Here is a 50691-nt window from a genome sequence, read left to right as displayed (position 1 = left end):
AATTTGTTTAATGTTTATATCTGTACAAGAGTACGTATTGTTTTAACAATATAAAATCACTCTTATAGGAATTTTAAGAACTCATATGCACACATGTAAAGATAAAGATACAACTTACTATACATTAAGGTAATAAACTGAAATTGATGCGTGTTCAACCATCCATGTATGCTCTCCACATAATAATAATTTTCATTCAGAAGTGTATACAGACATATTCATTCATATAAAGATGTACTTATTTTTATCAAGAGGCATACATCAAAAGGATTCATATTCTTTGGGCCTTTTTGGAATCCTAATTATTTATTCATATCCAAACATTTTAACCTACAATTTTATAAAAATATTTATTTTTGGTTTATTAAGCACATTTTCCAAACAAAATTCATGCAATAAAACATGTATAGCTTTATTAAACGTTTATGAATCTAAGAATCTCTAAAAGGCCTCCTTAGCTCAAAATTTTCCCGCAATTATAGTATGTACATATATGTATGTATATAGCCATGTGTACTTAATATTAACTACTATATACATATTTTAAAATAATTATCGGCGATTAAAATATTTCATAAACTTAATGGACCTTATCATTAAATTGTACGAGTTGAATTGTAAAATAAACTTAAATAATGACATTAAGCAAAAGCATAAAATTCATTCACTGTTTAAATTGCTTAAGGCAACAGTTGTTAAATTTTAACAAGCGGAGTTTAAGAAAACTGAAGTATGAAAAAAAGTATGTATGTACGTTCTAAACTTGAAGTGAATAAAATTTTGATACTCAGCTGTATTCGAGTGATTGGATCTATAGAGATATGAACCATTTTTAGTTTTTTTTCACTTATTTGATACCCACTATCTTAATGAAGACGCTGGAAATATTGATTTTGACTTATCATCGAAATATTGGCCACACATTCAGGGTCCTTATAAGATACTAAAATGATCTACATATGTATGTAGGTATGTCTGTCCTAAGGGGTGGTGAAATTTTCAAATCATATGCTGTAAAAATAAAGTCAATATATAGATTAATATTGACATTGGGGTGATGTACGGAATAGAGCCCTTCATAAGGACACATGTATTTCTATACAGATATTTGAAAACCAGTAAGGAGCGATAAAGTCATTTTCTGACAAGGACTTTAAATGGGGATAGGGACAATTATACACCATACAACATTTGTTTATATGAAATTTTATTGCAAAACTTTTATTTTTAAACCAGCTATTTAAATTAATTTTCTGAAGAGGACCTTATATGGGGATAGACTCAAGTTATTAAAGCGATTTCAGTTAACATAAACGGAATAACAAAATCAATATAAGCTCCTCATACTAAAAATACTATTCAAAATCGAGCCTCCCTTGACTCAAATTGCCATATACTGTCTTCTTCAGAATATATCTTTACCACCCATAACTGAGTTTTGATATCGCGATAAAATTGGACTTAAACATATTTTTATACCCATCACCTCCATCAGTGAAGGTAGATGGTATATTTATTTATATTCTGCGTCCTTATGAAATTCTGCGTCCATTTAATTATGTCCGTCTGTGTGTGTAAAACACAGCAATGGAAATAAATGAAATTAAATATTTATTATTACCGGTACCATTAGGTACCGGTTCACAACGTAAAAAGTTATGAGTTAAAATTTCAGACTATAAAATCGTAATAATCGGTAAAAAATTTCGCATAGCTACCAAACAAAAGTAAATATTCTCGGAAATGGATTTAAACGGAATATGAAAATAGATCTGTATCGTACCACAAATGATCATAGCTCATATATAAGGTCGCATTAACCATATCTCTCATATAAGGTCCTCTTCAGTTAATTTGATGAGTAATATCACCCTGATGTTTATAGGGGAGTATTCCTTTTAAGGCATACGGTTTACACTATCGATTTACGATAAACGTACGATTAAAGTTATCGAGATATATGTTTTGTGTATATGTATACAAATAATTCTCCGTACTTTTCTGTATCAGTCCATAATTGGTCATATCTTCCATAATTGAACATATCTCCGATAAAAGGTCCTTAAATTTGTTATGGACTTGATCAAAATTAGTTCCATATATGTTCCATAAAGAAATTCTTAAATGATGATTTCTAAACTTTCACAAATTATTAAATACTTATCTGAAAATATTTAGATGGGTTTTTATAAAAACTATCTTAGAGGTGGAGGGTATTTAAAAGGAAGTTAACGAGGTTAAAGGAGATTTAAAGTATTTGCGAGTGTCGGTTCGTTGTTGGCTCTGGAGCCTATATTTTTGTCTATTTGATGGATTACGATTCGTCAATATATAAATGTGTGAGTTAATAAAACTGTAAACTAAGTTAATAAAACTGTAAGATGTAATTGATGAAAAAAGTTAAATTTTTATACCCTGCACCACTTTAGTGGGGAGGGTATATTGGGTTATTGCTGATGTTTGTAACGCACAATAATATTCCTATACCCACCTTAAAGTATACCAATCGGCTTAGAATAATTTTCTGAGTCGATTTAGCTATGTCCGTCCGTCTGTCCGTCCATGTAAACCTTGTAATCAAACTACAGGTCGCAATTTTGAAGATAATTCAATGAAATTTGGTACATAATCTTCTATTGTCCCAGGGACGAAGCCTATTGAAAATGGTTAAGATCGGTATATTATTTCACCCCTGAATAGGGCTTGTAAACCTTGTAATCAAACTACAGATCGCAATTTTGATGATAATTCAATGAAATTTATCACATGATCTTCTATAGTACCGGAGATAAAGCCTATTGAAAATGGTTAACATCGGTCCATTATTTCACCTAGCCCCATACATCTGAACCCCTGAATAGGGCTTGTAAACGTTGTAATCAAACTACAGGTCGGAATTTTGATGATAATTCAATGAAATTTGGCACATGATCTTCTATGGCACTGGAGACAAAGCCTATTGAAAATGGCTAACATCGGTCCATTATTTCACCTAGCCCCCAACCCTACGAATAGGGCTTTTAAATTCATAATTATGTTTAATATACTCGTATCTCAACAAAAAGCTGCAAAACCAAGTGCTATACTAGCCTTGATGACTCTCATGAATTTTATAATTATAGGGTCTTATTTGACCATAGCACCTATACAAAACCCCTTCAAAATTTGACTTAAATGTCCACAATTTTATTAAACAATAAATGGCTTAAATATATCTGAGGCAAGGTACAATTCAACTTAAATGCTTTATTATGAAAACAAAATCACATTTCATTTATGTAACAGGTGTAGGGTATTATATGGTCGGCTTCGCCCGACTATAATTTCTTACTTGTTTCTTATTAACTTTACATATTTATGTACTAATTCTTACATGTAAGTATGTATTCGTAAAGGTACAAAAACTCCCACTATTTCAACTAAATTATACTTTTTTTTTTTGAATTTAATGCAAAAGCGATTGAACGATTGAATATAAATCGTTTTTCAATTAGTTTCATTGTAAATGATACATTTACAAAAGTTGTTAGTGAAAAAATGCAAACTTTTATAATTATGTACATTTCTACTATAGATAATCTTATAGTAGAAATGAACTGAAAATGTATTTAACAAGTTTAAAATTGCCAAAGTTCAATTGTTAACTGTTAACAATTTGTTTTAATGCGTGAAGAAATGCAGCTGATTGTAATTTTCACTTTTAGTCGTAAATTAGTAAATTTTTACAATCGTAATGAATACAAAAGGAATATGGTTTAATGTCATTAGGGTAGCGGCGTAAGATTAAACATTTAATATTAAGTTATCTCTCTTTATCTAATTGTTAAAAGATATTTAGATTAGGTTATGTTGAAATGAAGATGTATGTATATTACTGCACCATACATCTTAAATGCTTTAAAATAAATTGATGTCCAATTTTCAGAAACTTATATTCCTGGACGTAGCTCCTTACAATTTTCTAATCAGTTTTCTTGAAGGATGAAACAATGATGAAGTGTTCTGTCTTTTACTGTCCTCTCCGCAGGCCCTACCTTCGTCCGAAATCGTACGTGAAATTATGTATAGATGTAATTGTAAACCCTTGTGTCCATTAAGGATAAGTACCATCATACTAACCTTGGACTTATTCGTTCTGAGAAGGCTTTTCGTCTTACTCTTTGAATAGTTTCAGATGTTTAAGTTATAAGTAAAATTTATATCTTTCGTTTAAATAAAAATGTATGTATGTTTGCTTCGGTACTTAAAAAAATAATAACGATGGCAATTGAGAAAAGAAAAATGTTAAAATGAATGCACTCTATAAAATACAGTGGTTAGAAAAGATCTATTACTAATACAAGTAAGAAAATATAGTCTGTCATGCCCGATCATATGATCGATTACTACCGATAATATATTTATGATATTTATTGACAACAAACCGATTTTCTAAAAGGTACTTTCTTGGAGGCTGGACCTAATGATGGGTGCTGCAGTAAGATTTGTACTTTTACAGAACCTACCCTTAGTCAATTTTAGTAAAGAGTTCCAAAACCATATTATAGGGTTCTCGTTGTATAAGGGCTAGGTGAAATAATGGACCGTTTTAAATGAAAATCAATAGGTTTTGTCCTTGGGCTTGTACCAAATTTCATCGAATTATCTTCAAACCTGTACTATTATTACAAGATTTACATGGACAGACGAAGTACAGACGAACGGGCATATCTAAATCGACTACCATTAAATCACCAGAACTGTAATTAGATAGAAGGAAATTTTTAATGTCTTTCCTGACCAAACACAGCTTCTTACTTTATCTTCAGGTGTTGGAGAAAGGAGTACACAGTTTCGTGACCACACACCTCGAACTATACTGGCTACAAGCCAGATTCGGAGGGATTCTGAATCAATTTTGATGAAGAGATCCTTACCTTCTCTCTATCCCTCATGCGTCCTCATTCAATCATCCAGTGCTCTGTGCCAAGTTTCTTATTCTAATGCTTATTAAGTGTTAGTATGGCTTTGTCCTCCAGAATAGGATTAGGAACACACACTCACATCGTCGTACGAAAAGGTATTTGATACAGTGGGATAATTTTGATCTTTGCGTTAGGCCAGAGTTCGCCAACTCCTCGGATGCATTTCTTTGAGAAAGCCTGGAACTTTTTCGGTAGTGGTTTCCCATCGGGTTGACTATGATCTGCTCATGTTAAGCTAGTTGATGGTCTCAATCCCTGAGCACCTGCGTTTTACTTGACCTTTGCCGCTTAATACTAGGTCTGCTTGCTGAACCTTTAGTAGCCATCGCGGTACCTCGAGTATCTAAAATTGCGGACGGCTCCTTGGGTGTTGCGCTAGCAGACTTCGTCATGCCGCATCGGTCATCACCTCGGATGGATTCGTGTTCGGTCCAGTTTGTACTTCTACCATAGGTGTGAAAAGACACTACAGATCCTCCGAAGTCAGACGCAGACCAGGATGCTGGTCAATATGAGTCAGATGCATCCTGGATTTTGGTTTTTATCAAAAACTTTCGAACTGATAGACCAGGTTGTACTTTTCCAGCCACCCTTAACATGGGGAGACAGACCCTGGAAGGTACGGTTATGTTACCTATGTAACCCAAACCACAACGACATTGTAAAATAAAGAGAGAGGGATTTGTTAGCCGCCCTAACTAAGGAAACAGAAACTACCAAATTGAGATCGTTATCGCTAGGCGACCGAAGATGGTCACTTACTCCACAGGTATAATTAATCATGGTTCAGTAAGATTTTGGAAAATTGGCCAAATTGTCAACTTTACTTTTATCAAATTAACAAATTTATGTTAGTTTTCGCTTTTAACTACAAACATTTTTTAACAAAAAATCTTAACAAACCACTGTATTACTTTTAAATTCAGTGCCATATTTTTCCATATAAATATTCATATGTTAAAATTTAAAGAACCAATATGGTGAGTACTGATATCTGTATTACATTGATAAAGTAAAAAGTAGTTTGATTAAAAATAAAAAAATCATTTATTAATGGTTTGGTAAAGTCTACAGTTTTTACAAGTAAGTAAAATTTAAATCAAGCTAAATATTGCTTTATATTTTTCAAATTTGGAATCTAAGTTTAATTTTCAATAATTTAAATTATACAATTTTTGATCTACCGAATGTTTAACAAATCAAAACTTTTATAAAAAAAGGTTTCGCCCAATTGTTTAAAAGTTCTAAGAACGTACTAATGTTTGCCAGAATTTAAAACAAAGAAATAAATCCAACTCGCAAATTCACTTTCAAAATCGATTTTTATTGCTATTGCATTTTAAAAACATTAAAATATACTTTTTATTATCAACTGTTTAGAAATTCATAAAAATGTCACTTAACGCCAAAGCTAAAGTGGAAACATGGCAGGCATTTAAAAACCACTGGATTTTATGGAAATTTTTCGGTTTACAGCCACCAAAACGTGACTCTAAATGGTTTATACCATATATTGCGTATGCGATAGTCCTCAATGTGACCGTTACATTGTTGTTTCCCACAACGCTCATTGTCAATTTGATACTTTCGAAAAACTTAACGGAATTATGTGAAAATCTTTATATGACAACAACGGATGTGATTTGCAATATAAAATTTTTAAATATATTCGTGGTGAGACATAAACTGCTAAAGGTGCGTAAAATTTTACAGCGTTTAGATGTCAGAGCTAAAACACACAAAGAAGTGGCCATATTAGAGGAGGGCATTAAATTGGCTAGAAAATGTTTTATGACTTTTGCACGTTTATTTTGCTGTGCCATAATCAGCAGTCAAATGATGGTTTATCTTTCAAGCGAAAGAATACTAATGTATCCGGCTTGGTATCCTTGGGATTGGAGGGCATCAAAGAAAAACTATCTCTACGCTTTCTCATATCAACTGTATGGATTAATTTTACAAGCAATACAAAATCTTGGCAACGACACGTATCCACCGGCCTACTTAATCATACTTACCGCTCAAATTAAAGCATTAGCCTCACGCATCAAGGACTTGGGTACTAATGAGAACACATCCGAAGAAGAGTTGTATAAAGAATTAACGGATTGCATTAATGATCATAATACCATAAATGAGTAAGAAAATAAATATAATATTCCGTATTCACCTTGGAAATTTGTGTTTAATTATTGTGTATTTTCTTTATAATTTTCAGACTCTTTCTCACTATTCAGGAAGTTATTTCCACAACTTGCATTGCACAATTTGCAGCCACCGGTTTGGCTCAATGTACCATTGGGGTCTATATGATTTACGTCGGCCTACATCCTTCTAAAACTCTCAACATTGTTATTTATTTCAGTGCCGTTACAATGGAAATATTTATTTTATGTTATTATGGTGACTTGTATTGTCAGGCTAATGTCCATTTAACCGAGTCCATATACACTTGTAACTGGATGGATCGTGATAAGAAATTTAAACAGGCATTTTTGGTACTATTGCAAAGTTCGCAGAAAACAAACTGTATAATGGCGGGAAATTTAATTCCGGTGCGAATGCCAACATTTGTAAAGGTTAGTTGGACACAATTTATATGTATTAAATCAGTGGTAATAGGTAAACTTTGTAAGGATCGGTTCGTAAGATATGTAATATGCGGTTCTAGAGAGAAATTTCAATTTAACACATCAATGTTTAGAATTTGATTAGTCAAAACATAATGCGTAAATATATCCGTTAAGGGCATGACACGAACTTACGGTCTAAGACCACCTTCAGCGTCAACAATACGCTCGGCGAAACTGAACAGTTATCATTACATAGCGAGACGATATAATAATTTTGCCGATCTACTTTTCCTTTGTGATTTTTCAACTCGGAACTGCTTATCTTTCACTTAAAGACTCCCACTGTGGAATCTTACAATACCTCTAGTCTGCCGGGACTATAAACTGATGATGATCAAATGTATCCTCTGCCTCTCCTTGGAATGATTTGACATATGGTCGAACCAGAGAACCACACTATCTGGTATCACGGAAACCAGTTGCCCGCAGGCCAGAGTTTCAGACTTTGTCTTGTCCCGATTATTGGAGAGGTGTACGTGGTGGCTGTGGTTTAAGTCCAAATTCGCGAGAAAAGAATGTCGGCTAAACGACTGATACACGGTAAAGTCTACAATTCAGGATAAGTTCGGTGCTGTTGCCGAGAAAACAGATACCCCGCAGATGAGTGGCTGTAGGACTAAGCGTCAAAAATGAGCTGGTATATGATACGGGATAGATGTAGGGATATGCGGACTCTATCCACCCGTCTAACTAGAGAGAGTGTGTCGAATGTTGTACTCTTACTACTTGCTATATGTTTTAGATCATCACATCCGAATGATTTGCTCTTTGGCTCTGCTGTTGATATGCGACTTGGGAATTCGTATTTACAGAGTTGGCTTTTTCAGTCCTATGAACGCTGTTTACTTCCCCACCTAGCTTTATGAGTTCTGGCCTAGTTGTAGAGTTTCTTAGAAAATCCTCGTATATGATTTCGCCATTTTTAGATATCGTGATAATTTTTTATTTAGGTCTACAGATTTGTTTTCTTTTTCTCCTTACTTTCTTTTTTGGGGAATATTTTAAAGGACGTTCGTTTATTTCGCGATAAAGTTCCGTGTTCGGAATGTGTAGATGTAGGGTATCAACTTTGAACACATAGGATCCAAAGTAGTCAGCTCTTAGATAAAATATTTTCTCTATAATTTATTAAATTCAATTTCAATTTTAATTTCAGGTTATGAAAACTGCATATTCGGTGTTTACAGTTCTCAATAAAGTCGAGTAAACTTAAAATGAATTAAAGCAAATTTGAATGCCATGTTCGGCCACGCCGAATCTTAAATACCCTCCACCTGTAAGCGACATTTTATAAAAGCCTATCTAAATAACTAAAGGTAGGATTTTATAATATCGATCATTTGTTTCTCGTTACTGGAATATAAGCTGACGGAAAGATCTCCTTATGCTTGATCGATATCCTCATATATTAATGAAATGTGTGAGATTAAGAGACTTTCGGAAGTGGACCTTATATGAGAGATATATTGATTTGTATGTACACAAAATAAACTCATGTCGAATTTTATGCCGATATCTTTACTTAGTAATGAGGTTTAAGGAAGAGGTTATCGGAAATCCAAATCTCAGTATTTTTGTATCACATTTGCGATTCGGCATATTGTGCTCTGAAGTTTGAAAAAACGTAACTTTTGGCATTTTTTGAGACGTTTAAACAGCGATAAAACAACTTTATTTATGAAATGTTTTATGCCATCTGAAATTTCTTTCTGTCAGCTTGGTTTCAGGGTTTCAACTTTTTTCATATTTTGTCGGCCTATGTATGTACATATATATATACACAAAACGTATTTATGTCGACTTTTGTTCAAAAAATATTTATTTCTCAATTAGTTATTTACATTTAAGTGATTTTCGGAAGTGGACCTTATATGGGTGTTATGACCAATTATGGACCAATATTAGTAATATGATTTCAATTGATATCAATCGTTTACGTATATACAATTTTGTGGTAATACCGATATTTTAGAGGGGGTTATTAACGATAACTCCATTTCCAAAAATTATGTACCTTTGTATGGGGCTAAGGTAAATTTTGGATGGATTGTTATGATTTTGAATATAATTGTTATGATTTTGATCATCAAATTATCTTTGATAGTTTCTGATAAAACTACTCAAGAATTCGGAAAAAACTTATTCTTAGAAGAAGTCTGAAATTTTATCCCATAACTTTGTGAACCGAATGCTGATTATCAATACCAAACTGCATGGGACAGTAACGAATATTTTCGGCTGATTTCTTTTGCTTTGTTTTAACAGACAGACTTACAGATAGACGGACATAGCTAAATCGACTTTCATAAGGATCTGAAATATAAATACTTTGGTGGACAACAGATGAATATTTCTGCAAAATCTAAAAAGCCCTACAATGAGCAATCAAAACGTAGATTTTGATTTTTTGTAACTTATGGCTTTTTGGATTTCATATGACGATATATAAACCTTTAGCAGCGCTGATGGTGGTGAATGGTATAAAAAAGGATACAATTTATAAAATTATCTTTTGCTGATATAGTTATAGTTGGTGTTATTGTTGCTTTTTTCACCACCCAAATGAAATCAAGTTGAAACGATTAAAATAAATACAAAAACGTTTCGTAATAAACTGCACTTTTCGCACTCGAAAATGTACTAGAATGAATACTCTGTAGAATTACTTAATAAATAAAATAAAATGCTATTTCATAGTTTATTAAATTTATTTGATTTATTTTGTTAATTTTTTTTATTTATTTATTTATATAGTATGAATACTAAATTATTCTTTATTTTATTTTGTTTTATTTAATTAATATCTGAGTATTTGTAATACCAGCCATGTCATCGAATAATTTATTACAAAATGAACAAATATTTATATAAAAAAGAAAATGGAATAAATATGGATGTATGAATGTATATGTATGTATATTACACGCCACAAATAAAGTTTGTAGTAAATAAAATTGTAATTTATTTAAAGGGATTTTGTTTAATTTTTTTATTATTATTATTTATTATTATTTTTTTAATACTATTTTGTAACTGTTTATTCTGGTTGTTCTTTTGACTAGAGATTTGTTTATAGTTTAAAATAAACATTGTTTTTTTTTTTTTTTGTTATTAAGAAAAATTATCAATTTGTTAATATTTATCATAATTTATTAAAAGTTATTGTGAATGTTTTTTGTTAATAAATGTTTTAATAAATTACGATGCGATTGTATTCAGTTTTCATTCATGTTTTTTATTTGAAATAACATGAGTTTATGGTAAAATATTAAATGTAGATTATTGTTATAAAATATTTTTAATTTATTAAAAATATACATTTAAACATACTTAACTTGACTTAATTGTAATTTCATTTATTATTTATATGTAGAACTTTTTCATAATAAACACCAACTGTTGTTCAGTTGGATTTTTTTAACTAGATAAAAACTTTATGAACAGTGGAACAGAAATTTTTAATAATTTTTGAAAATTAAATCGTTTTGTTATTAAATTTTTAGCATAAAATATCTGTATTTCAATAAGTGTTTAACAAATATGAAGTGTAATTCCTCTAAAACTAAAATTGTATTCAAAATTCATCTAATAAACCTATCACTCACACAAAAAGTATCGCAGAATTGCAACCAACTTCTGTTAGCCTTGATTTCAATTCCTAAGGTAGTTTCAATCTAGATGTTTTACCGAATCGATTCACTTAAGAAAAAGTTGTGAGAGAATCTGAATCTCCCTGTATAATCCAGTCGAAGGAATTACTAATTTCCCTTATAAAATCTAGTAGATTGCGAGGGTTGAGTACCGCAATTTCCACCAGTTCGTAATAGAACCTATTACTCAGCCCTTTCAATCTGAGATTCTGTTTTCTAAGAGAGTGGCAAATTAAGTACTCAATCGTCTCTAGTTCCTCTTCATCTTGACATATACTGCAATATATGGAGCAATGCCACTTATTGAGCAATGCCCTGATAAAAATCCGTAGACTGCACCTATCCAGTCCTATAAGTAAATTGGTAGCCCTCACATCAAGTGTTGGCCATAAGACCTTTGATACTTTGTAATCCTTTCTACTATTCCAGTATTGGTTGATGATGTCACAGATTCTCTCGAAATTCAACTTATAATCTTGATAAATGTGGAGTTTCACACCTCTATCCCTTTCATTCATTAAGGTTCGAACCTAGTCTAGCTAGTTCGTCCGCAACGAACCAAATAAAATCTAGTAGACTGCGAGGATTGAGTCCCGCAATTTCCACCAGTTCGTCATAGAACCTATTACACAGGCCGTTCAATCTGAGATTCTGTTTTCTAGGACAGTGTCAAATTAAGTGATCAAACGCATATCGTTCCTCTGCATCTTTGCCTATCCTGCAATATATGAAGGATATTACTGTGCCACTTATTGACAAGGACCCTAATTGAGCAATGCCCTATCGTTCCTCTGCGACTTTGCCTATCCTGCAATATATGCAGAATATTACTGTCCCACTTATTGACAAGGACCTTAATTGAGCATTGCCCTGATAAAATCCCTCTCAGAATCCTTAGACTGCTCTTATCCAGTCCTATAAGTAAATTGATAGCCTTCACATCAAGTGTTGACAATAAGGCCTTTGATATTTTGTAATCCTTTCTACTATTCCAGTACTGGTTGAAATTCAACCTATAATCTTGATAAAAGAGAGGTTTCACACCTCTATTCATATCATCTATGTTAAGGTTCGAACCTAGTCTAGCTAGATCGCCCGCAACGCACCCAACAAAGTCTAATCGTGAACAGTCTCATAATCGCAGCTTTACTATCGACATGAATTGTCATAACCGTCCCTTAATCGATATAATTTCATGTGTTGTTGTTGTAACAGCTTAAACTGCACAATTTTTAATTCAGGGGTTCTGTATTTAGGTCAAAGTCAAGAAATTGGGCTACTTCTACAGGGTTAGTCCATAAATCCATTGAGCTAAGTAAAGTATGGTGGAGGTGGGCGACATCCATTATCGATATAACCTGAAACCGCGGTATTGATGGCATCTCTATGAATTGACTGAAAGGACCTTAGTTTCCTCGTGTAGGTGGTGCTCCGAGGTTATTTGCAGGCAGCCCGTTACAGTCCGTAGGGTAGTATTTTATTAGCTTTGAATATTTCTCCACTGGATATCACTCAGCGAAGGATACCACACTGGAGCCGCATAATTAATAACTGACCGACCAGTTATTTTATAGGTATAGGATTCTTTGCCATTTTCCCAAGTGCTGCCGACTAACGCTTTGAGGACCTTGTTTCTACTTCGCAATCTGTGAATAATTGCTGTGGCATATAATTTCGTATCAGTTGCTTCCCAGATCGCTACGATCTCTGCTTGGAAGACACTACATTCGTCAGTGACGTTTTTATAGGTACATCAGTGATAAAGATACCGGCATCCCTGCCGACCGATCCGTAAAAACTGCTCACTCCTCAAGCGGTCTATCAGATACAAAACAATCATTCCTAGTTAGATATTGCTTAAAGGTGTTACCCCGAAGTCTAGAATCGTATTTCTATGATCTCTACTTTCGCAAGAGAAGTTACCTTGATCAAGTAGACTTACTTCAAAGGTTTGACTAACAAAGACTCATAGAGTCTTAAAAGATTCCTAGCCGCCATATCCGCAATTTGTGGAGTTCTGCAAATGGCACCAGTAACGTACACCTTTGAGCTTTATAGAGCATCATCCTATAACTGTCCTTTCTCAAAGCCATCCATCAGACAATACAACTACAAGTCAGGATAGGCCTAACAACCGATGTATAAATCTAATTTAACATATCGTGTGATTGTCGCGGGATGGTTTGTCCAACTTAGACTCGTAGGGTCCTAGTATCAACGGAATAGTTTATAAACATCTGCTATGCCTACCTCCCACTAACAATGGACTTTACTGATATGTATATTAAGAGAATATTTCAAATCTGTAGACATTTATACGAAATTATTAATATTTAAATTATAAACAAACCTACTGTTCATGTTTGTGATAAAAAAAAAACCAAATGTTAGCACTTTTCAAAATTGCTAGTAAGTTTAGTAGAAAACCGCACAACATTTGGTTTTAAATTTCAGTGTCTTTTTATTATATTTGTGTGGATTGATTAATGAAATTTTATTATTTTTTTCACTTTTTTTCTGAATTAATTAAGCTTATCAGTTATATATCAAATACATTATAGTTATATACAAATATAAATTAAAAACTACTATTATTATATACATACACATGTGTGTGTATATAAACTAGGATAAATATTTTTTTTTTGGTTTATAAATACAACTTTAAATACAATCAATTTATATATTTTACAGAAGGAAAAAAAGGAATTTTAACAATGCAAATAAAAACTACTCTTAATTTTTATAATTTATTATAATTTTTTTTGTTTTTTGTTATTAAAATATTTTATATCAATCGGTTTATAGTTTGTTTAATCTTTTTTTTTTATTTAGATGCATCATTAATATTTTATTGCATAACCCAATTAAATATTTTTTTTAAATCTACTGTTAAAGTTTTTTTTTAAGAATTTAAAAAATTTTAATAATTTTTTTATTAGTTATACTATTATTTTTTTTAATATGAAAATAATTTAATTATTATTGGGGAATTTCGCTTATGAATTTTTTTAATATTTATAAATATTAAATTGTTTTTTTGGTAAATATTTTTATAAATATTTTTTTTGAGCATATGTATAAAGTATGGTCAAAGGTTAAATTATATTTATGTGAAAAAAATGACTAGATTCAAACATAAATTCTTAAAGAAATATCAATGTGTAAAAAATAATATATAAATAAATAAAATAAAGCTTTAATACGCGGATCAGCCTATAAAGAAGGAAACTAGAAAGGAATGTAAATAAAAACGGTTTAATATAATAAGATTTGCCTTATATCCCTAGTATTTCAGTTTTTGTTATAAAGGTACCACAATAAAATTTGAATTTCAAATGACATTTACTTTATGTTTAAAAGTTTTGTTTTTCAAAATTTCAAAGGATTAAATTCTTTGACATCTTTCTTTTTCTAAACAGACAAAGTTTTTAAAAACAAACTTTTTTATAGTATTAAACATTTAAATTTCGTTTGTCCCAAATAAAAAAATCCAAGTGTAAAAATACTTGCTTCAAGTATTGAAGTATAAAATCCGCTTAGAATTATTTACATTTTATCAAATTAAATGTGAGTAAATTTAGCTGATCAGCGTATTTTTTTTTTTTTAACTTCGTTTCGCTTTGTGTCTTTGCAACAACTTAAAGAAACTTATAAATTAAATAATAACAGAAACAGAAAAGTAAATAAATATCTTAAAAATTATTTAAACAATAAATAAAGAAACAGAAAAAACAAAAAAAAGAAAATATAAAATCACCTTTCAGGTACTTATAAATCATCATGATACAATAAAACTTTTTTCCTTAAAAACATTTTGTTGTTTGTTTTCTGTATTAGCTTAAAAATACAATAAATATATACAACAAAGAAAAATAAATAAATACAGACAAAAGGACAGACAGTTTAAGAGTCAGACACAGACAGACCGACCTAAAAACTAAAAACAATAAATTTTTAGGGCAAAATAAAAATTAAGGAACTCAATGTAAACGTAGAAACAAAAAAGGTTAAACTTTTCTTTTGAACTTAAAAATAAACAACAAATACATAAGTATTATAGCAATTTTGCTACAACTACAACAATATAGAATTTTTAATTTTGGGTCTTTGCTTCAAGTTAATCCTTTTACAGTTTTTCAATTTTCAATTTTTTTTTAAATTTTTTTGTCCTCACTGCTGCTGCTACTACGTTTGTTGTTATTCTATGTATTTGTTTTAATTGTTAGCAATTATTTTTGCAATTTGGCATTTGGAAAAATGTTGTTGTTGTTTTTATTGTTCCATTATAATAGTATCGTCAGCCTTGCAATTACCACTTGTTATGGCTTCCATGGCTTTGGAGAGTAATGTGGCATCTTTAAGACTTACCACCTGCAATACTTGAGGCTCTTGTCCTGGAGCACCTTGTATCATCATTTGATGCATGCCGGGTGAAACAGTGATGGCTTCTAATTGATCACCATTTTCAACCTATAATAAAAGAATGGAAAGAAGTTTTGTTTAATAAATTGTTAACTTTTTATAGATTGGAAGTAAAATTTTTATAGAATTTAAGGATTAAAATAATACAGGGTGTGCGGCTTTCGTTAAGGAATAACGTTTTTAGGCTTTTTTCTCGATTAGAAAACATTTATTGTGGGGATAAAATATCGGCTAAAGGCTTGACTATCTGCCAGACCATAGACCAGTCTATAGTCTCACCTATAGACCGGACGATAGTCTCAACTATAGACCAAACTATAGAAAAGACTATAGACTCGACTATAGACAAGACCATAGTATCGACTATAGACATGACTATAACCTCTACTATAGACATGTCTATAACCTCTACTATAGACAAGACTATAGTCTCAACTATAGACAAGACTATAGTCTCAACTATAGACAAGACTATAGTCTCGACTATAGACAAGACTATAGTCTCGACTATAGACAAGACTATAGTCTCTACTAAAGGCAACCCTATAATCTCGACTATAAACAAGACTATAGCCTCGTATATAAACAAGACTATAGTCATGACTAAAGGCAACACTATAGTCTCTACTAAAGGCAACCCTATAATCTCGACTATAAACAAGACTATAGCCTCGACTATAAACAAGACTATCATCTAGACTATAGACAAGACTATAGTCTCGCCTCGACTATAATCTCGACTATTGACAAGACTATAGTCTCGACTATATACAAGACAATAATCTGGACAATAAAAAAAGACTATAGTCTCGACTATAGGAAAGACTATAGTCTCGACTATAGACAAGACTATAGTCTCGACTACAGACAAGACTAAAGTCTCAACTATAGACAAGACTTTAGTCTCGACTATAGACAAGACTATAGTCTCGACTATAGACAAGACTAAAGTCTCGACTAGAGACAAGACTAAAGTCTCGACTATAGACAAGGCTATAGACAAGACTAAAGTCTCGACTATAGACAAGGTTGAAGTCTCGACCATAGACAAGACTAAAGTCTCAGCTATAGACAAAACTATAGTCTCGACTATAGGCAAGACTATAGTATCGACTATAGTCTGGACTATAGACAAGACTATAGTCTCGACTATAGACAAGACTATATTCTCGACTATAGACAAGACTACAGTCTCGACTATAGACAAGACTACAGTCTCGACTATAGACAAGAATATAGTCCATAATTAGTCTGGACTATATGCCAAACTATAGTCTCGACTATATAGCAGTCTCAAATATAGACTAGACTATAGCCTCTACTATAGACCAGATTATAGTCTCGCCTAACTATAGCGTCGGCTATAGACCATACAACATATAGTTATGAATATAGCTCAGACTATAATCTTGACTATAGACCAGTCTATAAGCCATACTATAGTCTAGACTATAGACAAGAATATAATACAGACAATAGTCTAGACTATACACCAGATTATAGATTAAACGATGTTCTCAACAAACTAAAAATATTGGAAAATGTTTAAATTAATAACATTTATTAATAAAAAATTCAATATTAAAATTTATCATCACGCCCCTGTATTATTTTTAAAAAGAATAAAAATTAAAATTTCTTTAAAAAAATTAAATAGAATCAAACCAATTAACTGGAAATTTGTTTTAAAATTCGCCGCTAAATCATCAAATAAAAAAAATCGCAGAAAACCAAAAAAGCTAAAACAAATAATGAACTGCAAAATAAAATAAAAGAGAAAATTATTAAAAACAAAATAAATTAAAGCATAAATTAGAGAAAAAAATCATTATAAAAAATAAATAAAAACCAACAAAAATAACAATTTTTTCTTTTTAATTGAAAGTAAGTATATTTCAAACTTTTTTTCATATAATTTTAAAATATTTTATAAATAATATAAATGGTAAAATTTTTATAAAATAAAATCTGTATAAATTTGGTTTTACAAGTCATTAAACTAACAACGTAAAAATAAATAATAATTACAATAATAATTGAAATACAACAAAAAAAAAAACTGATTATAATAATAATAAAAATATTTTAACTATATACAATACATTTTTATGTACTGGTATTTAAAAAAAATATAAATATGACAAAAATCACAACAAAAAAAAAACTAAAAAAGCTATTTATTTAAAGGTTTTATGTTAAACAAACAAAAAATCTAATATTAATATTATTTAGATTACATTTACATTATTTATTTTTTTGTGTTGACTTTGTTTACAACAAAATAATTATAAAAATTTTAATAAATTTATTTAAATAAACAAAAAAATTTAAAAACAATTTTAATAACATAGAACTTGTCAAATCAAATATTTTAATTGCATTAAAATTTTTTGTTTATTCAAATTTAAAATTAATTCAAATTTTTTTGTTTATTTAAATTTATTTATTTATACCCGGCACTTTTATTTTATATTTATGAATAGAAATATTTAAATTTTGCACAATTTTTTTAAAAGAGAATACTGAAACCAGGGATGTATTCAACAACTGAAGTGAAGCCCAAGTTTATAGCCTAGTTTATAGTCTAGTCTATAGTCTAGTCTATAGTATATAGTCTAGTCTAAAGTCTAGTCTATAGTCTAGTCTATAGTCTAGTCTATGGTGTAGTCTATAGTCTAGTCTATAGTCTAGTCTATAGTCTAGTCTATAGTCTAGTCTATAGTCTAGTCTATAGTCTAGTCTATAGTCTAGTCTATAGTCTAGTCTATAGTCTAGTCTATAGTCTAGTCTATAGTCTAGTCTATAGTCTAGTCTATAGTCTAGTCTATAGTCTAGTCTATAGTCTAGTCTATAGTCTAGTCTATAGTCTAGTCTATAGTCTAGTCTATAGTCTAGTCTATAGTCTAGTCTATAGTCTAGTCTATAGTCTAGTCTATAGTCTAGTCTATAGTCTAGTCTATAGTCTAGTCTATAGTCTAGTCTATAGTCTAGTCTATAGTCTAGTCTATAGTCTAGTCTATAGTCTAGTCTATAGTCTAGTCTATAGTCTAGTCTATAGTCTAGTCTATAGTCTAGTCTAGTCTATAGTCTAGTCTATAGTCTAGACTATAGTCTAGTCTATAGTCTAGTCTATAGTCTAGTGTATAGTCTAGTCTATAGTCTAGTCTATAGTCTATTCTGTAGTCTAGTCTATAGTCTAGTGTATAGTCTAGTCTATAGTCTAGTCTATAGTCTATTCTGTAGTCTAGTCTATAGTCTGGTCTATAGTCTGGTTTATAGTCTGGTCTATAGTCTAGTATATAGTCTAGTTTATAGTCTAATGTATAGTTTAGTCCATAGTCTAGTTCATTGTCTTGCCTGATTGAAACTAAATAAAACTTGAACATGAATCGGTTATGTAGAATTAAGTTATATGGTATCGGATATAAAATTTACTTTAAATCAAAAGTGAAGGGTATAAAGTATTCGTCATAGCCGAATGTGTTATGTAATTAGCTATTTGTTTTGCTTACATATTAATATGGTTAATTAAACAAGTCAACTACTTACATGTTTATCAATTAGAAAAAAATAATAACAAAAGAAAATAATAGTGACATATTATACAATAATGTATAATAAAAATAATTAATACAGATTTAACTAAAAAAAATTAAACAATAAATTTTGATTAGGCTCAGTTTTACGCAACTTTTTGTTTGCAGGAACATTATTTCATTGAATTAATTGCAAATTAAAAATTTAAATTAATTAATATTTTTTTCCTTTGGTGGGTGGATAATTAACAAGGTATTTCGTATTTATAAATTCATGTGTTTGAAACACAACTTTGGCATTTTTTATAATATTTTTGTTTTAAATGATAATTTGGTATTAGTTTTTTGTTTTTGCAAATTCTTTTAACATTACAGGTTAATTTTTTATAAAAAATATATTAAAAATAATAAAATAACAAAAAATATATAATTAAATAAAACAAAATTTATCTACTAGGTAATTTATTTAGAAACTAAAAACTAAAACAAGATGGCAAGCACTAAATTAAATTTCTCTTTATAGGCAACTAACTATATTAAAACAAAATTTACAAATTGCAAAAAATAAAAAAATAATTCACAAAAAAATTTAATTTTATTGTTATTAATTATTTATTTTTTTAGGCAACAGCATAAGTTTTAAAAAACACACCTTTCAACTTGTTTTTGAAAAAAAAAAACTTGTTGAAATATATAAAAAGCCTAAAAGTATGTTTTAGCAAATCAAACATTTAGCAGTTTTAAACTTTTAAAAAGTTTTCTTTTCTTTATATTTTTATCACATAACAATAAATTAAATCATGATGTCTGTCAAGTTCTGGGGACCTTTTGTACAAAGTTTTTTGTTATTTTCTTTTTCAAACAGTTTCTGTTAAAACAATTTATGTTTTTATTACACTCACTCTTTGTTAGGATATTAGTATTTGATAATTTTCATTTTGCATAATATGTATAAGAAAATAGATTAACTAAAGGTATTTTTTCTTCAGAAGAAAAAAAAAACATTTATTTTGCTTCAAATTTATTTTCTGTGTAAATATGTATTTAAGAAAACAATTTTGTTTTAAATGTTTCGAAATACCCAGGAGTTTAAAGAATTCTTTTGATTATGTATTTCAACAATAAGTATTTGCCTAAATATAGGCAACAGTTTTTAGTTTATGAAGATATGCAACGATTTTTACAACAAAATTTAATAAGTAATGATATGGTATTAATCCGTATAAACGAATGTATTTTAAGAGATCGTTTTTGGGACCATGTTCGTAATGATCAATTTAAAAAATTATGGAAATAACCCATAAAAAACGTATGTATTTTTAATAAAATTTGTATATTCAGAAATTACTTCAAAGACTACTGGATAGAAATTTGACATTTGATATCGATTGATATTTTCATTTAAATTCTATCGACATCGAATGTAAACTTTTTAGTCTAAAATGTTAATTAACATTTTTTTTCTTAAAAAGAATTATGTTTTACTATTTTTATAATAAAATTAAATCAATTGTTTACATTTTTCTTTACATATTTGATAAATAAGAATTTATTTGCTTTTAAATAACTCTCTATCAATTCAAATTTATAACAGACTGGTGAATTTATGAAAAAAAAAACATTTTCTTATTCACTTTGATGTTGCAAAACTTTTACAAAGTTTCCATTGAAATGTTTAACAAAAATAGTATAAAGCTGGCAGACATTTAAAGTGAGTTGTTCATAAAAGAATTCTCAGTTGGAAATTTTATCAAAAATTTTTAAAATTCTCAGATTCTGTAGAGAAAAGTGTTCAGTTTCTATAGGAAAAGAAAAATATAAAGATTCTAAGAAAATCCTAAAATGCTCAGATTCTAACAATTCCTTATAGAGAAAAGAGCAATGTAGAGAAAAGTAATGAGTTTCTGAAAAAAAAAGTCTATTTTTTCCTATAGAAAAAATTGCACAATTTTCCATAGAGAAAAGCAATTTTCTTTAGAGAATGTGGCCGGATTCTATGAAATTGTGAACAAATACACAGATTCTGTGAAATATTTGAATAGAGAATAGAAAAAAGTACCCAAATTCTGAGCAATTTTCTATAGAGAAAAGTTTCCAGATTCTGAGCAATTTTCTATAGAGAAAAGTACCCAAATTCTGAGAAATTTTCTATAAAAAAAAATTTTACACATTCTGAGCAAATTTCTTTGAAGAAAAGCGCCCACATTCTAGGGAAAAGTGTCCAGATTCTGAGCAATTTCCTGTAGAAAAATGTGTCAAACTTCTGAGCAATTTTTTATAGAGAAAAGTGCTCAGATTCTAAGCAATTTTCCATAGAGAGAAGTGCAAAGATTCAAAGCAATTTTCTATAGAGAAAAATTCTGAGGAATTTTACATAGAGAAAAGAGCTAAGATCTAAGCAGTATTCTATATAGAAAAGTTTCTAGATTCTGAGCAATTTTCTATAGAGAAAAGAACCCAAATTCTGAAAAATTGTCTATAAATTTCCAGATCCTGAGCAATTTCTATAAAGAAAAGTACCCAGATTCTAAGAAATTTTTTTTTTAGGGAAAAGTATCCAAATTCTGAGCAATTTCCTGTAGATAAATGTGTCAAACTTGTGAGCAATTTTTCATAGAGAAAAGTGCTCAGATTCTAAGCAATTTTCCATAAAGAGAAGTGCCAAGATTCAAAGCAATTTTCAATAGAGAAAAGTAACCAAGTTCTGAGGAATTTTTTATAGAGAAAAGTGCTCAGATCTAAGGAATATTCTATATAGAAAAGTGCCCAAATTCTGAGCAATTTTCTATAGAGAAAAGTGCCCAGATTCTGAACAATTTCCCATAGAGAGAAGTGCTCAGATTCTGAGCAATATTCTATAGAGAAAAGTGTCCAGATTCTGAGCCAAAATTCTGAGGAATAGTGCATAGATTCTAAGCAATTTTCTATAGAGAGAAGTGCACAGATTCTAAGCAATTTTATATAGGGAAAAGTGTCCAGATTCTAGGGAAAAGTGTCCAGATTCTGAGCAATTTCCTGTAGAAAAATGTGTCAAACTTCTGAGCAATTTTTTATAGAGAAAAGTGCTCAGATTCTAAGCAATTTTCCATAGAGAGAAGTGCAAAGATTCAAAGCAATTTTCTATAGAGAAAAATTCTGAGGAATTTTACATAGAGAAAAGAGCTAAGATCTAAGCAGTATTCTATATAGAAAAGTTTCTAGATTCTGAGCAATTTTCTATAGAGAAAAGAACCCAAATTCTGAAAAATTGTCTATAAATTTCCAGATCCTGAGCAATTTCTATAAAGAAAAGTACCCAGATTCTAAGAAATTTTTTTTTTAGGGAAAAGTATCCAAATTCTGAGCAATTTCCTGTAGATAAATGTGTCAAACTTGTGAGCAATTTTTCATAGAGAAAAGTGCTCAGATTCTAAGCAATTTTCCATAAAGAGAAGTGCCAAGATTCAAAGCAATTTTCAATAGAGAAAAGTAACCAAGTTCTGAGGAATTTTTTATAGAGAAAAGTGCTCAGATCTAAGCAATATTCTATATAGAAAAGTGCCCAAATTCTGAGCAATTTTCTATAGAGAAAAGTGCCCAGATTCTGAACAATTTCCCATAGAGAGAAGTGCTCAGATTCTGAGCAATATTCTATAGAGAAAAGTGTCCAGATTCTGAGCCAAAATTCTGAGGAATAGTGCATAGATTCTAAGCAATTTTCTATAGAGAGAAGTGCACAGATTCTAAGCAATTTTATATAGGGAAAAGTGTCCAGATTCTGAACAATTTCCCATAGAGAGAAGTGCTCAAATTCTGAGAAATATTCTATACAGAAAAGAGTCCAGATTATGAGCCAAAATTCTAAGGAATTTTTTATACAGAGGAGTGCTCAGATGCTAAGCAATATTCTATAGAGAAAAGTCTCCAGATTCTGAACAATTTTCTATAGAGAGAAGTGAAAAGATTCTAAACTATATTCTATATAGAAAAGTCCCCAGATTCTGAACAATTTTCTATAGAGAAAAGTGCCCAGATTCTAAGCAATTTTCTATAGAGAGAAGTGCCCAGATTCTAAACAATAGTCTATACAGAATAGTGTCCATATTCTGAACAATTTTCCATAGAGAAATGTGCCCAGATTCAATTTTCTATAGAAAAAAGTGTTCAGATTTTGAGCAATATTCTATAAAGAATAGTGCCTAGATTCTGAACAATTTTCTACAGAGAAAAGTGCCCAGCTTCCGAGTTCCCAGATTTTTAGAAAATCCCTAAAGAGGAAGTGCTTAGATTTTGAGCAATTTTCTTTAGAGAAAATTGTTTATATTCTGGGCAATTTCCTCAGTTTTTGAGTAATTTATCCGATTCTTAAGGATTTTTATCAAAAATTTACTCAGTTTACAAACAATTCTCTTTAGAAATACTTTTTTTTTTTTAAATTATGAGCAAATTTCCAACGGAGTCTGAAGAACGTTCTCGTCTATATAAAAATACTTTATTTGCACTTATATAGGTATAAAAGTGTATAATAAAACAACAAATAAATTATTTTCTATAATTTTTAAAACGAGTAGAATAATGTACAATAATAAACAATAGAATTTTTTGTTCTTGTGGTTAAAAACTAAAGGCTCACTTTAAAAATAATTGTTGCAGAAATATGTTTTAAAACAAATACACATGTTAGTACATGTATATGTAATATACACACAATACATACATATGTATATTCAAATAACTACATACTTTACTTTTGAATAATATAAATCTCTACTACTGTTACATTTTAAAGATACAGTTGTTAGCAAAAGTAATTTGCAATAACTGAAATCTTATTAAAATCGAAAGAAAATCGAGTTGTAGCATTTATTAACAAATTTAGTAAATTTTTTTTAAAACTTTATGATGCAATTATTAATATTGCAATTATATTGCGTTAAATTTTTTGTATAACTGTACTTTGTTATACATATGTATTTTTTCTTTGTATGTGTTTATAAAACATTTATGAAAATGTATTATTTTACTCATTGTTTAGCAATTAAAAAGCTAATTCTAAAAAGATTTTAAAAATATATAAAAATAAACATCAATAAAACATTTTTTGCTTTGATTTCTATTAAAAGAAATCATATAAATTCGTGTTTTGTTGTAAATATGTAATAGCAAAAAAATATGTAAATATGTACATATATTTACAATTAGAAGAATTTTATTTAAATCAAATATAATTTACTAACCTCAATTTAAATTAAACTGTTAAAACTTTTGCTACCACTTGATTTTGTTATTAAATAATTTTTAACAATGATTTTTTTAAATGTTTAACAAATTTGTATCCTTTTTAAGTTACTAAAAAGTTTCTATAATAAATTTTATTACAAAATTGTTATTTTGTTTAAATTTGAAATGAATAAAAAATAAATATTTAAAAAAATCTTTGCTAATTTTAATTTATTTTTCATTTATGTATATTGCACTTTATAAGTAATGAAAACATAATGAGAATAACGTTTGTTTGGTATTAGTACAGTCATGTTCAAAAACTTAGCACACATAGAGTTTAAAATTTTGTTTATAAAAAGTGCAAAAAGTACGAAAATAAAATATGAAATAACACAGAACATTTAGTCTGTAATTGGTTTTAAAATATGGAACAGAGATTTGGCATCTTTTTGTGTTCTTGATAAGATCGTCTGATAGTGAATATCTGATCCAAACCCAATAAGGAAATATAAATAGTTAACAAGACTTTCAAGATATTTAAACTTTCAAAATGAAACAATAATGTACCAGTAGTTCAGCTTTAGACCACCTAAGATGGTTTTAAGAAAATAGATTTCAATGCTAGATCTCTACCCAGGACTGTTAGAAAAAAACTACCGGAACAAGACAGACGAACGTTTATATTTTACGATGAAAAACAGCAATAACGAAAAAACAAGAGAATGAAATGATAAATAAATTAAAAAGAACAAAATCTATTGTTTTCAAAGTCAGTTTTGCTATATAGTCCTTCCTCATAACACAGATATTTACAAGAATGTATACTTTTCGTTAGCAATAGAAAACTTTATAGAAATTTAGAAAATAAAAGAGGGAATTATTGTCAAAAGGGATCTACTCTACCTATTCTGAAATACAATTTGGAAATAGAAGTATTATTTAAGTAATATTTTCTAAATTTTAATTACAAACTTCTGAAATACAAATAGAAAAGTTCTAAATCCAGCTAATTTAAAATTTTAAATTTCTGAAATACAATAACAAATTTCTTAAATTACATAGAAAATTTTGAAATCTTAATGAAATTCATGTGAAATATAATTGGAAGAATGTATATATCAATAGTGATTAACACTATATAAAAACTTTCTGCGCCAGCGCAAAGTTTTCAATGTTTTGAATTCCATTATAACATTAACTAAACCTAAAACTCCATTAGTATACATTCCATTCTATAACTGATCTGATTTCATTAAATTTTCCTTCGTTAATGTTGATATTGCTGCTGTCATTGTTAATTGTAATTAATTGTCTAGTGTTTCTAGTTTAATGGTTTTGGCGGGTAACTGTGACCCAGTGGTATTGGACGAAGATGAAACATCGACACTAACAAGACGATTGCCAACTCTTAAATTACCTAAACTGCCGACAACAGCACCACCATTACCAGTTCCCGCCACAACAACACTATTATCTGTAGTATTGACAATTTGTATATTTAAAAGGCTTTCGCCCGAGTTGTTGTTGTTATTATGATTGATAGTATTGGTAGTATTGTTAACAGCATCTGTGGCAAGATTTTCCTCTATTTTAATGGGTATAACTTTGGCAAAGGTTTGCTTACGACGTTTATGTCCAGTTTTTCTATTATTAACGCCACCACCAGCTCTACCAACAGCGCTACAATTTCTCTCAGTGGCTGATTGAGTATGCTGAGCTGTGGTGGCAGCTACAACTATTGGCAAAGGCATAGCCGTGGCAATTTTTATATGACCATTATTATTGTTGTTATTATGATTACTATTATTGTTATTGTTAGTTGTTGTATCGTTATTGTTGTTGTTGTTGCTGTTTAAAATATTAGTGGCTGCTGTTAAATTTAAATGTGTTGGATTTGCTATAAAAACTTTAGCTGTTGCATTTTGTAAAACATTTGCTAAATAATTTTGTTGTTGTTGTTGTTGCTGCTGTTGTTGGCAATTCATTTGACTAGAATTTTGTTGTAAACTAGAGGCGTTTATTATTTGGCAACGTATATTACTAGGACTAATATTACTATTATTGTTACTATTCATATTGCTACTTAAATTATTAACTAAATTCTGTGTTTGATTTAAAGCTGTATTTGTCAACAGCCGATGAGCTGTTGCGGTAGCAAGCGGTGTTGCTGCCATTATTGAATAACATTGATACTGTGGTGCTGTTGGTGTTGTTGCATTTGCTGCTGTATTCGGATTTCCGTTACTATTACCCTCAGTATCATTGTTATTATTATTACTACTACTATTATTACTATTACCACAACTATTACTGCTGCTACTATTGTTATTATTATTTGTATTTGTATTTGCATTAGAATTATTATTATTATTGTTTTGAGCATCTACCTGCATTGGTGTTATACACACTGTGCCATCGCTATTTGTATGTATTTGTTGGATATTGGCCATCATTGATTGATACATGGATGCTGATACCGGTAATGTAATCATATTACTAACGGACACTGGATAACCTGCAATAAAATTGTAAATTTAATTAATAACGTAACAAATCGTTCGTTCATTGCCGTTAAATATTTAAAGGAAATCATTTGAATAAGATTAAAAAGTCATTTGGTAGTTTAGATTTATAAGTGGAAAATTACTTGTGTGTTTAGTGTTTTTTCTCTTCCATCATTTGGAATTAGTTCGATGGTAAATATGTGAAAAATTGTATAACTGAATACGTTTGATATATAGTGGTAATAAAGGAAATTTGCATAATATTTTGTGTTATAAAAAATTATGAAATTTGTAAGGAAATGATGTGGATTATTTTACTAAAAGTTGGTTAACTTAAGATCCCCTCATTGTCCCATTCTGAATTTTTTATATTTCGTTGAGTATACTATGACCTAACTTTAGTGAAGAAATAAAGAAAATGGAAGTTGCCTTTATCAAGGTATTTATACAAAGAATGTGTGTGCCGAATTTCATCGAAATCGGAAATGGTCATGTTCAAAAACCCACTTTTTTGTTCGAAAATTTTCAAGCAACAAGATCTCCGAACATAGTTTATTATTTTTTAACTGATTTCTCAACCTATTTTAAGGCCTTTAGAAAAGTTTGACGTTTGGAACAAGATGAATATGAGTACAATGATAAAATGTTTACTATTAAATAAGAAATTTCTTTCTCTAGTTTTTGTCAGTGTTTCAAATATAGAACGGCATGTTTTCTATATTATCTATATACATTTTAGTCTTATCGGCATGACAATTATGTTACACGTGCGCACAAAGTGATAGAAATATTTGATAACATACATAGATATAATAAATGATAATAATACTTCTTTGCGTAACCTTATTATATAAATTAGATTTATTCTAACTTATAACATAAAAAAAAAACTTAGATAAAACTTTAGGAAAAATCTTTAAAAAATATTTGCAAGATTTAGCCAATATGTTAGATGTATGTTGAGAAGAGTGATGCACCATAAAGAGGTGCAACTTCACTTGGAGACCATAAATTCCATTATAATTGCCTTCGTAGAGTGTGAAGATAAAAGGTAGAGAAACAAAAGAACCAAACAATTACTTTAACAAAACGAAAAGAGCAATTAAGACATGTCGATTTCAAAGTTTTAACTTGAAAGTTTTACCGAATTGATACACTAAGGAAGAAGTTGTTAGAGAATCTGAAACTCCCTATAAAATACAGTCGAACAAATGACAAATTACCCTGATAAAACATAGTAGACTGCGAGGGTTGAGTCCAGCAATTTCCCCCAGTTCGTCACGTTACTTATTTCCCAGCCATTTCAACCTTAGATTCTGTATTCTAGGACAGTGACAAAATGCTCAACCATCTCTTGTTTCTCAGCATCTTCATATATCCTGCAATAGACCGGTATATTATTGTCCCACTTACTGACAAATGCCCAAATTGAGCAATGCCCTTTAAAATCCCTATCAGAATCCTTAGACTGTATCTATTCAGTCCTTTAACTATCCTGGTAGCCCTCACATCAATTATTGGACATAAGGCCATTGATATTTTGCAATCCATTCTACTATTCCAAGACTGGTTGTTGATGTCACGTATTCTCTCGGACATGAACCTATTTCTAATAGTGACAGTTTCTGATAAATCTATGTCAAGGTTGGAACCTAGACTAGCTAGTTACTATATGCTAGGGTGATCGATTATTCGACATTTTCCAAAAACCGGTTTTCGAATAGTTCGAATAGTTGACATTTAAAAAAAACCGGTTGATATTTTTCAAATTCAGAAAAAAACCGGTTAACCGGTTTTTCATTACAATTAAGAAAATATATTTTAATTTGAAAAACTTAATGTTTATGTTTAAATTTGATTAATAAAACATGGCCCGAAATGATTTTTAACAGTTTAAAAGATTATAACTTTAGATCTAGTCGTCTGATTTACATTATTTCTTTAATATAAAAAAATTAGGAAAAAAGTGGGACACTTCTGTTAAACATATGTAATCCTAGCTTATTTTAAAAGCCCTGTTTAGGAAATTTGCATAGGCATTCCAACACTTCCATAAAATTTCAGCCGTAAATTAATTATTGTAATTGGAATATAATCTTAAGATTGCTAAATTTTATCAAACAGTTATCCATTTTACAAATAATTTTTTTTAATTAATTAGGAAAATCAAAAAAGTTTAACCAAAAGAGCTGTAGAAAAATATACTCTAGTTCCTCGACTCGAATATTTTTAAAATTTAGACGGGCTGTATTATTATTTACTTAAAAATTTCATTTAAATAATCTTTGAATACAAAGCAAATGAAAGTATTCGAAACCGGGTTTTAAAAAGTGAAAAAACCGGGTTTAAAACCGGTTGAAAAATCGAGTCGATCACCCTACTATATGCCCCAGCTCCCAACACAGTCTAATAGTAAACAATCTCATAATGTCCCTATAAGTATTTCTACAACCTAAAACCTGGAGCGAATATATCGTATGATATGCCTAGGCTTTAAGAGGAGCTTGACTATCGACATAAATTGTCAAAACCGACCGTATCAGTTCCATCGCTTTCCAAATCGCTAGGATCTCTGATTGGAACACACTACACTCTTCAGGGAGCCTGAAGTACCTTTTTAAATCGGCATCAGTATTCAGACACCGGCACCCGTGCCTAAATCTATCTTAGACCCGTCGGTAAAAACTGCAAATCCATCAAACAGTCTATCAGATACTAACCAATCGTCCCTTGTTGGAAATTCCATTAGAGGTGTTTCCCCAAAGTAGTAAAAACTTTTAAAATTATTATAAATCAACTAACTCTCTAACGGGTGTAAACCGTATGATTTTGTATTCTTGATAACTTCTGAAGTCCGTTCTGTGGAACATTGTTGTGATTCCAAAGTGGTTCTAAAGAGTTTTCAAAGTACTGTGTAGTTCTTAAGCAATAATTATACACTGATCTCAAAGCCAAAATAGAGCGGGTACAGGATATAATCTTGTGTTCTACAACTAGTTGTTGAATTAATACTCTTATTCCAGGGAACTTATAATATTTCTTTATAACAAATAAAACATATAAATAAATCATTTTCTAACTCACCTTGACCATCCTCGGCCGTTATATAAATCTGACCATCTTGAGCCACTGTAGCTTCGGTCAAATCAACAGTCATATTTTCATGACCATTAACATCACCCAGACTTTGAACAGTTTGAATAGTGGCACCACCTTCGCCCTGATGCAGCTGCAAAAAGTAAACAAATGAAATGAATATTATTTCAAATATATAAATAATATTAAACACTACCGTTGCAACACCCTGGACTTGGGCTGTGGTACCATCCGGTAATGTAATAATAGGATTATTAGGATCAACTTGTATAAGCGAAACAGTGCCGTCAGCATTTTGTATGGTGGATAACACCGTTTGGGTGGTATACTGTAGCGAGTAAAAGAAATTAAATTTTAAATTAGTTAAATAATTTAAAATTTTAAAAAATAATAGTTAAACTTATAAAAAATGTTAATAAAATGAAACGCAACAAAGCAAACAAAAATAAATAAATTAAGAAATCAGTAAAATAAGGATGTAAACACAATATCGCTGTAGTTGTAGCGGTTTAAAGGGCCACAAAATATAGCAAACATTTAGGCAGTTTCTATAAAAGAAAAATATTGCTTGTAGCCTTTAAAAGTATGCTTTATAACTCCCTATTTTTAGTTAGGTACATCCAAATTAAGAAAAAAAAAACAACAACAACTCAAGAATTTAAAAATGCAAAATTAAAAAAAAAATCAAGTTCAGAAATAGGAAAACAAAAAAGAAAAAGGCAAACAAAATAACACAACATCAATTTGAGTTGAAATTAAGTATGAATTGTTTTTACGAACATCAACATCTCCCAAGGTCATGGGTTCTATGCAAACTTGGGCATTGGCCAACTGTTGAGAAGTCACATTTGTGGTTTGTATTTGATGATGTTGCTGCTGCTGATGTTGTTGTTGATGATGCTGTTGTTGTTGCTGCTGCTGTTGTTGCTGCTGCTGTTGTTGCTGCTGTTGTTGTTGCTGTTGTTGATGCTGTTGTTGCAGTTGCTGCTGCTGTTGTTGTTGCTGCTGTTGTTGTTGCTGCTGCTGTTGTTGTTGCTGCTGATGTTGTTGCTGCTGCTGTTGCTGTTGATGATGCTGTTGTTGTGTTATCTGTGCCATTGGCGCAGGACACAATTCAATCTTTGTCGATGCTGGCAAACGTGCCGTTGTTGTTATATGTTGATCATTCGTACTTTGTATAATGGTGGGTCCAGGATTATTTGGATTATGTGGATTTGTTGTGGTTATTACAGTTCCTGAACTATTTATTTTAACCACATTTACTTGTTGCTATAAAAACGTAATGATGAAATGTCACGAGAAATTATGATCAATTTAGATTTGTAAAGTTTTTTTTTTTTTTTTTTTTTGTTACATATAAAAAGGATTTTTGGTCTTTTTAGGAGGAATATGTCGTTAGGAATATAAATAGGAAAATAAGAATAAGAAAATGTTTTTCATAGAAAAGGTCTTTTACAAAAAGTCTTTATTTTACAAAAATCTTTATAGTGTTTCTTTGGAAAGTCGTAATTTTAATAGAAAAAGTATGAAAAAGTATTTTGCATAAAATTATGTTATTAATAAAACACTTTTGTGTTTCCTGAAATTTGTTTTAATAGAGATAAGGTTTTTGTGGAAAGTATTTTTCCTGTCGAAAAACGTTTTTTGCAAAAATTGTTTTTTTTAAGAAAGTCTCTTTACGAAAGTTTTTTAATAGAAAATAGTAAAGTAATATAATATTTTGTGAAAAATGTCCTTTTTCAATAGGACAATTTTGTTTCAAAACTCCATTATGAGCATGTTAAAAGAAAATCACCTAATTTCATAAAGTTTTTAACATGCAATCAACAACAAAAGTAAGTTCTACTAACAAGTAAGAGTGTTATATTCGGCTATGCCGAATCTTATATACCCACCATCAAACCTCGTTTGACTCGAATGAAACTTACTTATGTCGAATTTCATCTATATACTCGTATTTTTAGGCCAGTTATAAGCGTTAAAGTAATTTTCTGAAGTGGACCTTATATAGGGGGCTAGGGTCAATTATGGGTCGATTCTCATAAAATTTGGTAGACAGAATTTGGTTCGTATTAAATTTATTTGTGTCGAATTTCATCGCTACACTCGTATTTTTAAGACATTAATGAGCGTTGCAGTCATTTTCTGAAGGGGACCTTATATGGGGGGTAGGGTCAATCATGGACCGATCCTCATAAAATTTTTTAGATATATTTTGACTCGTATGAAACTTACTTATGTCGAATTTCATCTATATACTCGTATTTTTAAGCCAGTAATGAGCGTTAAAGTCGTTTTTTGAAGGGGACCTTATATGGGGGGAAAGGTCAATTATGGACCGATCCTCATAAAATTTTGCATAGTGATTTTGATTATGTCGAATTTCATCGATATATTCGTATTTTTAAACAAGTTATGGCTGTTAAAGGTGCTTTTCGAGGGGCCACTTGTATGGGGGCTATCCGAAAACGTGGACCGATATTGCCCATTTTCAATACCAAACAAACCTTACCTATAAGAAATATTTATGTGAAATTTCAATCCTCTAGCTCTTTCCATTCGGACTCTATCGTGCTTTCAACAGACAGACAGAGAGACAGACAGACAGACGGACGGACAGACATGGCTAGATCGACTTAGAATTTAATGAGGACCCAGAATATATATACTTTTGTGGGTCTATGACCAATATTTCGATGTGTTACAAACGGAATGACAAAATCAATATACCCCCCATCTTTTTTGATGGTGGGTATAATTAAATATAATTACACTCAAATTTCTTTATAAAGAATCGTAAATATTTTAAAATCCATTCAAAATATTTGGTGAGAAACTTACATAAACATACATTTTGAAATGATTGTTTCATTTTATCATTTACCTTATAGCTTAAAAAGCCTCATCGAAAAAAGTTGCAAATATATGTCATTTAAAACATGAAGATTAGTAATATGTATTTCAAATAATACCCGTTTTTCTAAGCTTCATCCTTTCTGCTTCTTGAAAACATTCCCAACCTTCATATTATTAAACATACCTTTGCCACTTTTGTCTTTATAAAATTCGAAGAGGCTCTTTAACTTCAACACTCAATTATTTTTATAAAATTGAATTAAGAAAAACATATTTACCCTTACATTAGTTGTAGTATTTGTGGGCGCATTGGTTGTGTGTATAGTTTGTATAGTAGTGGCTTGATTACTAACAGGCTGTACAATCACCTCTTCTTCCTCCTCTTCCTCTTCGTGTGAGATCATTTGGCTGACTTTTTCCTCTTCATCGGCAAATGTGGGCAAGAGATCTTCGCGGCCGTGATATTTATAACAATTGATGACAATTTTTCGCAAAGCATGAGTCCAGGAAATCTAATTAAATTCCAAAGCAAACATATTAATTTTAAAGAATATTTTACATATTTTTATAACAAATTACCTTTTGTTTATCATCTTCAGATCTGGCATCCATGCGTACATTAGCCCAGGGCAATTCTTTAGGCCACCATGGTGGTCTGGTGGCTTCACGTCCCCAACCTGGTTTACCTCTACCAGTGGAGTACTTTAACATCAATGGTATGAAAGCTCTTAGCTGAGCCTGTGTCATTTTTTCCACAGGTGTTGGTATACCATCGATGATTAGAGGTGGCAGTTCAAATAATGAGGGATCCTCTTGTGGTGGGGGTGGTGCTTGTTGGGCTAAAGCATTTTCCAGCTCATCCATAACAATATTTTTAAGATTACGCACTACATCCTCTAGTGGTTTGGCACCAAAAACTTTATAGCTGGTATTGGGTTTACCCGGTGTAGCTACCAACACCACAGCCTGTTTGCCCACGCGACCAGTAAACTCATAGATTATGCCACGCAATTTGCGCAGTAATCTATTCTGTTGCCTTTTACGTACCGAAGGATTCGTTTCAAACGAATGTTGTCTTTTACGTTTCTTAGACGAGGCTATAGCCGCTGCAGCAGCTACACCCACTGGTCCGGCAGCTGCCAATTGATTGGCTAAATCATCTTGCACTGCAATATGTGTTAGTTCAGTTTCATCAAACATGCTGCCATCGCTGCTAATCAAATCATCGTCATCATCATCGGATGCCAAACTGTCCTCGAGCATTTCTATTTTATAGGTCTGTTGTTGGTGTTTGACATTGGTTATACTCTCGACTGCCGCCTGGGTAGCATGCGTACCCGTCGATATAGTAGTCACATTCATTATGTGACTGTGTGTTTATGTTATATTTGGTTTTAGCTTTTGGTTTAAGGGTTTTTCCGTTTGGAATTGGGTTTATGCTCCCGGGATTTTGTTTTTGGGGAAGCACCCAAAATCTTTGGTTTCGTTACTTAATATATAGAAATATTAATAAATATTGCACTTCTCCACTTTAAATTTTATTATTTTTTCTCTTTTTTCGATTTTAAAAAGTTAAAGATGAAATTTTTTTATAGAAGAACTTTAGATAGAGAGTGTGTGAAGAAAAGTTTAAGAAATGTTTGTCGTCTTGTGTTGAATAAATCTAAAAAGAAAAAGTAGAAAAAATATTAATATTTTTAATAAAACTTGTTAATTAAATGTTTTTAAATGGGATTCTAAGAAATTTTGTACAAAACTATAGTCTATTCTATAGACCAGGCTATGGACTATTCTATAGTCCAGACTATAGACTAATCTATAGTCCTGACTATAGACTATTCTATAGTCCAGACTATAGACTATTCTATAGTCCAGACTATAGACTATTCTATAGTCCAGACTATAGACTATTCTATAGTCCAGACTATAGACTATTCTATAGTCCAGACTATAGACTGTTCTATAGTCCAGACTATAGACTATTCTATAGTCCAGACTATAGACTATTCTATAGTCCAGACTATAGACTATTCTATAGTCCAGACTATAGACTATTCTATAGTCCAGACTATAGACTATTCTATAGTCCAGACTATAGACTATTCTATAGTCCATACTATAATAGTCTTCTTTATCACAAAGGAATCAATATGCTGAACCCAATTATGTCCCCAATCCTTAAAACAGTTTTCTATATATTCCATTTATACAAACAATTTCCTATATAAAACTTTTACTTAGAAACAATTCTTTGTAGAACCGTTTTCTATAGAAAACTTCTTTGTATGACATTTTTCCACAGACAATTCTTTAGTAGAATAGTTTTCTATAGAGAACATCAACAGTTTTTACAGAAAACTTCTCAGTAGAACTTTTTTTATACAAAACATCTTGATGAATTGTTTTCTGTAGAAAGCTTTTTTGTAGGAGTTTTTAATAGAAAACTTCTTTGTATGACAGTTTTCTGCAAGAAAAACTTCTTTAAAGAACTTTTTTTCTATAGAAATCTTCTTTGTAGGACAGTTTCCTAATAGAACAGATGCCCATGCAAAACTTCTTTGTACAACATATTTCTACAGATAATTCGATAGTAAAATAGTTTTCTATAGAAAATAAAAAGTTGTCTATACAATACTTTCTCTATAGAAAGAATTGTAGAACAGCTTTCAATATCAAACTTTTCTTCGTATGACAGCTCTCTAGAAAAAGCATAATTTTATAACGGTTTTTATTGATAATTTCGTAGTAGAATAGTTTTATAATAGAAAACATCGTAGTAGAACAGTTTTCTAAAGAAAACTCCTTAGTAAAACAGTTGTTTATACAAACATCTTTGAAGAACTGTTTTTCTATAGAAAACTTCTTTGTAGAACAGTTTTCCATAAAACATTTTCGTATGACAGTTTTCTATAAAATATCATCTGTGTACAACAATTTTCTACAGATAATTCCTCAGTATAAAAGTTTTCTATAAAAAAACTTCTTAGTAGAATAGTTTTATATACAAAACTGTTTAGTGGAACAGTTTAAAGAACTTTTTACTATTGAAATCTTCTTTGTAGTACAGTTTCCTAGTAGAACAGATGCCCATACAAAACTTATTTCTACTACAAATTTTTACAAATAATACGATAGTAGAATAGTTTTCTATAGAAAGCATCTTAGTAGAAAGTTTTATATACAAAACTTGTTCGAATAGCTGTTCTCTATAGAAAACTTTGTAGAAAAGCTTTCAATAACAAATTTCTTCGTATGACAGCTCTCTAGAGAAACAGTTTTTAGATATTTTCTTAGTAGAATAGTTTTATAATAAAAAACATCGTAGTAGAATAGTTTTCTAAGGAAAACTCCTTAGTAGAACAGTTGTCTATACAAAATATCTTTGAAGAACTGTTTTTCTATAGAAAACTTCTTTGTAGAACAGTTTTCCTTAAAAAACTTTTTCGTATAACAGTTTTCTATAAAATATCTTCTTTTTACAACAATTTTCTACAGATAATTCTTAAGTATAATAGTTTTCTATATAAAACTTCTTAGTAGAAAAGTTTTATATACAAAACTGTTTAATGGAACTGTTTTATAAAAAAAACTTTCTTGTAGAACTATTTACAATACATAACTTCTTCGTATAACAGTTTTCTATGTAAAATATATTTTCATAACAGTTTTTATAGATTATAGAACAGTATTCCATATAATACAGTTTCAATATTTCTTTCAAAACTCTATGAAAAATGTTATTCCCACCATCCATTTATCATTATGTTAAAATAACAATTTCGTGGAGAGTAAATTGGGAAATTTTTTAATTTTATACATAAAACTCCCTTTTGATTTTAGAAATAATTAATTATTCCCCTGGCTAATATGCATATTTTATGTACTTTTTGAAAAAATTTCTATTTAGTATAAAATCTTAGTATAAAAAAGGTCAAAGTAACACGAGTATCTAGTATGCACGATTTTAATTTAGTATGAATGAATGAATACCCATTAGATTTAAATAGTATTACGTGCAATAAAATTTATTATAAAATTATTACTATAAAATATTGTATTTAAACTGAAATAAAGGCACGTTTTTTTTAGTTAAATACAATGAAACTGAAAATTTTTACTAGAGAAATTACAATTACAATTTACAAGTAAAAAGGCCTTAATAAGATTTATATTAAATGAATGCTTTGCTCCAATTGTAAATAAAAATCTAGCGGAAAAAATCGAATTCAAAATGTTTTTTTTTTAATTTTTAAGATTCCTCGTTGAGCACTTTTCAAACATAACTTCGAATTCAATATTTAAATAATATTTTAAATTAATTCAGAATCTTGAAATATGTTTTTATTATAAGCTTTATTACCGTTAATAAGCTTAAAAAAAACGCTTAATTTAAATTTAAGCAAAAAAGCTCACAATGTTCCACACTCTTTGTAAAATAAAAATTCTAATTTAATGAGAGAGAGTAAAACACAAACAAGTCTGTTTGTGGGTTTGTTTTTCTTTTGTATATTTTTTCTAAAATTATTTTAAAACTATAATTAACATTAAACGTATTACAACAATGTCTCTATAGTTCACAATATTTTATGTAAAAATGTATGTGTGCAAATGTTTAAAAACAAGACATCATGTAGAAAAAAGAAAACAAAAAAAAATATTCTTAAAAAAATTAAATATTTTATTTGTTTGTTATATTATTGTAATTGTTGTAGTACAATAATACATTTAGTACATGTATAGTATACAACTAGTGATAACACAAATGAGGTCATCTATGTCGGTGCACTTAATTAAAGATACTTTGGAAACACTCAAAAACCACTATAAATTTTATAAAAAAAAACTTTTTCTAAAACTACAAGTGCGCTTGCGTACTTTTTAAAAATTATTTTTTTTATATATACAATATTTTTTTCGATTTTTTCCAAAAATTTTTATGAAAATTTTTTAACACTTTTCTTTTGCTAAATTTTAAACATATTTTTTTAACTTACAAAAATATTTTTGTGTATTTTGAATATATTAATTATTTCATAATTTTACAATAAATGTATTTTTATATATTTTTTTTATTATTGTTGTAATTTGTTTAAATTTAATACTTCAACGCAGCGTTTAACGGTCATGCGTTAAACATAAAAATCACTTCTACACTTTAACGAACCACCCCACCGACTGAGCAGGAGCATTGAGTTGTTTCATTAGTACGTGTGTGCACAGAGAATAAAAGAATAAAAGAAAACAGCAAAGATAGAATAAAAAAACAGAACAGAACAGAATAGAATAAAACAAAAAGTAAATGAGAAAAAAAATCAATAATGTTTACATGTATTTAGTGAAAACACTTCGTTCATAATACGAAAATAAACTACCACCAAGTTTAACTTAGAAGAGCTTTAACGAAACAACCCCACCGCTGACTATCACCACCTTACAACATAAAGGGGCTTTAATGCCTAGAGTTTGTGTGTGTAAATACCACCCTTAAAATAGAAAAAAGGCCAAACAAGCAGTGCAGTAAAGCGCCAGGGAGGGTGGTTTTTAATGTATTTGTTTGTTTTGTTGTTCTTCGTTGACTTAACACTTGCTAGTCATTCTATTATTCTTGTTAATAATTTTATTCAGTAAACGCATGCACTGCACCCTTAAGCTGTCTTGCCTGTCTGTCATTCCATAAGCCAGTTTGCCTATCCCTCCGTCCGTCTGTCTGTCTGTCCTTCTATTGTATGCTTTTTTTCGTGACATGTTATATTCACTTACGCCTCGTTAAAAGTTGTTCTACTTGTTCTGATATAATGAAAATTTTGTGTATCTATACGTTTGCGCTAAACAACACCCCAACCTCAAACACAGACCTTCATCCATCTATCGACACACGTACTACAGCTGGAAAATCTAGATAAAGGAAAATTGTAAAAAAAATCACTAAATAGAGAAAAAAAACACAGGAATAGAAACTGAAAACACCCTGAGTGCAGCACGAGCCAAATAAAATAGAAAAAAAATCTTATGATTTACACTATTTCCAAAGTTATTTTGCAAAAATAATCATTGTTAAACAAATATTTTAAAAATTTCTCTATTATTTGTCTATTTTAGTTCAAAGATTTTCTAAAGATTCATTAGAATCTTCCAATAAATAACATTTAAATTAAAAAACCCCAATACATACAAAAAATGTTACACAGATAAACCTTTCCCACGTATGTACATGTAAACCACAAACAAAATCAATCAGAGTCAGAGCTTATTTGTTACTGACAGCTGGTGTATAAAAATACAATACATTTGTCAAGTCCCATTTGCAGTTTTCTTTTTTTTTCTCGTTACCTAGACAGTACTGTCATTCTTTCGAACCGATACTTTCGACAAGAAGAAAAGTCTTTATGGCTTTCTTTCTTGTCTAAAATTGGTGGAAGACTCTATCAATTCTCACCCAATTATACTGGTAGGTCAACCCCACCCATTGCAAGCGAGGAACGAAATCTACAACGTCGCACTAGAGTGGTATTGGCGCATCTAAGAAAGGGATTGTGTACCCGTTTAAACTCGTACTGTTCTATAATAAACGACACCATTCAAGATCTCTGTCCTGCGTGTGACTTAGGGCCACACAAAGTTCAACACCATTTCAACACAGATGGAACCTGAATTCCTTTGGACCCAGCATACAGATGCGGCTCGTCTACTGGGTTTAGATCTAGCTGTATTAGATAACCAGAGCAAAGAAGAATAGGGAATAATCTAACTATATGTGTAAAACAAAAAGAAGAAATTTTTCTCAAGATAAACCAGATATCGGGAAGCTATACCTAGATATCTGACTAGATTTTTGAACTCTCCATATATTACAGAGATGTAAATACATGACAATAAACATATGCTTTAAGCTAAAATGAACGGAATCGGACATATCGAGCATATTTTTAAACTTTAAACCATTTTACTGATGTTTTCAGAATATCCGATATGGATATAAAAAGAGGTATTTTGCAACTATGTAGTATATAACAGTAAAAAAACTAAATTCACTAGGAACTTGCTTTGATATTTTGTGGAACCGAATCTACATCATCACAATCACTAGAATAATATGATCGAAACTACAGTGGATACCACCAAGTTTGCTAATATCTCAGTCACAACTTACAATATTACAAATTTTATCGCAGATATTTTCTATCCTTTTGATAGAAATCAAATGATTTCTAAGCATGTTGTTTAGATGAAGAGAAATCAATATGATATCTCTTATCCCACTCTCTAAAAATGGATCTATATTTAGGTTTCGCTAGCTAAACTTAGGCTGGTAAGTAGTTTATATAATCGTTAGCAAAATTAACAACTGAGAGCTAGGTGATGACTGAATTGTGAAAATGATAATCAGAGAGTGATGGTAGCAGGAGTATTATCACCTCCACTGTGGTTACTTACAGAATACCGTTCTAAAGATGCCGTTGATGCCATCTTGATGTTTGAATCATAAATTACGAAATTAGTTATGTGCGCGGACGACATCTTACATACTAGTTAAGAATACATACATATATTTCTTTCCACAATGAGTGAAATCATACAGGCTGAAAAAGCGTTAAAGCTTTTATAATTTATAAAACCAGGATAGTTTTACCAGGCGATATCTCTCTATATATAAAATTCTGATTCATCATCACATTTGATGCTAGAAAATTCAAACTTTGACAGATCATTGATCACAACAAATAAGTCCACAAAGTCGGGATTTTTGGAAATTCGAACATTTAGGGGGAAAAAAGGGGTAAATTCGGTAAACTCATATCTCCTAAACTAAAAAAGCTACAACAATATATTAATACATATCGTTATACATTTGAGAAATAAGCCCAGAGGGGTCTGGTACGTTTTTGAAATTTGGGCTTTTTATGGAGCAAACCAGTAAATCCTGTATTTTTGGTACTTTTTACACCCTATGTATCTTTTAAACCAATGAACAAAGAAATATTGAAATTAAAATTTAGTACTTTTTGGATATTCGGTATTTTTTGAATCTAGCTCATTATATGGGGTAAACGGGTAACTTTTTTTTGTACTTTTTTACACCTTATGTATCTTTTAAACCAGTGAAGAAATAAAAATACTTTTAAATAGAAATTCAAATGTAGTACTTTTTGGATATACGAACGTTTAAGGAATGAAAATTGTGAAAAAATAAAGTACCAAAAGGGAGAAACACAATTTTTTGGTAGTTTTTGAATTTTCTTTAATATTGACAATTGAAATATTAATTAAGCATGAAGAGTCCCGAGTTAATGAGAATATATGAAAGGTGACTTTCTGGTAATTTTCCGTTCTTCAAAATTAACGATAATATTGAACCTAGACTCCTAAAATTAAACAATCAGAGACCTGAGTGAATGAAAATCTGCAGAAAAGAATTGTTTGTACTTTTACGTTTTTCAACTGGTACCTTTTGAGTTTTCTATAATATGGAACCTTGAACTATGAAATGAGTAAATAAGAATCTATAAAATAAGGACTTTTTTCCGTTATTCAACTAAAATATATGTAGAATTAAACGATCACCATCCTGGTTAAATGAAAATCTAAATAATTGAACTTACTGGTACTTTTCGTTTCCTAATTGGTACTTTTTCGACATTATAATATTGTAAATGGTGTATTCACAAAATTGTAATTATTGCAAATATTAAATACAAATACAGAAAATTATAAAAATATATATCAAGTGATAGGGTCACTAGCACTTTACATTGCAGTTGTTTAGAATTTTCGGTATAACTGAAAAAAGATTTCTAAAACACGTACATTTATTTGTACACATAAATATACACACATACATACATATATGCATTTATCTATAATCATATCGCGCGATATTTACTATAAGACTGGCATAAACCAAAATAAAACGATTCGAGAAAAACGGCTTTGATTGTTTTAGGTCATTTTATAATTTCTTAAATAACTTCTAAAGAAATCATGGGATTTGAAAAATTAAACCAAATTTAGATAGAAGAGGTTAATATCTATTTCAATTAAATTTAAATTAAATTTTTACGTATCAAATATTTTTTAGGGAATCGATTCAGTAAAACTTCCAGGTTGAAACTCTGTTTTCATTAGTCTCTCTTACTTATTTATGTTCTTGTTGTTTTTTCTAATATTTTGTTTTTCTATCTTTGGATCTTCACACTCTAAAAAGGGAATCACAGTAAAACTTATGGTCTCCGAGTGTGCTTGAACCTTTTTTATTTTGTATTTAGTTCAAAAACTTGAATTTTGAGTTATAACAGTATTGTGGTAAATATGTTATAACTCAATATGTACTTGTAAATTTTTAGTTGTTTTTTGTAAAAATATTTTCAAAACAAATATTCGTATGTAGTATGTCTTCCTGAAAAATTTTAGCTAAAACGAAATTTTTAAATGTTTTTCTTGTGCTTATTACATCTATTTTTAGTATAGACTTTTTCTCTTTGATTTTTTAAAAAGAAACCAAAAGTTTTTGGCTATTTTTCTTTTATAATACCTAAAAAAGAAGTACTAAGAATATATATAATATTTAAGTTTGTTTTTCCTTATCTGCTCATGTGCACCCTGAATGAGCAGAAGATCTACTTCATCAATGCGTTGTTGGTCTAATATTTTATTTTGTATGTTTTACGTTTTTTCTATATTTTTTGTCTTCACATTAAATGCGACGGAGCATTGTTTTGTTTACTTTTCAGTTCCACACACAATCTCTCCCACTGCGCCTATTCCAAATTTTTGATAAACGTTGAGTGATTGTGTCTGTGAGTGCACACATTGAGTGTAGAATTATATAGATCGCATGCTTTTAGAAAAATATTTAATCATCATTATTATTGAGAAAAACTGATTATTGTTATTTTCTCCATTTGGATGTTGTGAAGAAACATTTCTGAATGAATTGTATTATAAAATCGTTTACAAAATTCGGAATATGGACTCAATGACTACTATATATGTAAAATTTCTATCGCAATGAATTGGCGGTTGGTACCAGTTATGGTTAACTGGATTTATACCCTACTTCACTCCAATTTTTAGGCCTTGATATTGATGAACCCCCCAACTAGATTATTGTATAGTTTTAGCTGTCACAACAGCAACAAGATTTATAGTATACGCACAATTGGGACGAACGACGAATTTTTCGGAACGAATATTCGTCGTCAGAAATAGAACACACTTGGGTATATGAAAATGTACACAATCTTTGCGTATGACGAAATTCGTCGTAAGTAACGAACTATGCGATAAGTTTATTTCTATTTCTTAAGCAGACGAACGACGAATTAATTGGGGAAAATTGTTTTAAGACCAATTCCGGTAGCCCGAATTTGCTGAAATTTGGCGGTTGTGAGTACAGCTAATGACAATACAATATTATGTTCGAATATTCGAAATTATATTTAAAAATTCGAAGTTATGTTCGAAAAATTTTTTATGCTCTTAAAATAATTTTTGGGTCATAAAAACTAAAAATAAAATTTTCGAAATTTGAACTTAAGTTCGAAAAATTTTTAAAGCCATTAAAACCAGTTCTCTGGCCCGAATTGTCTGAAATTTGACAGTCTGGAGTACACTTGATGACAATACAATGGTATGTTGGAATATTTAAAATTAAGTTCGAAAATTCGAAGTAATGTTCGAAAAAATTTTGAAGCTGTTTTCTTACTTTTTCCAATTTCGAACAAACAAATTTTGAAACGAATTCGCAGTACGAATAATTAGATTGTGTTCCATTCGACGAATTTACGCAACGAATAGTTGTCGACTAGTTCGTCGTGCTATACGAAATTCGTCGTTCGTCCCAATTGTGCGTATACCATTAAATATCGATTGTTAGGCCTTCGACATACTCAACAAAACTCAAAGATATGCTCACTATCTATTAGAAGTTCACCACAAGATTCCCTTTATATATATATATATATATATATATTCATATACTGACAGCTCCTAGATGGAAACATACATGAAGGCATTAAAAAGACCTTCAGACTCCCAGAGGAATGCAATTTCTTTAAAGCAGAGATCATTTCGAACTATAAAGCGAAGGAACTGATACTGGATCACAACCCTTAGTGGTCTATTGCGACAATTTTTGTCGATTGTCACAATGAACTTACCGGGCACTTTCGCCTATTCGTAGAAATTTAAAAGTTCAGCAATTTTGGACCGATTTAGATTTCAATAAAGTTTGGATAAAGCAATTCAATTAACCCACGCACAACCAAATCGGATAATATATGTATAAGATATAATGAAAATTTGCAAAATTACAAAATCAGGGAAATTCCCATATTGTTTTTTAAAATGCCTTAAATACCAACTACTGCAAATCTAAACACATACACGTTGAACTTAAAGAAAAAAGTGAGCAACTACAAAAAATAAAACAGAAAAAAAAAACAATACTATACAAGTAATGAGAACAAAACAGTGAATACTATTTACAACAACAGCAATTCGAAAATAAACGAAATAAAAAGAAATCAATAAAATACACTTGTGCTGTAATCATCACTTTTCTTTTAGCTTCAGTTCATTTATTTATATTAAAAACATTTTTTCTACCAAATAACCCAAAAGTAAATAAAATTTAGAACAGAGTAGGACAGTGGAAATACGTACATATGTATGTAGATAGTACTTACGCAAACGCATACAAAAAAATATCAATCAGGGGGTGAACGACTCTAGTGCTGAAAAGCAAAATGAGTGTGCGTAGTCATAAAATAAATAAATCCAAAGAATAACACACCACAATGTCTGAGTGGATTCACACAAAAATAGTCTAATTGGAACTGTACCTGACATGAGGCACGTACAAAATATTCTTTATAAACAACCCTCTACACAGGGGATGGTTTATGTGAAATAAATACAAAATAAATAAGAAATTCGAAAATGTGTAAAATGTGTCATGAAGTCTTATTAGAGTTGATAGTAATAAGGTTTCTGCTTTAGCAAGTTCTTCTTCATTCTTTAATACTTTTAAATTTAATACCAACTACGCTAAAACTTGCAAATTCCGTTATTGTATGAAAATCACAGAATACTTCAAAACAATTTCTAAACATATAAAAGCTTATGTTCAAATATAAAAAGATCCGAATTATATTACAGAATTTTACTTCTATTCATGTTGCTATGTGCAAATTTCAAACATTATGTATTAATTTAAAACGTAACCGTCTTAGATCCAGAAGATCTCGAAATTATAACAATGTGTTAGGAGATCAGAACACTCACTATAGTATCTAATTGAAAACCCGTATTTCTATGACTAGTGCACCATATGTCTTATTAATGCTCTGACTGCAATCGGACTATCGACAAAAATTGTCACAACGGACCCCTAAAGCATTGAAATCCAGTATCAGTTCCTTCACTTTCCAAATCGCAATGATCTCCGCTTGTAAGGATCTGCATTCCTCTGGGGATCTGAAGGTTTTTTTATATCCAGTGTCAGCAATGTTAACATCGACACCCGTGTCAGTATCCATCACGGATCTGTCAATATATGTATATTGTTTATAGAGGACCTATAGCGTTCGCATTGGGTTCTAGATGTCACACTCATTACATGGTGCTCAATAGAAGACAAATATAGTAGGATATGCAGAACCGCTAATAGCTTTATTGAGTATCTTCTTATAGCTGCCCATTTCCTGCCTGACAATACATACAAATATAAGTATGAATAGTCCTAACAATCGATATCTTAATAAAGTTATGTATCTTACCTGGTTGCAACCATCAATTCATACCTATAGAAGTTTTAAACGTATAGTTGTCATTCAGTCCATTATTTATTCTTTTCACAATATTTTTCTAAGCGATAACTGCAGCGGCAATTGCTATAATGAGAAATCTCACGCTGTAATTTATAAGTTGACCATCCGACGATTTGAAAATTCGATCAAATAAGGTTTTATTAACTTCAAGCCGTTTGAAACTGATTCGTTTTTAAATCAATATAGTAAAATCTACATTTTATTAAATTGATTTATCAAAACCTTTTCCTAATTCCTTAAATGGGTCGAAATGTTTAAAAGTTTATAGATTTTCATATAGCCATCAAAAAGATGCTGATATGATTCGTTAGCAGTAGTAGTAGTATTCAACAAGTTTATAAAGCATTTCAGTAGGCTGTCCTGAGAAATAGCTTTCTTGTAAATTTAATGATGTAAATGATGCATCTTCATACACTGAACACGTTAAAGTTCTAAGGAAACAATAAGAAACGAACAGAGATTTTATATGAACAGAGTAGCTTGTCGGATAAAAAGCGCCAGCACTGATCATAAATTAATATAAACAATTGAGAAAGTTACATATTTATACAAAATACAATTTAACAATATTTTACAAAGACGTAAAATAAGCATGTGCTAATTTTGCCATAAACAAAAAGGCATACTACTACATATTTAATAAAAAAAAAAAACAACTTAATAATTTAGGGACAGAGGAAGGAATGAATGGACGATTGCTAGTGTGGCCACAGCTGGAGTTGTGTTTGTTATGGTACTCGCTGCCACTATGGTGGCAATAAGACTGTTTGCTGACGATACTAAAGCAGAGACGGAGCATAAATAAATTAAAAGTATGATATTAAAGGCCTGCATTGAGCATGCATAGAAATGGGACATACGCAAAGACATTGTTTATGGAAACATTATAGAGTGCCGGCAAAAAATCGCGCATCAATTGACAAGTACAAACAAAATAGGAAAAAAACTAAATGATAATAACACACACATACTATTCCCACCTTTAGAGAATTTTAAGACGATTAGAATAACTAAAAAATAAAAAGGCAAATAAACGCTAACTCTAGAGCTGACTATACAAAACTTTAAGGGAACAACTCGAAACTTGTTTGATGACAGAAAACATATTAGTAATTCAAAGGCAAACGGTAGTATTTACTGCAAATATTTTAACGGTAATTTTGTTAAAAATTTAAAAGAAAAACTGTTGCTTTTTTAAAGAGTTGAATAAAAAAAGTAACGAATAATGTGTTTAAAAAGTGTTGAAGAATTGTTTGAGGAATTTTGTATTTGTTTATTAATTTTATTAGTTTAATTAAGAGAAAAATTAAATAATTTTACTTTGCATTTATTTGTGTAACAGAAATTTTGAAAAAAAAAGAAATTAATCAATATCTGTAAAATACCCACAAACATACAGAAAAGTAATTTTACAAAACAACAACAATTTTTCATGTGGTAACTGAACAGTGTGGTCAAACAAACGTTTTTTTATTTGCGAATAAATGAAAATATATTACAAGGTTTTGGGCAAATATAAAAAATCCAATTTTTAAGACCGATATTTTTTAGTTTTTGATAAAAATTAAGTTAAAGTTAAGAAATAAGTTATAAGTTAAAAACAAGTATCTCAAAATATCATTATAACGCGTTTCGTAGAATTTTGTTAATTTAAATTATTTCTAAGGTGTTAAATGGAACCAGTTCCAGTAGCAAGTGTTTTGCACTAGTTCTAAGAATTAAATGAATGTACCGAGTTTAATAAATTAATGTTTTCCTAATATAATTAAATCTATAATAAAAATTCTACAATAATTTCTTAACCCTTAAATGCTTAGCGTACCATATATGGCACATGTCTTTAAATAAGTTTAATTCTAACTAAATTCAACATAAATGAGGAACAGTGTGGCCCAAATTGATTTACATAGTATAACATTTCATAAAAATACCATTATGAACCTTTTCTGAATTAAATCAGTGATCAGTAACGATCTTATTTGTAATTTTAAATTTGTTCATATTTTTTGGGTTAAGACTCTTTGTGAAAAATTTCATTTCAAACTTCTTGTTGTTAATAGTTTAGTTCAAAAGTAGGACATAATGATCTTCTGTTTCTGTTGGTCTGATATAGCTCATTTTCAATACCAAACAAACCTTGTCAAACTGATGATAAACACCATCTTTTTATGTTGCATTTCAGAAATAGCTTAACCTTTATTAATTTCCCGATCTGATTTTAAATCGTCTTCTTTAAAATATAATAAAAATTTTAATTATTTGACAAAATTATATTTTCATTCTTGAAGCGGACCTCATGCAAATAAAGGTTAAAACTGGTGTCAATAGTGACAATTTCAAACAAAAAATAATTCTATAATTGGTCATAAGAGGGTTAATAATTTTAAACAAAATTCATTTATTAAAGCGGGGTTTTGAACCGTTGCAGAATGTTCACTTTTAAGGTTCGAAGTAAGTATTTTGAAAAAAGTTATTGGCCATAACGCCAAATACGAAAGAGTACAGAGAAAAACATATATTTTGAGATTTAAAAAATTGAAATTAGAAGTTTTCTATTTAAAAACTCTCCAATAATAATGCAAATATCAGTATTACAAACTATATTTAAAGACTTGTTTGGCTCTACGTTCAAAAAGGACTATGTAGGATTAATATTTTTAAGCGTTACAAATCTCACTTCTACCTTTGTAGGGTGCAAAAAAGCGCCCAATTATTTCTGATGTATTGTGATGAATTGATTGTATTGACATCACTTTTCAATAAAATGGTTATGTAGAAAAGAAAAACAACAATATCAAAACAACTATGCAAAGGGTGCTCCCAACAATCACCCCCTTAAAAAAAACTAAAATTCTTTGGTTTTCGTTTTTATTGTTGTTTTTAACCATTTTTACATCACAATCTATTGAACACAAACAAACTCATGCAAATGCACTACACAGGAAAAAACAATAACAACACAATAATCATTATTATCATCAACGTTAAAGTGTAGATACACACAGAAAGAACATTTCGATTTTTCACCAAAAAAAGGAAACACATAGAAACACACACACACTAATTGGGCAAGGAAAATTTTACCACCTCCAGGCTCTGGAAAAAATATACATATGCATTTGAAATGTTTTTTAAACAACATCTCCCATTGAGTTAAAGGCCACACCAGACTACGATTGCCCCGAAATCCAATTCACTAAGAGACCGCGCATCATGATTTTGTTTTTATAATTTTATAGATGAATGAGTTTTCTTGTACCCCCAACGTTAGAACAAAGTTTATATATGAAGTATATATTCTGTCTGATTTATTATTTACTCTTCTAGGCTGATTGGCATGTCTGCCCACACAATTTCTATGAAATTCTTTCATGGAGCAGGCAGGCCCAGTTGGGCTACCGTCTGTCACGTCTGCGTACGCTACGCACCTGCGTGTAAATTTTGTTGACAAATTTTTCTTTTCAGATTTTCCACAAAAAACTTTACAATTTTCACGTTCTTGCACTATTTTACATTGTACTGTTGCGAATTTTAATATATTTTCACAAAATTTTCACAATTTTATTGAGAAAAAACTCGACATTTTCACGCAAATTGAAAAATTTTTTCGTTCTACTGCGAACAACACGAAAATGGAAGACAAACGATTGGGGTTGATTGTTAAATATTTTATTTTGTATGAAAAATGTATAAAGAAAGAACATTTGAAACAGTGAATAAAAAATACAAAAAAAAAAAAGAAATTGCGGGGGGTGTGTTGGGTGGCGGAGAAAGAACGAATTATGAAGAATGAAAGAATATGAAGAAAAACAACATATGTATTGAATCGATAACTCACATCTCAAAAAGTTCTAAATATAGTGCCATCTATGTGTGAAATGCATATTTAACATCCATTTGTTGCCATCTGTTGAGGCATAGATAGCAGTGTAAAGAAACCCCTATTTGTGTCAAAGTATTTGCAGTGTTGCCAGAAAAATTTTGACTCATGACCCCAATCTTAAGCTTGATGTCCCCACAAAATTCCCATTTTGAAATTAAATTCCTCGTAGTTTAATCCAACATTTGTTCATGAAAAGCACTCATGTTCGTTCGACGCAAATATATCCCATATTCCAATTTGTTTTTTAATTTCTATGAAAATGCGGTTGATTATTTCACTAAAATAAAATATTCTTTAAATCCCCTAATGGTCCCATTCTTTATATGTAATCGCTTGAGACTATATTCTATTAGACAAATCAAAGATACCTTTTTTTGATATATACTTAACTTAAATATGTTTTTGTATTTATTATCCTTCCTACGACATTAAACTTTTCCTTATAATCCAAAAATTTACGATTTTGAAATTTCTTTAGAATTTTGCATTTATTCAAAGAGTATATGTACCAAACTTCTCCAAATCGGAGAAAAATAGTGGAAAAATTATAAAAAAAAACCCACAAATTTTACGAAAGTTCCCAAATCCCTCCCTAAGAAAATCTGTCCCAAATTAAACTTTAAATTCCCACATCTGGCGACATTGGGGATAGTTTTTTTATTTACTCTGCAGGTAGCTCACAGCCGTCTAAATTTACGGTTGTTGTCTTTGCTAAGTTTGTCTTGACAAACACAACCAATGATAAAAGGGGGTTCACTTTTGTGATAAAGCAGTTAAATACTTGAGGCAACACAGTAGGTCGGTAATGCACTGACCATTTTCTTGTAACGGTTTTTGTGGTGAATAAAATTTATTCACCACACCTCGAAAACTCCCCACACCACGAACTCACAACGGCGGAAACTCGCCACATCTAAATTTTTACTTTTGTTATGAAATTAGATTTTTTACAAAAAAATTTTTGCAAAAAAGAATTAAAATTTTTACTAAAAAAATTCTAAATTAAAAAAAATAAAAAAAGTATTCGAAGGACGCCCGGCCATTTATTTAAGAGTAGAAATTAGGGTGATCGACTCGATTTTTCAACCGGTTTTAAAACCGGTTTTTTCTGCTTT

The 50691-nt window shown here is 30.1% G+C and overlaps 2 protein-coding genes across 10 annotated transcripts; one reads left to right on the top strand and one right to left on the bottom strand.

Moving 5' to 3' along the window:
* Positions 1 to 6356: 6356 nt before the first annotated feature.
* LOC119616043 (odorant receptor 2a-like) lies at positions 6357 to 8829 on the top strand. Its single transcript, XM_037972187.1, has 3 exons — positions 6357 to 7102; positions 7183 to 7543; positions 8754 to 8829. Exons 1-3 carry the CDS (start codon positions 6357 to 6359, stop codon positions 8802 to 8804), a joined length of 1158 nt encoding a protein of 385 aa, XP_037828115.1. The 3' UTR covers positions 8805 to 8829.
* A 5409-nt stretch (positions 8830 to 14238) lies between these two features.
* LOC119616022 (DNA-binding protein Ewg) lies at positions 14239 to 49386 on the bottom strand. 9 transcript variants are annotated; one of them, XM_037972159.1, is made up of 9 exons: positions 49122 to 49386; positions 33446 to 34529; positions 33145 to 33378; positions 30791 to 31279; positions 30207 to 30338; positions 29999 to 30143; positions 26798 to 26925; positions 17346 to 17428; positions 15568 to 15720 (listed from the first exon to the last, which is right to left on the bottom strand). In XM_037972159.1, exons 2-9 carry the CDS (start codon positions 34226 to 34228, stop codon positions 15699 to 15701), a joined length of 2016 nt encoding a protein of 671 aa, XP_037828087.1. In that variant the 5' UTR covers positions 34229 to 34529; positions 49122 to 49386; the 3' UTR covers positions 15568 to 15698. The 9 variants fall into 9 exon arrangements, with proteins under 9 accessions (XP_037828086.1, XP_037828089.1, XP_037828087.1 ...); XM_037972160.1 differs by having other exon boundaries at positions 15589 to 15720; positions 17338 to 17428; XM_037972158.1 differs by lacking the exon at positions 17346 to 17428 and having other exon boundaries at positions 14239 to 15720.
* Between the last annotated feature and the right edge of the window lie 1305 nt (positions 49387 to 50691).

Source organism: Lucilia sericata, unplaced genomic scaffold (assembly GCF_015586225.1).
Source record: "Lucilia sericata isolate MDLA Ls3-8-SP2 unplaced genomic scaffold, ASM1558622v1 Contig000053F_arrow, whole genome shotgun sequence".
NCBI lineage: Eukaryota > Metazoa > Arthropoda > Insecta > Diptera > Calliphoridae > Lucilia > Lucilia sericata.
This window is presented reverse-complemented; position numbering and strand designations above follow the sequence as displayed.

What these genes read in the sequence shown, in the direction of transcription:
- LOC119616043 (XM_037972187.1), top strand. Translation starts at nt 6,357, where the DNA reads ATGTCACTTAACGCCAAAGCTAAAGTGGAAACATGGCAGGCATTTAAA. An exon ending in GATCATAATACCATAAATGA is followed by an intron (nt 7,103 to 7,182) that starts GTAAGAAAATAA and finishes TATAATTTTCAG; the next exon opens with ACTCTTTCTCACTATTCAGG. An exon ending in GAATGCCAACATTTGTAAAG is followed by an intron (nt 7,544 to 8,753) that starts GTTAGTTGGACA and finishes TTTTAATTTCAG; the next exon opens with GTTATGAAAACTGCATATTC.
- LOC119616022 (XM_037972154.1), bottom strand. Translation starts at nt 34,228, where the DNA reads ATGAATGTGACTACTATATCGACGGGTACGCATGCTACCCAGGCGGCA. An exon ending in CTGAAGATGATAAACAAAAG is followed by an intron (nt 33,379 to 33,445) that starts GTAATTTGTTAT and finishes GAATTTAATTAG; the next exon opens with ATTTCCTGGACTCATGCTTT. An exon ending in AAGTCCAGGGTGTTGCAACG is followed by an intron (nt 30,144 to 30,206) that starts GTAGTGTTTAAT and finishes TACTTTTTGCAG; the next exon opens with CTGCATCAGGGCGAAGGTGG.